This window comes from Mytilus californianus, unplaced genomic scaffold (assembly GCF_021869535.1).
Source record: "Mytilus californianus isolate M0D057914Y unplaced genomic scaffold, xbMytCali1.0.p SCAF_1, whole genome shotgun sequence".
Lineage (NCBI taxonomy): Eukaryota > Metazoa > Mollusca > Bivalvia > Mytilida > Mytilidae > Mytilus > Mytilus californianus.
Window position 1 is genome coordinate 64206854 of NW_026262581.1, and position 58801 is coordinate 64265654.

Here is a 58801-nt window from a genome sequence, read left to right on the forward strand (position 1 = left end):
ATATTACATATTACTACGAAGTCTCTGTTGCTATTCTTTTACCTTTGTTAATTCTGAAATTCTATAATTATACCAGTTTAAATCGCAGTGTGTTGTTCATTTGAGATGTATAAGTACGCAGCCACGTTCAATTACTTAACCTTTGTCAAATTTTTTTGTTTTAATCATTATCAAACTTCTATTTATTTGGGATGTGTAAATACGCAGCCTCTGTTGTAATTACTTTACCGTCGTCAAATATGAAATTTGAGTATTATACCAGCTCAAATCGGTCAGTGCTGTCCATTTGGGAATATATTTCTACGCAGTCTTTGTAATATCTTAACTTTCGTCAACTGTGAAATTTTAGAAATGTACCAGTTCATATTGCACATATTTTTGTTAGAAGCATATCTATGCAGTCTCTATTGTAAATACCTAACCTACGTCATTTTTGAAATTTTAAAATTGTACAAGCGTGGTTGTGTTTGGTTTTAATTGTATAAATTTAAAGATTGTTATCGTTAAATCAGAATAGATTGATATGATTCATTTTACATGAAGGATATCTGTTATCCGAAATATTTATAGATAATTACATTTAATATCTCCTTATTTTGATATTTTTGTTGTTTTGTACACTTTTTAGGCGTTTATATAATGTTTGAACGTTAATTGTTTTCAATTTAGACTTGTTTATATTTTTTCGTTTGAGCTTGTATTATATTTTCCTTATGGTTTATATGATCCGTTCATCCTATTTCGACTCTTTAAAATTCAAGAGTCTATACTAAATTGAGGTAAATTATATTATAATGCCTTCCAAATACCGTTTCGATCCCTAAAATCACTGAAGAGACATTAATTGTCGAAATCCGGATATGTTGTACAAATTTTTGCACCTCAAGTTTGTGGAATACCATCTTTCCGCAAGTTAATCGTCTTCTGTTTGGTATTAATTAATATTAAGATCCATTTTGTTAAATCTGGTGATCAATTTATTTGGCAATCGCCAATGGCAGTCAGCAGGGTTTAAGAACATCCGTTGTTCGACCTGTTAGTCAAATTCGCTTTGTTAAAATATACTTTTTCACTCTTTTTGGTCTTTTGGAAAATGTTGTTTGTGCTGTATTTAGACCCCTCTACCAAGAAATTTGTTTTACATGCACACGTATAAAAATTGCGGTTTCTATCCAACGCAATCATAGGTTTGAACGTTATTTTCAATTTAGACTTTTTTATATTTTTTCGTTTGGGCTTGTATTATATTTTCCTTATGGTTTATATGATCCGTTCATCCTATTTCGACTCTTTAAAATTCAAGAGTCTATCCTAAATTGAGATAAATTATATGGCCTTCCAAATACCGTTTCGATCCCTAACATCACTGAAGAGACATTAATTGTCGAAATCAGGATATGGTGTACAAATTTTTGCACCTCAAGTTTGTAGAATACCATCTTTCCGCAAATTAATTGTTTTCTGTTTGGTATTAATTAATATTAAGATCCATTTTGTTAAATCTGGTGATCAATTTATTTGGCAATCGCCAATGGCAGTCAGCAGGGTTTAAGAACATCCGTTGTTCGACCTGTTAGTCAAATGCGTTTTGTTAAAATATACTTTTTCACTCTTTTGGTCTTTTGGAAAATGTTGTTTGTGCTGTATTTAGACCCCTCTACCAAGAAATTTGTTTTACATGCACACGTATAAAAATTGCGGTTTTCATCCAACGCAATCATAGGTTTGAACGTTGTTTTCAATTAAGACTTGTTTATATATATACAAGTCTAAAGATTGGCACAACGGTACTAATATAAGATGGTTATATACGAAGATGATGTTATAAATTGTGTTGACAAATATTTCGGCTTAACAAATAGCCTATTTCAGTGTCAATAATTTTAACAATACTAATTGTACGTGTAAAATAGCTCAGTAATACAGGTAAGTTTTGGTCTATTGATTTAATCCAAAATGTTGAACATCATAATATAAAACAAAACTCGATACTCAAATATACGTGACGGTGTATATTTACATCCCAAAATGGGTGTAAAATAAAACTGCTAGTATTTTTTATAGATGCCGTTTGGATGATGTACATTTAGTTCCTTTATCCAAAAGCTTTCCCGAACCTGTCGCTGGGCATCACTCCAGTGTCTTAAATGATGAGAAACTGGGAGAAGTGGCTTCTCAGAGATATCACTCCTATGGCCATTGAGGCGTTTGTGGAAAGGCTGCTTTGACTCACCAACATATTGGAGGCCACAAACCGAACATTCTAAAATGTTAATAACATTCATACTTTTGCAGGTTACATTGCAAAATATCCTATAGTTATTTTCGGTTGCATTACTGTGAAAAGTTGATGAGTGATGCATCTGTAGGCAGCATTTGCAGCGTTTTTCATCACACGAACGACATTCTCCAGAAGTACTTCTATTATCAGACACTTCAGACTATTGGGTTGCCTAAAAGCTATCATGGGAGGCTCGGGAAAAATCTGGGATAGTTTGGAATTCTTTTTAACTGTTTTCCAATGCTCACGAATGACACCGAAGCTGTTTTTGAGAGATGGGTGGTAAGTAAGAACACATGGAGTCTTTTTATTTTTATTTTTATCTTTGTATTCTAACAGTTTACTCCTTGTGATAATTTCCGCTTTCTGAAAAATTTTTTGGATAGTTCTGTGTTTGTAGCCCCTTCTCTTCAAGCGGGTTTCGAGTTGACTTGGTCGTTTTTTAGTTGTTTCTGTGTTGGAACTTATTCGCTTGACTCTGAGTGCCTGACTGTACGGGATGCCCTTAGTACAATGAGCAGGATGGCAACTTTTAGGGGACAGGTATTGGTGAGTATCAGTAGGCTTAGAATATAGGTCTGTGGATATAATGCCATCTGTGAGGGAGCTGGAAGTATCGAGGAAGGTGATTTTGGATTTAGATTTCTCATGAGTAAATTTGATACTTGGATGTATGTTGTTGGCATGAGTGATGAATGTATCTAAATCCTCGTCACTTTTATTCCATTTCATATCCACATCATCTATAAATCTAAACCAGGAAAGCGGTTTTTCGATTGAAGATTCAATGAGTTGTTTTTCTAATTTGCCCATAAATATGTTGGCATATGATGGAGCTATTTTGGTACCCATAGCAGTTCCATTAACTTGCAGTTAATGGTTTCCATCAAAGGTGAAGTTGTTGTTCTTTAGTACCAGCGTGATCATTTTGACCAGGCATTCGGTAGGTGGATATTTTACTGGTCGGGAATTCGAAACTTCTTTACATGCATCAATGCCATCTGCATGTGGAATATGCACATAACGAAATTTGTGGTTGAAGTTTGCAACGTCCATTGGCCAATATTACAGAGATATAAAAGACGATGCTGTATAATTAATTTTTTTTTTTTTTAAATCTTCTAGTAAATCATTTTGCAAGGCCCTCATGGGTAGTCAAGGTCGTTAAAAACCCCTTCGTCGTCGTAATAAATCATTTTCGAATGCAGAAAATTAAGGTTAATGCATTTTACAAAATTGTTTTGTAAGTATTATGATATCCTGTTTTATATGTTTCAAATAAATATTAGATAGGACACATTAGAAACATGTTTGATGTTAATGGTATCAATTCCCTGTTTGAAAATAATAGACCATAGATTTATTGATTTGTAATTAGTATCGATGTCTCTTTCAGAACAACGTACAAGCTGACACAAGGTTCTGTCATATTATGCATTTTAAATACTAAACAATCCTTTCATGTAGACTTTTGAAATAATCATAATTAATTTTTAATGTGTGCCTACATGTTAAAAAGTACATACGACTGACTCTTTCAGCAAAGGAGTTATGTTAGATTTTTTTATAAATAAATTTGGTGTATTTACTGTCTTCTGATTGGTTAAAAGTATTACCTTTATTTTCAATGTTGTCAATTTTTATGGCGACACGCCCACTCTGACGTTGTGTATTCATACGCCAACATGTGTGTACGTTGTTATTGTCAATATAAATAATATAAAAATCTCTTTGAGCCTTATTTTTGACAGAAATTTATTTATAATGAATGGCTATTATTTATTTTGAATTTATTGAACCATAAAATTAATTTTTGACTCTTCACATTTTACATAATCCGCTTCGCGGATTATTCAATGTGAAGAGTCAAAAATTAATTTTATGGTTCAATAACGCGGATTATTCAATGTGAAGAGTCAAAAATTAATTTTATGGTTCAATAAATTCAAAATAAATAATAGCCATTCATTAAATAAATAGGAAATGTATAGAAAAATTTATTTTCATACCGTTTATACTTTATAAAAATTCGGTATATCCAATGACGACCTATCGAAAAGATCTAAAATACCTACAAAAAAATGCGTTTGGAATTATTTGATATATTTTACATTAGTTTAGATTAAGTAAAAATAACTCTCAGATTCGTAAAAATATCTTACCTTCTCTGTTATTCTGAGAATTTAAATAAGAACGTGTTCGCGTCACTTAAAACTGCATCGTCCATGATTTTGCACGTTTATGTTCACACAATGGGAGGTTAGCTAGCTATAACACCAGGTTTGACCCACCATTTTCTTCGGGAAATGCCTGTACCAAGTCAAAAATGTGGCAGTTGTTTTTCACTTGTTCCGTTGATTGGTAGTGTTTGATTTTGTCAGTTTTAATGGACTTCGCCTTTTTGAATTTGCCTTGGAGTTCGGTATTTTTGTTATAATATTTTGTGTACTGTTGTTTGTCTTTTCGTCGTTTTTCGTTTTTCGTTTTTTGCCATGACATTGTCAGTTTGTTTTTGACTAATGAGTTTGAATATCCTTTTGGCATATTTCGTCTTTTTTATATACATATATTTTATAAATTATCTATATATTTATTTAAAAAAAACAAAGTAGGTTTGTATTGTTGCTGAATACGTCACAGTTCATATGCAAAGACGTAAGGTCTTTCTGTATAAAAATAATAATTTTTTGATATGATTGCCAATGAGACAACTTTCCAACAGAGGCCAAATAACGTTTATGTTTGTTAGCAATAGGTCACCGTACGGCATTCAACAATGAGCAAAACCAATATGACACAGCAAGCCATAAAATACCCCAACATGACAAATGTAAAACAATTCAAAGGAGAAAAACAACGACCTGATTTATGTAAGTAAACAATAAACGAAAACAAATACATGATATATAGCAACAAACAACAACCGCTGAATTACAGGCTCCTATCCATTTTTTATAAAATTGGAGAAAGAAAGAAAAACAGTTTAATTGTAGTACTATAGTCAAGATCGCGATATGTTTTGCTAAGTATAATGTAGGTCGCAGACTTGTTACAGTCAATAAGTTGTTACAATCAACTTAAATATAAGATGCGTTATGCTTGCCAATGACTAGAGACAACTGTCTACCAGAGACCAAATGACGTAGTAGTTAGCAACTGTCCATTTGTGCAAATAAAACGAGCATTTAGCATACATTATAGAAATAAGAAGCTGTTGTAATTTTGTTAATTAAAACATATATTATTAAAATTATCATTTGTAATAACTCTGTTTCGTTGTACATAAAAGCAAAATGTGACATTTATTAAACGTTAAATTTGTATTACCAATTGGATTGAATCGTAATTAACAGATAGAATTTTATAGGGTACAATACACATTAAAGTGACTCACTTTTCATTACTTATGAGAGGACTTACAGTTGTAGGTAAATTCTTACTTTTGGTAACTGTTTTAAGTGTCACACAAATATTTTCATGCAAATATTTTTGTTAAATAACATCTAATATAAGTTCTGAATTTCTGACGGTAAACGAAATGTTATGAAATAACAAGTTGATGCAAATAGATTAAGACACACTGTTCCCTTAGATTGATAGACCTGAAAAGAAACCCACTTGCTCCCGTTTACATTCTTCTATTTTCCCATTTATTTTCCGAATATGTTCCCTTCAAACCAATAAAACTATGGAATAAACTACATTTTAACCTCAGAAAATGTTTAAAAAAGTAAAATACCAAAAATACCAAACTCCAGGTTGCACTTTGTAAATACAGCTGTTTCTCAAACCACGCCTCTTTTGGGGAGATTTAGAATATTCATAGAAAATTAATTTTGTTTACATACTGGTTCCCAGTTATGCTCTCTGTGTTCCATCTCATAGAGACATAACTTGGGAATGTTACCAGTAAATATACATGTGCATATTGTTTACATTGAAATCTGTGGTAACCCTTCATTCGAGGTAGAGGTAGTTAAGAAAATTAGTGTTAGTTTAAACTCTGAAAAGTTCAGGGCATATAAACGTTGAAAATATGCCGCACAGCCCTATATTTTGACCTTTGAAAAAAATTGTAGTGCATATGAACTTTCAATTCTAGGATAAGATTTTGTTCAAAACTTCATAGTAAAAGTGGTACAGTTTTAGCCGTAAAAGGAGTTCCTATGGGAAATTGCATTGCCAATATTTACAGAAATGCAACCTATATAGGGTGAAAAAAGAGAACATTCAGAATTTAACCAAATTTTCTTTATCTCACAGATTTTAAAGAAATTAACTCAAATATGAAGTTTTATAAATATTTCATCAAGATTGATAGAATCCTGGGCCTTAGATATGATGACTCAGCATAAATTCACAGTTTACAGTATGCATAGTTTACTTAAAGTCCTGAATAAAAAATTAATTCATAATATTTGCATGTTTGTAAGTTAAATTGTTAAGAAGTGCTTATATTTACTCTTGGCAGTCATTGAAACTCATCGATCCTTCCTGAATATTATTTATGGGGTGTTCGTGTCCTGTCATTAACCCAAAAGTAAGCCGTAACACCTAAATCTGCTTTTTTGTCACCACAGCATAAAAAATACAAGCTAGAAATACAAAAATATCTCAACAAAACTTACAATAGTGTGTTCTATCCTGAATATGTACTAAATATTCCAAATTGCTAGAAACAGCAGAATAATTTAGGAAATTTGAGGCCCCAGGGGCAAAAAACATAGAAAATTGCCTACCCCCTGGGTCATAAAACAGATAATTTAACCTGTAAATGCTATGATTTTATGATTTTTAAGTTCTTGATATAGAAAACAATAACTATGCTTGGAAGTTATGCAAAAATCAGATGTTAGCAGTCATCTCTATAACATTTTAAGTGAATTTTATATCTCAGACTGGTATCTGCATACATACAACTATTGCAAATATGGCTTTGTTTGAACACTTCTAGTATATTTATTAGGTAAATTGTGTCAGATATATGGTTACAGATGATACTGTTGTGACAAGAATTCTAAATTGACCATTTGAGGTAGAAAATGTGAACTTTAATTGACAAATAGGCATACAGTAAGATGTGGACTGGAGACAGAGGCAGGATTGGATATTTTATATAATCTTGAATGTTGTAATGATTGACTGCTAAACATAACATTTATAGTATTCTGATATGCTTTCAATATGTTATCAAAACAGTTTTAAACAGGTTCTAGGCATTTTATATCAGAAAATATGCAAATAGGGTAAGCTGGCAATAATTAAAGTCTTGTTTTCAAATTCTCTTAAAAATTGAAACAGGGGAGGGGTATAAAATGTTCGGTAAAAAAAAAAACTTAGAGTATACACAGTGATTTCTTTCAGGCTATAATTCTGATAAATGAGTATTAATGTGAGAAAAACTGATTTTAGAGAGTTTCCTATTTGAATAAATGTTTGTATAGGTTGCACTTTGTAAATACAGCTGTTTCTCAAACCACGCCTCTTTTGGGGAGATTTAGAATATTCATAGAAAATTAATTTTGTTTACATACTGGTTCCCAGTTATGCTCTCTGTGTTCCATCTCATAGAGACATAACTTGGGAATGTTACCAGTAAATATACATGTGCATATTGTTTACATTGAAATCTGTGGTAACCCTTCATTCGAGGTAGAGGTAGTTAAGAAAATTAGTGTTAGTTTAAACTCTGAAAAGTTCAGGGCATATAAACGTTGAAAATATGCCGCACAGCCCTATATTTTGACCTTTGAAAAAAATTGTAGTGCATATGAACTTTCAATTCTAGGATAAGATTTTGTTCAAAACTTCATAGTAAAAGTGGTACAGTTTTAGCCGTAAAAGGAGTTCCTATGGGAAATTGCATTGCCAATATTTACAGAAATGCAACCTCCAAGGAAAATTCAAAACGGAAAGTCCTTTATCAAATGACAAAATCAAAAGCTCTAACACATCACGCATTTAAAATTTCTCAAACACTTCATCCCGGTAGACCCCCTATTGCAGGACATTCCTATTGTACTAATTGTAAATTGGTTCTATTCCCGAGTTCTCTTTCTGAACGTGCATGAAATTTTTTTGCCGCTGGACGTAAAGTAAACAAAAATCAATCAAGCAATCGACACTAAGCACGGACGAACAAAAAAAAACCATTCCATACTGTACATTACACTGTATGTGTACATCGTGTTTTTAAAATACTCCTTATATTACATATTTTTCATTTATATATAGAAACATTAGAGCATGCTACACTTCACGAAATGTTCATTATGTTATAAAATGTTTAGTATTCGAGTAGGCAGATCTATAAATGCTAGTTTCTGATTCCAGGGAGGCCAGCCATTTTTAAAAGAGGGGGTTCCAACCCAGGATAAAAGGAGGGGGTTCCAACCATACGTCCCCATTCAAAAAGCATTGATCGTCAAAACAAGGGGTGTTCCAACCCCCCCCCCCCCCCCCCCCCCCTCTCTTTTGGATCCGCCACTGTATCATATCCGAGCGTAAAAACCGAACGGGTTGTAACATATCTCACCGAATCTGAGGTAAGGTACAATAGAAAGTAAAAGGTCTGCTTCTTATCTTGATGTTTTCCTGAATATTGACACAAATGGGAACTTCAAATAAGAATCTATGACAAATTTGATGATTTCAACTTTCGTATTGTCAACCTACCATTTCTCAGCATAAACTACCTTCTGCTCCGTCATTCGTACTTCATTAACAGGGTGTGTTCCTTACACTAAAAAGTTCCAACAGAGTTAAGAGGAAGAACGACTGAAATCGACACTACATAAGTTTTACGGTCAACATCACGAATTTGGTTGCTCGTTCTGATGTGTCGGTTTCTCAACTCACTAGCGACATGTTTTCGCGGTCTTAGATCTTTAGATACAAGAATAGTCGTCTGATCTGTAATTTTACCCATTGTGTCCTATTACCAATTGCGACACTTTGCCTGCGTGTTGATATCCATGGCGTGTGATGCATGATAAGAAGGAGATGCTTTCTCGGTCGACGCAGCCGGTCTTGCTACTTTTGGAGTTCCTGCGATTCTCTCAGTTTTCGGTTGTTACCATAATTTGTCTCTTCCTAATTGATGTATGAGATTTGTACATCGGTTAACTACTGTCGCCTAGATTTATAACAACTGGTCAATGGGTTTTACTCGTTTGGTGATATACTATCTATCCATAAGGTAAAAAAATGAATATTTGTGTATTTATCACATAGTGATAAAAATAGGAAGCTTTTTATATGTCCGTTTTTTCTAATTTCTCATTCAGTCCGGCATCGTTCGTAGTGATATTTTTCGTAACATTCTGTCATTAGTAAATTATATCGACTTGGAAAAACATGATTAATTTGTACAGAAATACATAAGTACTATCTTAAAATTCCCAAGAAATTCTGTTTTACATATATCAGATTGTGACAAAATAGTGAGCTTTTTATGTGTCCATTTTTTCTAGTTTCTCCAGCCAATGCAGTCCGGATATTTCAAGAGAAACTTTTTTTCGTAATATTTATATCTTGTATTTCTTAAATCAAATAATAATTAATGTGGAGAAATGATTAATTTGTTCAAAAAACATTAGTACTACCATAAAAGCCTGTTTTTATTATTTAAAAAAAATATCAGTTAAAAGTAATGAGATACTTCAGATGTGACAAAAAAGTTGAATATATAATATAGATACAATGAATAAGCGTTGATTCTTAAAAAAGAAACCATGAGCCCGGAGGTATCTATGTATCTATAACTTAAACTATTGTGTCAATGTCTTTTCAAACTTAAAGCCTTTTCTTTATTAGAAGGTATTGTAAGTGAGTTTAAATAACCATGGTATCATGTTCAACGATGCATTACTAAATATAAGATCACAACTTATTGGTTAGAAAAATACAAATATAACACAACACGTCTGCCTTTAAATTATCAGGCATCTGAACATTATCTGTGTTTACAAAATAAGACTTATTCGAACTTATTTCTAATAAAATTGAGAATGGAAATGGGGAATGTGTCAAAGAGACAACAACCTGACCAAAGAGCATATATAAAGTATATATAATAAGTATGTTACCGAAATTTCTAGCAAGAAGCCTAATTCTAGGCACATCACGATTTACATGCATAGGAATTTGCGAATAAACATTTGTAAAATTATGTAGTAAAACAGATGAAATCTTACTATATTTATAAAACAAAAATGGACAAATTGAATGTAATCATTTTCGTTTCAAATATGTAAAATAGCTAATAATAATAAAAAAAAATCAACGGTAAAACTCGCTATTATTACAAAAATATCCACAATTACATTCAAAATAAGAAAAAAAACAGAAAAACTAAAGAATAGGGACAACAAAGAGAATACAGTGATTTGAACCTAAACCGACAAGTCCCTACCTTTAACTTGACTCTTTAACTCATTGATCTTAACCATGCTAACCTCGCGGCCAACGTTAGGCTAACGATTGCCTATTATGTACATATAAAGGTACAAGCCCTGTGTGTCCGTTGTACCGATGTATATCATATGTTCATTTATATATATAAAATAGACAAATAAATTGTATCCAATTAGTAGCCGAGAGGTTTCATCGCTATGTTGATGTCAGTCACACATAACAGATTTCAAGGACGGGTTCGATTCTCAGTGAAGGCATATAAAAATTACAAAAATTGAAGGTAAGTTTTTAAATTAATTCATTAGTGAACAGAAATCAGTAAATTAGCTAATTCAAACTTAACGAAATTAGACACACCAAGGAAACAATTGAATATAATTTCAGCGACAGATTTAGAAAGCGTTGATTCTAGAAAAAGAATCCACGGTAAATGAATAGGCTGACGTCACGACAATGGTTTAAGTTATATAGATACAATGGATAAGCGTGGATTCTTGAAAAAGAAACCATGAGCCCGGAGGGCGAATGGTTTGTTTTTCATGAATCTACGCTTATCCATTGTATCTATAACTTAAACTATTGTGTTAATTTCTTTTCAAAATTAAAGCCTTTTCTTAATTAGAAGGTATTGTAAGTGAGTTTAAATAACCATGGTATCGTGTCCAACGATGCATTGATAAATCTCAGATCACAATTAATTGGTTAACAAAATACAAATATAACACTTCTACCTTTAAAGATCTTTATATTATCAGGCACCTGAATGTTATCTGTTTTTACAAAATAAGACATATTCAAACTTATTTCTAATAAAATTGAGAATGGAAATGGGGAATGTGTCAAAGAGACAACAACCCGACCAAAGAGCATATATAAAGAATATATAATAAGTGTGTAACCGAAATTTCTAGCACTCTAGGCACATCACGATTTTCTCGCATAGGAATTTGCAAACAAACATTTGTAAAATTATGTAGTAAAACAGATGAAATCATACTATATTTATACAACAAAAATTGACAAATAGAATGTAATCAATTTTGTTTCAAACATGTGAAATAGCCAATAATAATCCAAAAAATAAACGGTAAAACTAGCTATTATTACAAAAATATCCACTATAACATGCAAAATTAGAAAAAAAAACAGAATTGGGACAACAGAGATAATACAGGGATTCGAACCTAAACCGACAAATCCCTATCTTTTAACTCGTTAATTTTAAGCATGCTAACCTCGCGGCTACCAACTTATACTATACGACTGCCCATTGTGTATATATAAAGGTACAACCCCTGTGTGTCCGATGTTCATTTATATATATAAAATAGACATCTAAGTTGTAACCCATTGGTAGCCGAGAGGTTTTGTCGATGTGTTGATGTCAGTCATTCATAACATATTTCAAGGAAGGGTTCGATTCCCAGTGAAGGCATATACAAATTACAAAATTAAAGGTAAGTTTTTAAATTAATTCCATTAGTGAATAGAAATCAGTAAATTAGCCAATTCAAACTTAATGAAATTAGACACACAAAGGAAACAATTGAATATAATTTGGTGAGTCCATTTCAGTGGCAGATTTAGGAAGCGTTGATTCTAGAAAAAGAATCCACGGTAAATGAATAGGCTGACGTCACCACAATGGTTTAAGTTTTAAATACTTGAATACTTGAATGATTAAGTATTACTATTAAACACGTGTACATAGACTTTCTTTTGATAGAAAATCCTGTATACTTATTCAAATCTTCAAAAAAGTACTCCTATTGAATTTTTGTCTTCCCGTACTATAATTCGCCGACAGCTTTTCCGTATGCAGTGATCTTAACAATGACATCTCTGGGTAGAAATTCGGCAACCACACTGTGCAAGTGCGAAGGGAAAACCGTAATGAAAGAAAAAGAAAACAAATGTGGAAAAAACTTTAATACAAGAGAGGCGAAAGATACCAAAGGGATATTCAAACTCATAAGTCGAAATAAACTGACAACGACATGCTGGCTTTAAAAGAAAGAGATAAACAGACAAAAAACAGTATATATATACAAAACACAACATAGAAAACTAAAGACTGAGTAACACGAACCCCACCACAATAGTTATTTTGTATTGATATTGCAAAATATTTCTTCCACTTTGAACGTATCGAATGAGGGAACTTTTATTTTATGACACCTGGGGTGCATATTTTGTAAGATTTAGATTTTTCATTTCTTCTTTTTATATTTATGAAAGGAAAACTCCGGCTGTGCGTATATTGATTCTTATTTCTTATGAGGCTAACTATTTTGAGCTTTTGGATTCAAGGCCAAAGCATGATTCATAGAATGTGATGCAGCTTGTGAGTAGCAAAGGGTGGTTCAAGGGCAAAACCAGAGTCGCAAAAAAAAGAAGGCATCTACAGGTTCAAAAAGTTGAATTTTGTATGCGAATCTGATTGGTTGATTGTTGTTTGATTTATATCGAGTGAAAAATGTTTCATCAATATTCAGGACGAGAACAAATTAACAAGACTCCAATAAATTGGGTCGATCAGTAGGTGTATGCATGGTTAAGGGCAGAAATTTCAAATGTAACTCGAAAAGGAAATTTTGCCATGTAACAGTCTACCTCAGTACAGACCAAACCTCTGAACAGTGTTTGCAAAAGTTCGTCAACGTGCAAAGGGTGGTGGTGTCATTCTTTCTACACGGACACGCATTTTACATTCCAATTCAAACTGGACGTGTTTGTGTATTTATATATATTGCACAACCAAGCGGACGTATGCTAGCTGGATGATTAGTAAATTAAAAATTAACTAGGTATTCATAATTATGTATGATTAATTTTTTCAGTTAAATAAAATTATCACTATACTCGACAAAGAGGAGTTCATTTATATAATATTTAACTTATCATGGAATAATCATTTCTATCTATGAGATAGTAAGCGAGGTGCTGTTTCCCCATTCTCTCTCTCTCTCTCTCTCTCTCTCTCTCTCTCTCTTCATAAAATAATTGTAGTTTTCAATATGCTTTAAATCAATTATTTGAAGGTAACAGGTTGGTTAAAATAAAGGAACATTGTCGATGAGAAGAGGACTACAATTGGTTCAAATTGGATATCCTACTATATGTCGAAAACCGTTCACCAAACGTAACAAAAATGTTATTTACAAAAAACAAACATCATGTCAGTTTTACAGTTCTAACATCTTTGATAAATCAAGAGTTTTTTTTTACAAAGAATATAATTTATCCGTTCTTTTTGCATTAAAAAAAGAAAAAGAAGAAGGAATACGTGTGTAAAGGGAAGAGGGGTCATTTTTAAAAACCATCTTTACTTTTTACTGTAGCTTTGTGATATACGTTGTACATTTTATCTCGCTTAACTTGTGAACTTCTTGTTTTTGTCTTGGACAAAATTCAGTGGAGAGCAGCCGGCAGTTGCCTCACTTCTTGAATGAAAGCTACGTCTCTGTAACCTATTATACGTACCAATTAACCACAATAAAATAATCAGTAAAAATGCATTTGAACCTGATGCGAATCCATAATTTTTAAAAAGGGGGAAGCGACAACTGGTGCTGAACGTTTCAACTTGGGATTGACTTGTAAAAAGTATATGCATTAACCATATATGTAGCTCCATAAGTGAGACAGGACCATCTGCCCTTTAAAACCGACTCTGTGAACAAAATGCTACACTATAAGTAAAAAACAAAGCCCGCTATAGTCGGGTCAAAGCATGTCGCCCCGGGCTGTCATCGAATCATATGCGGGTGTCACGGCTTGCTGTAGGCTGGCATGATGGGTCTGTGGACTGTTACCTTTTGAAATAGCACATTAAAATTCAACTCAGCATAGCAGAGTTCCCACTCATATCTCATTAACATGTTCTCGTCCGTATATACATGTAATATTGGCCATAGGACGTTACCGTGACAACAATTCATTATCATTTAAGCAGCTTGACTCTCAAAAACTCTTTTTTTAATTTTTAATATCTGACATTAAATAACTTCGATTGCCAAGAAAAAACCTTCTCAAATATATGATCAATCTGTCTTCTTGCTACGATTAACAGTTTAATTCTTCCGGAAATTCCAGTTGGACCGACACTGTATCTAGATATTAAACAGCTAACGAACATTTCCGGTTAAGGATGTCAAATTTTCCACCACTTCCACAGGTTTAAAACTCTATTATTAATGAATAGGCGATACTTTTCTCCATTAAGCCCACTTTGCCATTAACAATTTAGCAACGAATTAGAAAATCTATTGCAATGGTCGAGTCGTTCCTCATATTTTGCAGTAGACAATTGACCTACAAGTAGTCGCAAATTATAACTCCTTCTGGGCGTTAGATATTTGTTCTTTCATTTTTGTGTTTTCAATTCTTCCTAAATGTTAGATGAAAGAAAATCAAATGAATAAAGTTTAATTGTTAAATAATCTTACAAAAACAACTTAGCTGCCACAAAGTATACCCAACACACTATTTTTCTGAAACTACTATCATGTCCCCTTCTCCCACTTGATAACATGTTTCCCAGCTGGGTCCTTTCACCCTCATTATAAGTTCATATACAACTTTACAATTAAACTATTATATATATATAGTGCCTAGATAGTCAACCTTACATTGTAAGATTAGATCTCATTCTTTACTTCCTCCCCACCATATAGGCTGGAACCTGTTCTTTTACTTCTCTATTCTACTGCAACACTGCCTAGCATTGCCCAAACATCTTATCCCCTCCTCTCACTATAGCTTATAAAAATCAGTTTTTCATTTCAGGAGGTGTCACCTTCTCGTTGGTATTAAACAATGACGACTAATCACAATACACGAAGTATTTTAAAGTACATATATATTCATGTTTTTATTTCTTACATGTAAATAAAAAGGTAAAATGCATATAAACATGATAACAAACATATGGAGGATTTTTGAGATGAAGACGACCATTCTTTGATAGACAAAGATCAAGATGCCTTATTGAGCAATGCAGGCTCTTTTGAACCATACATCTAGTTCTCTAAATATGTACAACTAACATGACTAAGAAAAAAAATTCTTTGATCACACAATTTATAGTTTGAAACTCATTTATTGATACTGTGTTTTTTTTTTTTATTTCAGATTGCTGGTAATCATGCATTAGTTTATGAAGCATATTATAATCAGGTATTGTCTAATAGTTAGATCACTACATCCAAAACCATTACTAAGCATAGAACTCACACACTCACACATAACATATGCTAAGATAAATACAATGTATGTTTTTAATGTCTTTTCATGTAAAGGTAGATGTAATTTATGTTTATTCTTTCTGTAATAAAAAAAAACTTTACAATTTATATGCTTCTTAAGGTAACATAAACATGTTAAATAGTAAAACTATCAATTTGGGTCATACAACTAAAAAGAACCTGAAGACTGTCAATAACATGGTGGTCAATAAAACCCTTTCCTGTTATTGTTCCTTTTGGGGATTTGTTGTACAACACCATTAAGAAGCATATGGTTTCCCACAAATTTGGATCTGAGGAGCATACAATTTCCAGCAACCTTGAATATCTGATTACTGAAAAATAGCCTTCACAGCTTATCAGGTAGCACCTGCCTCTGATTATATATCAATTCTAACAATCTTAAGATTTTCTTTGATTTTGTAGTCTTACATTTGTATAAAGTGATAAAAGAATTAAATTTTAGTTGAAAATGTTTTTTTTTGTAATTAAAGTGCTGTATAGCTCAGCAACGGACTGAAATACAAAATATCAAATTTACATACATGTATGTACAACATGTAACTAAACAGTATTATCTTAAGTATATTTCTAATTAATTTTTATATTTATATATTTATAGGCTGACCCAAAAGGAACAGGAAGCATAGGAGCTTTAGATGCTGCAAACTTCTTAAAGAAATCAGGACTCAAAGATTCAGTATTGGGACAGGTATTGTAATGTTTATCTACACAAAATTAATGAATATTATTTATATCTATCAAGCTCAATACCATTTTACTGTCTTTTTGGTATGCAAATTAACTGGTTCACCTTATATAATGTAGTATGTCCTGCATGGATGACCACACTATTAAGGTATTCTTACTTAATAGAGATATAAAGGAACTGTTATGAATTGGGATTTCAACAAAATATACCATTATTGATTTATTTAATCAGTTAATCTGTAAATGGCCCATTATCTTCTAAAGCATTGTAGATGCAATCAAACTTATCTGTCAAAGTTCTATATTTTTTATCAAAATTTAAATAAGAACAGAAAGAAAACTGGAATAAGACCCCACTCTATTTCACCCTCAACTGACTGAATAGTTAAAATGGTCATACTAAATGAAAATACATTTATAAACAATCAGGTCAGTGATTATTCAACATCCCATACATTGTAGAATTATGGCTCAAACAATCGCATTCTTCTCCCTTTAAATTGTAGACATTTAAAAATTATGAATGTACTAAGGCACTTTTGTGATAATTCCATTGAATTATCAACAGTATTTGTACTCTGTCACTTAAAAAATGTGACAGTTCAATTGTAAAATTCGATAAAATGGTGAAAGGGAAATAACTTGACTGATCTTACCAAAAGATGAATTGCAGTATCAACCATGATGTACCACAGGGCACTGCATTGTTCAATTTCCTCCTGTAGGAAACACAAGTATAAGAGTTGATGGCTTGCTAAAATTCTGAATAAACTGAACAAGAGAGAATGAAACTGCTATTACTGCACATCAACTAAGCACACATCATTTAAAGAAAAAAGGAAATTTTACAGAAGTTTTACAGGTTCAACCCCATCAAACTAGCAATTAAGACAGTTTACCAAGTACATTTTTTTCAGGGTTCTCACTAAGGTGAGTCCATGAGTCCTACTCATGAAAATCTGTCTGGTGAGTCCAAAAATGCATTAAGATTGTAAAATGTTGAATCAAACTGAGCACATATATCATCAGTTTATAACAAATGTTTAAAAAAAAGGTAAATTTAATGTCATTTCCTTGCTGTATTTTTGTCATGGGGATTAAAATAACACATAACATGTACATGTATATAGCAATACAATTTCATCTTCTCACTGTTGGACTCGCCATTGCCAATAATGGCAAGTTCCTGGACTCACTTTCAAAAATCCTTAGTGAGAACCCTGTTTTTATGAGGTGGGGATTGGAGTGGTTAGCATTTGATGAAGTTTGTATTATAAGAATGAATTTTATATTTGAGCAGATATGGGACTTATCAGATCCAACAGGGAAAGGATACTTAGAGAAACCAGGATTTTATGTAGCTTTAAAGATGGTGGCATTATCACAGAGCAACCAGGACTTAAATTTACAAAATCTGATAATTGAAGCTCCACAACCTAATGTTGTATGTATGAAATTACTCATTAAAGTTTGAATTTTAATCAATAATACATATAGTTGACATTAAAAGGAATCCCCAAAATTATTTGACGGTACAGTAGACCACACCAACTGCCTGACTCTACATTTTGTATGAGTTAAAGTGGCACACAAACAAAGAAAAACAACAATGAATCACACTTGGTCCAGATAGCCTGACTCCGTTCAGGCACAAAATGTGGTGGGTTTAAACCAGAATATAAAAAAATGCTCTCAGTTACTGAAAGAAAGCTCAACTCAAAGCTGCTGGTAAAGAAATCAGACTGTTTTAAAGTATCAACTTGATAGATACTACAAGGTCCTTGATTGTTGTAATGCACATGGAGTGGAAACAACTGTTATACATAATTTTTAAGTGAAAGTCCAAATCATTAGCACAGGATGAAATTTAGTAGTCCTGTAAAAATGTAAATGGTCCTTTAGTTACAATGAAGAGTATAAAGATTGTCAACATTCATATTAAGGTAAAAAAAAAGAAATTCTTTAACCAAATAAGGTAAGGAAAGGGGTAGCATTCTTTCGTTAATGTCACCACTTTATCTTGAAACTCTGGTTTTATGGCATTGCCCTGTAAGTCATTGCTGTTATCTCGTTTGCTGGAGATAAAGCGATACAAAACTTAGTAATAATAGTTTACTGTGGATTCATTTTTATTTTTTAGGGTACTAATTTTCGTGGATTGAGGAAATATCGTCTTTTCATGGATATTTAAACTCATGGTTTTGCCAGTCTCATACATGCCTATAGAAATGTGTACTTCCTTGGACATTTAAATTTGTGATTCATCTTTACCCAAGAAATCATTGAAAATTGATATCCCATGAATAATAATAAATCCACAGTATTGTTACTAATAGAATTTAATACAATAGCAAAATAACATATTCACACATAAAATAACATGGACACACATACAATAACATAAACACACATACAATAACATAAAACACACATACAGTAATGCCAGTGCCTTATATTTAGTGATTTGCATTTTCAGGGACCAGTTGATTTGACTCCAAAGCATGAGCCAGCTGTACAGAATGCCACCAGTGTACCATGGAAAGTTTCGGTTAGTATCTCTTTGTATCATTTAATATCAAAACCAAATGGAACACATTTAAGGTAGCACAATACAAAGATTTTATACCTCCAACTCCCCAGTTTAAAAATGCTGTAACTTTCTTTATAATGCTTGAAAATTTATAAAAGTGGTATTTATGGATAGCTAACAGATTACTCTTTCAAATTAATGCAATGTTAGTATTATACAACAATTATGTAATTAATTATAATTTTAACTGTGTCTACAAAATTTTACAAGAAATTTCCACTTTCAATTGAAATTAGCTTCTTCATGCATACCCCGAGAGGGTTGATTTTATAAAATGTTGTTCCTAGAGCCATTATCTACAAAAGGGTGTCTCAGATTTTGGATAGAATGTATTGATCAAATTTTACACCTAATCAAATAATCTCTACTTTTTTGTGGTAAGGATGTTTACACTAATTACAGATTTATGAGAGAATGGAATACAATAGCGATAATTTGAGACACCCTTTTGTAGCTCCTGCTGTGTTGATTAAGATAACGTTAAAATTTCTTGTGTAGTTATAGAGATGTCAGAGCTAAATTCATTCAAGTGAACTGACCAAGATTTTGCCATTAATTGCATAATAATTGATTACATAATGATTGCATAACAAAAATAGTGCATTCATTTAAAAGATTAATCTTTTATCTATCTATATATACCTCTTTTATTAATTTGTATGCAGTCATAAGAAAGTAACATCATTTTAAAGGTTGGAGATTGGAAGTAAAAAAATCTTTGTATTGTGCTACCTTAATACATATGTCAATTAAAATGTTATCATTTAGATTAGCAAGATAAAGAAATGAATTTAGATATTAAAAATAATAAATATGTAGTAAAAACTTTGAGAAATATTGTATGAATAAACAACAATATGATGTCTTAAAGATAAGGTTTGTTAGAAAAGAAGGTCAGTTACATTGGTAAAATAATATTGACAAAAAATATAAATAAATACATGAATTAAGTTTATGTACATAACTGTGGTGTAAATAACAAGTTTGATTGGTTAAGGAGAACTGTCTTGTCCAACCACCTATAAATAATGGTAATGAAATAAGGGACAGAAATTATTTTCATTTTTTCGTTTTGAAATATAGATTAAACTTCAGTGAACCTGGTAATTGATTAGTGAACAGTCTAAGTATTTTTCCATTAGCTGCTTTGTCCTCTTGACTGCCAATGCCCTAATATTATGCAGTAATTTTATAAAATAATTAATATAAATATACCAAGCAGTTCAAAAATATTATTATGAGAATATTTTTTGTTTGGTTATTTTGTAGGCTGTAGAGAAAACCAAGTATGACCAGTTGTTTGATAGTTTGGTTCCTGTTAATGGACTGTTGTCAGGAGACAAAGTTAGACCCGTAAGTATTCATTTAGACTTAGCTCACTGTTAATAGTCTGTTGTCAGGAGACAACAGTCTAACCTGTAAGTATTCATAGAGACTTAGCTCACTGTTAATGGACTGATGTCAGGAGACAAAGTTAGACCTGTAGGTATTCCCAGAGACTTAAATGACTGTTAATGGATTGTTGACAGGAGACAAAGTTAGATCTGTAGGTATTCACAGAGACTTAAAAGACTGTTAATGGATTGTTGCCAGGAGACAAAATTAGACCTCTGGATAAGATAGAATATTAAAATTGTTATCATGTGATAAGTTTGAAGCAGTAAATTTTCTTCAACTTCATAAGTTTTCTTGTGTTAGCATTATTCAAAGTACTGCCTTTTAAAACCAAAAAAGAAATATCCTGGTAAGCATAAATTTAAACAAAATATAATTAATAATTATCAACAAAATGTGCTGATACAATGATACTTGTGTAATAAAAAAGTATGTAAGCTAGTAATGTATATAAAGAAACTTTTTGCTTAGAATTTTGTAGACTTGTATATTATCATTCTATTTTAGATGTTAATGAATTCCAAGTTACCTGTAGACGTTTTAAAAAATATCTGGGAATTAAGTGATGTAGACAAAGATGGCTACCTTGACAGAGATGAATTTTGTGTGGTAAGTAGTATATTACCTATAAGACAGAACAAATATCTTATACTCTTATATTACTACAAAAAGAAGCTAACATCCTTGTCTTTCAAATTTTTGGTTTTGTGCCTTCTTTCTGATGGTTAATCCAGAAAAGCAATTCTGACACACAAAATTTATAAACTGTTATTTTCATTTTCAATTCACTGCTTCTGTGGTCTTGAAGTAGTGTGCTCACCTTGAGTGCCTGAGGATGTGGGTTCAAACCCAGACCTGATCAAACCAAAGACTTTAAAATTGGTGTTTGCTGCTTCTTCAAGCATGCAGCATTATGGAGTAAGAGCAGAGACTGGTTGGCTGGGAGTCAGATTAATGTGTCTGGGTAAGATGACATGACTTCCTGTGGACTGGCACCTTGTGAACTAGCACCTTAGAAATCAAGCTCAATTTGTCAGACTAATAAAAAGCAAAATTAATATTCATATTGCATTAACATGATCTTGTCCTGAAAATGCATTAATTTGCTGCTGTACGTTAAACAGCCATCCATCATCATAGTTTTCAATTCTTAAACATGTAGTTATATTTGATTGCTAAAACCAGGGAATTACAAGTTTAATCAATCTTTATGTTTTATTTTGTTTTTTGATATTACAAGTATTTTGTTATTTAATATTAAAAGGCACTGTTATAATGATGTGTAGAGCATGTGCTGTTATGGTTGTGTTGTACTCAGCATAAAACATCACTTTAAACACCACATGACTGTTGTCTGCCAATCAGAAAGATTAACTTCTAATGAAACATCTGTATAATGTTATTGTAAGAGAACAATATTGACACATAATTTTAAAAATTTAATGTTTATGAGAATAAAATGCATCAATCAATGATGTTATTTTTTTTTTCACAGTCAATGCATCTAGTATACAGAGCTATAGAAAAAGAACCAGTTCCATCAACATTACCAATAGCCCTTATACCTCCTTCAAAAAGAAAGCATAATCCCATACCAGGTGGTGTACAAGTTCTACCAGGGGCAATACCTTCACTACCAGGATCTGTTCCTGTTCTTCCAGGGGTGATTGGTGGGAGGTCAACACCAACAATGAGGTCAGATTCTCCCTTGGTAAGTACCATTGATAAGTCCAATCTTCCATCAGATCTTTTATCAATGACTTACAGTCTACAAATTAAATGTCAATCTGTTTCAAAATTTGCAGATTTAAGCAAAGAACAAGATTGATTGTGTACTGCTATTTTACAATCCAAGATGGTGGTATACAGATAATCTACCTTAATTTGAATGTGATTAAGTCAAAATAGCAAAACAATAAGTAAACTAATATTTTACTATAAGTTATATAAAGTTTGCAAAAATTATATAAATTAAGAAAAACTGTTTCTAATCAAATTTCTTCTTCAGTATAAAGTAGTAGGTGTAAAATTAATACAGCTATGTATTAAAACGAAAAAAAAAAATGTAAAAAACTTGTAAAACTGTATGAAAAAAATGATTAGATGTTTTACAAGAAAACTAATAAATGTAAATGATTTTTGTTACAGATGAGTGGGCAGTGGGTTGTAAATGCTACTGAAAAAAGTAGATTTGATGCCATGTTTAAAACAGCTGATTTAGATATGGATGGTTATGTAACGGGACAAGAAACCAGAGATATATTTGTACAGAGTGGAGTTCCAAATAATGTTCTTGCTCATATATGGTAAGGCCAAATGAATTTAATTATCTACTTCTTAGTATCTCATTATTAAAATGACATGGAGAAGATGGTAATACAATAGATATTTTTACATGATAACAATTTTATGATTGAAATTATCTTATAAAGTATTGGCTTAATTCTACGAATGAAGACAGTTATTTTCAATTGATCTTATTTCTTTGACTAAACATTCCATAATTTCTTGTAATCATGGTCACCCCTAAATATCCATATATTTCAAAAGTATGTCCAACTCACATGGAAGTAATTCTTAATTTATAAGTATTTTAATGCTAGAGTTATCTCCCATTACAAACATTATGAATATTTATATAATTTGTCTGTATAAGGTTTTAACATACTGTTAAGTGTTGTTTTCCATTGATTATGATTGCTTTATGTGTTTATTGTCATTAAATACATCTTGATTTGGGAAACAGGAAATTTGGGAAACAGCAAATAAGTGTTAGCTGTTGCATATGATATTGAAGCTATTCAAAATTTATCCATAAAAGTCTTTATATAATATATTAATGGGCACAGTAACCAAGTTCTTAAACAGAGACTATTTTTTTTTATATAAAAATGAGATAAGCAACTTTTTTTTAAATTTTCCTCCATCTTTATATATCTTAGAGCTACCCTTTGTCCTAAGCAACACACATGACTGAGTTATAGCCTTTGACTAGCTGAATGATAACATATACTAAATCACAAAACAGTTACTACTCTTATATTAGAGTAAGATATACACAGTTTACTGTATTCTCAAAGTGTTTTTAATTTCCTTCACAGGAAACACTCACAGCAAAAATGTTAGAAATAGACATGGGAAGCAATGTAATCAAAATGGAAATAAAGAAGTTTTGCCATAAGGCGTTTTACCTAGAGTTATTTTGAATATTTTTTTATTCCATAATAAGAATAACGTGGTTTTAATGCCATAATTAGGATAATATCTTTTTTTCAGGTCTTTATGTGATATGAAAGGTTTAGGAAAGTTAAATTCTGAACAGTTTGCTTTAGCAATGTATCTAATCAATCTGAAAATGAAAGGTATAGAGCCTCCAACACAGTTAACACCTGAGATGATCCCCCCTTCCATGAGAAGTGGGACAGATACTGCAGCCTTTGGCATAACAGTAAGTACATGAAAATTATACAATTTGATATGTAACACCACTTTTGATTGGTTGACATTTGCTGTCTTCAACTGTTGACAATGGGAGTCATTTGCCACAATGTTGTGCATTTTCAGTTGCCTTTTCCTTGGTAATTCTAATGTTTTCATTTTGAAAATTTTAGGAGTATCACATTAGAAAAAGAAATACAGTACACATGAAATCTGTTCAAATACAGTAGTGTTATTCCTAAACACTTACTCTTTTCTATTCAGTTCGATTATTATTTTAGTTATGAATTGATACATCTGATCACATTGAATCCCATTCATTTTGCATTTTGTTAATACCATATCTATTTAAGATCTATGACAAGATTTGCTAATATGTACAAAACCACCAAGATTTAGCTATTAGGGCATATATTTAGAAGCAGTATTATGTAGGTCAAATAAACAGATTTTTAGAAATTCATTAGTGGAACATTTTTACAATTTACATCAAACCTTTAACCCTTGTTTATGGTATTGACTCATGTCAGTTTTTCAGGAATAGGGAATTGACTTAATTGTTATGTTTTATTTGTAGGATGCTACCAATGCAGGACCATTTAGTCATGTGGCTGATTTCTCTGCTATCAAAGAGTTGGATATTATTCAAAAAGATATTGAAGACATGAAAAGGTAAATAATTTATAAAAAAGTTATAGTCACTCAATTTTTTTGTCCACTATTTAAATCTTTGACTCGGTAGAATGAAAAAAACATGTTTTGGGGAATATCGTCAAAATAGAAATTTTACAAAATCTTTTTGATCCTGTCATATGGTGATGCATGTGATCCATTACAATACTGGAGGGATCTCATTGAGATATACCCAATACTTACAAAACTTGGATCTCATTGAGATATACCCAATACTTACAAAACTTGAAAGGATTTATCTTACCATTCCTACTACTTCTGCGCCAGTTGAATAGATTTTTAGTGTCGCTGGGAAATTCTTTTGGGCAGATAGATGCAGACTAAATGACTCAACTTTTCAATTACTGATGATAAAGTACAATGGTAAATATGTAAAGGACACTTAGCTATGCTATCAAACAGTACAAATATTACAGTCTTAAATTTTAATTACATGTATGTATTAACCCTTTGGCCGATGAATCCCGGTTTAATGGGATTCATGCTTCAGACAGCTGACGATGAGTCCCAGTTTACCGGGATGGGAATACCTCCATTATTTTTCCTGCTGAAAAACATTTTGGACACAAGTTATCTTTCTTTGTTTAATGCCCGGATGAAAGTGTAAACATGGCGTTTCTGTTTGTTGAAAACCGGGTCAAAATCAAATGAAATTTACGAATTTTACTGAAATTTGAAATATGGGAACAATTTTTTTTAAAGAATTTGGAAGAATTGAAGTCAGATTAGTATACTTTTTTGACATAAAATACCATTTTATGTACAAAACGCTTGGAATGGACATCGTTCAGTGTAAGGAATGTTTACAACTTTGTTAAAATTTTCAAAATTATGCCATTTTGGGTTAAAAATTTACGATTTGGGTCAAAAAGTTGAATTTCGTTAATTTCATCTATTTTAAGACCGAAAAATAGCAAATTTGATTTTTTCTGACAATTTTTTTTATCAAATCATAAACAAAACTGTGTCCATGGTGTAAGTGAATAAATTAAAGACATAAATAACTACAGACAAGTTTTTATTGATATTTTTAAATATGAAGATAATCCACTTGTGTCACAATAGCCAGGGAAGCCATCGTCTCAGAGTAGCCTCTGCCAGGGCGGCTATCGGTAAAAGGGTTAAAGGTATTGAAGACAGTATTTCATTCAAATTAGCTTTTTTATGTGAGGATAAAAATTTTTAAAACCTTTTTACAATATCACAGTCTATAATGTAATTATAAGTTATCCAGGGAATCATGATTACATGTACCTTTATGAAAAGTAATCTTATGTAATCGATTACATTTGAATGGAGCTGTCATTGTTAAGTAATCAATTAAATTAGCAAAGTAACTGTAAATGTTATCTAATTGTAATTTTATTGATTTCTTTATAAAGTAATTGACCCTATCCCTGCTTTGAACTGAAATTGTTCACGTCTATGTGCAATTTAAAATTAAGAGATGTGTTAAGAAAAAATCCCCAGCCCTTGACTTTACACAAAGATGGAAACGAAACACTTCAAATAATTATTTTGGACCTTTTTAGGGCTTTGTAACCTATTCCATTTCACATTTTGATAACTTTTGTTTTGGATTTTCTTAAACAAAGTGAAATAAACCATATATTGGTCAGATAGTGTTAGTTATCTAAAAGAATTAAAATCTTCAAAGCCATGTATTTTTTTGTGATTTCATATTTTCCTGTGATTATATGTCTTTTGAAATTTTTTTTTTCAAATAACACATTGAAATATGCTCAATACACAGTGAATACACCTTATTGCTTCTTGTCTCTCATTACTGGACATCACAGTTGTTCCCATAATATTTGACATCATAAGAGAAAATATCTAATGCTCAAAGCAAAAAGTTGTTGTATATATAGCATCATTTATTCAAGTGTCAAGATTCTAAAATAAGGATAAGGTCTATTACAAATACATTGAAATAATTATTGATTCAAAAAATAAATCAATAGTAAGTAAATTTTATTTCAAACTAAAATAGTAGGACCAAATTCAACTGTTTATGATCCTTGTACTTTGTACTAATTTATAGTAAATAATAGAATGGAACAGTAATAATATTATAAATTAATAAATACAAATCTTCCTTGTTTTCTGGGAGACAATATATATGGCTGTATGCTGTCACCAGCAGATTTCTCCAAAGAATGAAGAAGATTTCCTTAATGCTGCAAACTGAGATCAGCATGTATTTTTTCTCTTGTCAGTGAAACACATTGAATGACAAGCTATACTTATAGATTATTGATAGTTTTTTGAACGAGAGGGTGTTTCTCAGCTACAATCTCATAAACATCCTCAAGTTTGAAAGACCATTGATAATCTGTTTATCGCTATTTTGCCTATGACATCGTTAATTTTTACATTGACAACGGCACGTGCGCTCTTAGTTTCTGACGATAATTTTCTATCTCAAGCTAGTAGCATGGTATGAAAAATTATCACTAAAAAAGATCCAATGAAAAATACACAAAATAGCGATAATTACAAAATATTAACTTCTTTTCAAAATTTAATTTTAGAATTGAAAGTTTTTCAAATTAGGGATGTATTTTTTTGTATTAAATTGTTGAGTATGACTGGAAAATACTTTGATGTGATTCATGAAATTGTATTTAGGAATGACATCTGCAGGTTAATGCAGAATCATGAAAGTTAGATAAAAATGAGAAGGTTAAACACTTGAGGTTGATTGATTAATTATTTGTTCGCTTAACCTACAGTCACAAATATTACATGCATATTGATAATGAGATGGGAAGATACCATGCTTTGTACTAGACCTATATGCTGAGTCTGATTATTTAAAAATGATAGCTAACAATTAACAGTTGGTAGGAAACATGCCACCATACCAAGGATCTCTTGAAATTTTTTCACACAATTTCAGTCATTTTGAGATGACTTAAAAGTTGGGCCCCTTATTCAAACTCGAAATTATTCACACTAGATTCATAGGATCAACAAACCTGTGTTGACTGCTTCATTGCATTGACTTCAAGAATTTCTTAACAATTTTCTAAAAACGTTGAAGAACAGTTATTGAATGCAAATGTTTAAAATTGAAATGATTTTAATGACTCAAAATGGTAAATTTATCAGACATGGCTAACGGTTCTTTCTGATTTTGAAGACGAAATTAAACGGGATTCATTCTGTTTATCAAATTGACAGGAAATCAAAGGATTTTTAATTCTATTAACATTAAATGTGTTTGAATATGACAAATGATAGTTGCATTCGGTTAATTTTGCATAAAATCATTTTGCATTTTACGATTAAATGTCTAATCTGGTGAATATAATTTCATAGCACAAGTTTGGCTTGTAAAAAATCAAGTTTTAATTTTAAATCAGAATTGTCGATTGTCTTTTGCTGAAAAATTATTACACCAGGGTTTTCGATATCACAAACTAGTCAAAACATTTACTAAATTTTATCATCGGTACAAGGACATCATTGGTAAATATAAATCAACATGCAGACATCTTATACGTTCAAGCATTTCACATCCAATCTTTTATGGTAATATTCTTTACAAAGCACAAAAAAGTCGGCATTCACCTCTAAAGTTAACAAAACCTTTAAACAGACTTATTAAGAAGGGATATAGTTACGATACTGTAGTCAGTTCATTAAAATTCGCATATTTTGGCTTTAATATTGATTCACTTATAGGGTCTTTGCATTTGAAATAAACACATTTATTCTAAAACCAGTTGTTGGCATGATACTGGTTATGTTCTTCTCATGTCTTTTATGATGGTATGATAATAAACCCCTAACAGGAGTGATTGTGCCTGATATTCATATGATGAAGACATAATCTTTCAATCAGTTTAATTGAGGTCTGGAGCTGGCACCTCTGACTATGTTTCAATGTGGCTAAAAAGGGATTTTTTGTTTTTTTGGATGCAAACATTTAATTGAGCTATTCACTTGTGCATGAGGTTTTGGACACAAAATTTATGTAGAAAAAATCCAGTGTCTGTGCTGGGATTCGAACTCAAGACCTTTAGCATATAGACCCACAATTCAAACCCCTACACCAGGAAGACTGGATACAAACTCACTGTTAATTTAACATATTTAAACATTGTGTCCAGGGCTCACAAAAGGTATATACTATATAATGATATATAAAGTATATTTCAAGGATTGTGTGGCGATCTAAACTAGATTTTATGAAGCATAAATTGTTTTTTATCGAATCTAGAAAAGCTGTGATGTAAAATAGTTATCCCATTCAGACTTGGTGTGTCAGTGTAAGATCACCCTCTGGCCTCCGGCCATCAGGATGATCTTACACTGATACACCGCATCCTCATGGGATAATTATTACTGAAACTTTATGTTATTAATTTAGGACATTTTCTATTGTACATGTAGTAGTTACAGTAAAAAAACCTTCTTTGGCTGTGTGATTTTAGCATGTAGTTTCAATCTAAAATATTTGTTTATTCTACCCAAATAATGCTTCTCTTTTTCTTTTAATGAAGTTTTTTTATTTAAACATTTTATTCACTATATTGGAAATTAAAAACAATGATAGCCTGGTCAAATGGTGAGCTGTAGATATAGTGTTGATTAATTAATATTGGATAACCCAACTCTTCCGGACCTGACATACACGGTTAATGTTTTAAGTGCTTTATATATCTCATCTTTACTTTAGTTTTAAAATTATTGGTATAGGATATTTGCATATAAATTCTTTTTGTAAAGGGACATAATTCTTCCAAATCTATTTTTAGATAAGGGGAATTTTAAGTTTTAAACAACTAGTATACTTAGGTAAAGGATTTCCCATTTATCATTATATAAATAATGTCACACAGGCACTTGAAATAGGAAAAAGTTGTTAATTGAAATTTCATAGTTTCAATATAAAAGGCCTTATTGATAATGATCTATTTGACAAAAAAAAAAAAAATTGTTAATCAATGTTGATAAAATGATTGCAGTTTTTTGTGGGCAGGTTACATAATTGTTTAAGTCCCTAATTGTTCCCATCAGAGTATTTCTTGTGAAAGCCCCTAACATTAAAATAGATGAGTGTTGTAAATCAGCAAAAATTATTTCCCTTTGAAAAAATACAATATGCAAATATATCAAACCAACAGAGTGAAGTTGAAATGAAATGATATATATATAAAGTATTCAGATCAATGTACTAGTATGTTAGGTCCGGAAGAGTTGGGTTACCTAAGATATCTCTATACAAACTCCCAACTCACAATTTGACCTATCTTTTTGCTTTGAATAATTTCATTTACTGGTCTTCCCCCCCCCCCCCCTAACTCCAGTCAGTTGGGGTATATAGTGTTGGTTTGCATTTTTCCACTCTTTTTTTCTTGCTGTTACCCTCCAAAATCAGAAAGTGGAGTTCAACAAAACTTTCATACAGTTGCTATTACCTAATGTCATTTAAGTACTGTAAATTCTGATTAGTGCTTGCCTTCATTATTGCATTTTTTTAATAATGGACAAAATGTTGGGTTTGATTATTGAGATTTCAGAAAAATCTGCATACAGATGAGATATATGAATAGGATATCAGAATGGAAGTTCTTATTATTGTGATACTCACCCAGTTGCATTATTCACATAAATAAAAACCCTGCAATAATTTCTGAATTTACAGTATTTAAAACGATTCATTTATACTTCTCTTTCAACATAGGATTTTTTATTGATTTTTTAACAAGTGATTTGAGTAAATGAGCAAACAGGCTTTTGAGAGTCACTAAGGCAGTTGTATCTTTATTCTATTTTAAACAGACTGCATAATTTTCAATAAGAATTTGAGTATAGTTATCTGATCATAGACCATCAGAAGTGATAACTGTATTTTAATGACTACAGCAGTATTATTTTATTGCAGTTATTACAATTAAAAAAAAAGAAGACAATACTTATCTCTCAACATTTGATTTACACTTTTTATTTTATTTATTCTACCCAAAACTATGCTTCATTTGGACTTATAAGGAAACCTTTTTATGCTTTAATTAGCTTTATCAAATTTGAAAATTAAAAAAAAAGATTTAAAAAAAAGAGAGCTTAGTCTAATGGTGAGTAAGGGTATGTATAGTGTTGTTTAATTAATATTGGATAACCCAACTCTTCCGGACCTGACATACACAGTTAATGTTTTTAGTGCTTTATATATCTCATCTTTACTTTAGTTTTAAAATCACTGGTATAGGATATTTGCATATAAATTCTGCTTGATAAGGGACATAATTCTTCCAAATTTATTTTTAATTAGGGGAATTTTTAAGTTTAAAACAGCTAATATACTAAGGTAAAGGATTTCCAATTTATCAATGTCACACAGGCACTTGAACTAGGAAAAAGTTGTTAATTAAATTTCACAGTTTTAATATAAAAGGCCTTATTGATAATGATCAATTTGACAAAAAAAAATCTATTAATCAATGTTGATAAAATGATTGCAGTTTTTTGTTGGCGGGTTACATAATTGTTTATGTCCCTAATTGTTCCCATCAGAGTATGTCTTGTGAAAGCCCATAACCTTAAAATAGATGAGTGTTGTAGATCAGCAAAAATTATTTCCCTTTGAAAAAATACAATATGCAAATATATCAAACCAACAGAGTGAAGTTGAAATGAAATGATATATATATAAAGTATTCAGATCAATGTACTAGTATGTTAGGTCCGGAAGAGTTGGGTTACCTAAGATATCTCTATACAAACTCCCAACTCACAATTTGACCTATCCTTTTGCTTTGAATAATTTCATTTACTGGTCTTTTCCACTCTTTTTTTCTTGCTGTTACCCTCCAAAATCAGAAAGTGGAGTTCAACAAAACTTTCATACAGTTGCTATTACCTAATGTCATTTAAGTACTGTAAATTCTGAAATTAGTGCTTGCCTTCATTATTGCATTTTTTTAATAATGGACAAAAATGTTGGTTTGATTATTGAGATTTCAGAAAAATCTGCATACAGATGAGATATATGAATAGGATATCAGAATGGAAGTTCTTATTATTGTGATACTCACCCAGTTGCATTATTCACATAAATAAAAACCCTGTAATAATTTCTGAATTTACAGTATTTAAAACGATTCATTTATACTTCTCTTTCAACATAGGATTTTTTAATGATTTTTTAACAAGTGATTTGAGTAAATGAGCAAACAGGCTTTTGAGAGTCACTAAGGCAGTTGTATCTTTATTCTATTTTAAACAGACTGCATAATTTTGAATAAGAATTTGAGTATAGTTATCTGATCATGGACCATCAGAAGTGATAACTGTATTTTAATGACTACAGCAGTATTATTTTATTGCAGTTATTACAATCAAAAAGAAGAAGACAATACTTATATCTCAACATTTGATTTACGCTTTTTATTTTATTTATTCTATCCAAAGCTATGATTAGACTTTTGAGAAAACCTTTTTATGCTTTAATTGACTATATCAAAATTGAAAATTAAAAAAAAATGAGAGCCTAGTCTAATGGTGAGTTGGGGTATGTATAGTGTTGTTTATTTAATATTGGATAACCCAACTCTTCCGGACATGACATACGCAGTTAATGTTTTTAGTGCTTTATATACCTCATCTTTACTTTAGTTTTAAAATCACTGGTATAGGATATTTGCATATAAATTTTGTTTGATAAGGGACATAATTCTTCCAAATTTATTTTTAGATTAGGGGAATTTTTAAGTTTAAAACAGCTAGTATACTAAGGTAAAGGATTTCTCAATTTATCCATGTCACACAGGCACTTGAACTAGGAAAAAGTTGTTAATTAAAATTTCACAGTTTCAATATAAAAGGCCTTCTTGATAATGATCAATTTGACCCAAAAAAGAGAAATCTATTAATCAATGTTGATAAACTAATTGCAATTTTTTTGTTGGCATTTTACATAATAGTTTAAGTCCCCAATTGTTCCCATCAAAGTATGTTTTGTGAAAGCCCATAACCTTAAAATAGATGAGTGTAAAATCAGCAAACTTATTTCCCTTTGAAAAAAATACAATATGCAAATATATCAAACCAACAAAGTAAAGTTGAAATGAAATGATAGATATATAAAATATTCAAATTATTTTACTTGTATGTTAGGTCCGGAAGAGTTGGGTTACCTAAGATATCTCTATACAAACTCCCAACTCACAATTTGACCTATCCTTTTGCTTTGAATAATTTCATTTTCTTGACTTTTTTAACATTTATCTCAAGTTAGGGAATGTAGTCTTAGTTTGCAATTTTTCAACACATTTTACTTGCTGTTACCCTCCAAAATCAGAAAGTGGATATAAACAAAACTTTTATAAAGTTGCCATTACCAAGTGTCATTTAAGTGCTGTAAATTCAGAAATTATTGCGAGCATTTATTATTGCGATTTTTGAAGAATGGAGAAAAATGCTAGTTTGGTTATTGTGATTTCAGAAAATCTGCATACAGATGAAATATATATGTATAAGTTATCAGAATGAGTTCTCTCATTATTGGGATACTCACTCAATCCATTAATCGCATTATCAAAAATCATGCAATAATTTCTGAATTTACAGTACATTGAGTATTTAAAACGATTCATTTAAACTTCTCTTTCAACATAGAATGTTTTTTACAAGTGATTTCAGTAGAAGAGCAAAACAGTTTTTTGAGACCCACTGTGGTAGTTGTATCTTATCTTATTTTATAATTTTGAATAAGAATAGAATAAGAATTTGAGTATAGTTATCTGATCATAGACCATCAGAACTTCAGAAGAGATAACAGTATTTTAATAACTACAGGAGGATTATTTTATTGCAGTTATTACAGTAAAAAAAAAGGAGACAATATTTATCTCTCAACATTTGATGTATGCATTTTAATTTAATTTATTCTCCCGAAAACTATGCTTTGATTAGACTTTAAAGGAAGATTTTTAATGCTTTAATTGACTATATCAAAATCAAAAATTGAAAGTCTGGTCTAATGGTGAGTTGTAGGGATGTATAGCATTTTTCATGTAATATTTGATAACCCAACTCTTCCGGACCTGACATACATGTGCAATAGTGTTGAGTGCTTCATATATCTCATCTTTTCTTTAGCTTTAAAGTCATTGGTATAGGATATTAGCATATTTCTTTTTGTAAAGGGAGATAATTCTCCCACTTCTATTTATAGATTAGGGGAATTTTAACTTTTAAACAGCTGGTATAGTTAGGTAAGGGTTTCCCATTTATCATTACTTATTTAAATGTCTCACAGGAACTTGAAAAATAGTAAATGCGATTTCACAGTTTTCATATTAAAGGCATTATTGATAAGGCTCCTTTTACAGCAAAAAAAAACATTTTTAAAAGTTATTGTTGATTAACTGATTGTAGTAAATTGTTGGCATGTTACATTATTGTTAAGTCCCCGATTGTTCCCTACTTTTGGATTAAGATTAGTAGTAGGTTTTCTGAAAGCCTCTAACCTAAAATTAGATGAATAGTAAATTAGCAAAATTATTTCCCTTTGAAAAAATTTAATATGCAAATATATCAAACCAACAAAGTGAAGTTGAGATGAACAGATAGATATATATGTATTCAGATCGATTTACTAATATGTTAGGTCCGGATGAGTTGGGTTACCTAAGATATTTCTATACAAAACTTCCAGCTCAGAAATTTGACCTATCTTTTTGCATTGAATAATTTCATTTTTTAGTCTTTTTTTTTTTGTCTCCTTTTTACCTTTCTCCTGTTGGGGAATAAAGTCTTGGTTTGCATTTTTCTACATTTCCTACTTGCTGTTACCCTCCAAAATCAGTAAGTGCATTTCAACAGATTTTTATACGAATGCAAAATTTTTGCGGTCTTTTATTGGTATCACGTCGTCGTTGTCTGAAGACATTTGGTTTCCGGACAATAACTTTAGTATATGTAAATAGAAATCTATGAAATTTAAAGTTTAAACACAAGGTTTATAACCACAAAAGGAAGGTTGGGATTGATTTTGGGGGTTATGGTCCTAACAGTTTTGTGATTAGGGGACAAAAAGGGGCCCAAATAAGCATTCTTCTAGTTTCTAGACAATAACTTGTGGAAAGGTGTATGGATCTCTGTGAAATTAGACCACAAGTTTCCATACCACAAAGGGATGGTTAGGATTGGCTTTGGGGGGTTATGGCTCAAACCGTTTAGGAATAAGGGGCAAAAAAGGGGGAAAAACAAGGGTTTCCTGGTTAATGGACAATTACTTAAAAGTACAATGTTATGTTTGGATTACCTCCCTTACACTGCTTTTAAATTACGTATAAAGAAATGTTGTATTATCTTGAGGTGATTAGCTGTCAATTTATTTTTAGAAGTTACTATTAAAAAATGCTGATTAAGGAATATTAATTTTATGATAATGTATGTCATTTTCTATTTTAAGACTTTTATGATGTATTTAAATGGGTAATTATGGTTGCAAACTCAATTGGAAATTTGAATTGAGATTATGACCATATCTTGAGGGAAAGATTTTTTTTTTGAAAAAGGGGGGGGGGGGGGGGGGGTAGGTGAAAAAAAATGGTGGGGGGTAAAAAAGAAATTGTGGGGGGGGGGACAATTTTTTCCTCATTTCAGATTTCAGAAATTAAAAAGAATTAATATATTATATAATTGATATATTAATATATCAAATATTTTTTTTTCTTTTGCAAAAAAAGGAGAGGGGGTCAATTCGCAACAACATAGTGTATTGCACAAAAGCAAATAATTGAATATAAATTCAAATCATATAACTAATTCTAAGTTCTTTGACTACAGTTATTCTGTGTCAGAAACCTATTATGTGTCAAATATTTAATTACAATCCAAATTCAGACCTGTATCAAGCGCGAATATTGTGTCCATTTTTGCCCCAACTGTTCAGGGTTGGACCTCTGCGCTCAGCGAAGCAATTTATTCATACAGTTGTCATTACCTAATGTCATTTGAGTATATAAAATGATTCATTAGTACTTCTCTTTCAACATACAATTTTAAAAAAAAAAGTGTATACAAATAATTTCAAGATGAGTAAAACAGTGTTTGAGAGACCCTGTAGCAGTTTTATCTTCTTTTTTTTTTAAACAGACTGCATAAATTTGAATGAGAATATAAAATGATTCATTAGTACTTCTCTTTCAACATACAATTTAAAAAAAAAAAATTTTATACAAATAATTTCAGTAGATGAGTAAAACAGTGTTTGAGAGCCACTGTAGCAGTTTTATCTTCTTTTTTTTTTAAACAGACTGCATAAATTTGAATGAGAATATAAAATGATTCATTAGTACTTCTCTTTCAACATACAATTTAAAAAAAAAAATTTTATACAAATAATTTCAGTAGATGAGTAAAACAGTGTTTGAGAGCCACTGTAGCAGTTTTATCTTCTTTTTTTTTTAAACAGACTGCATAAATTTGAATGAGAATATAAAATGATTCATTAGTACTTCTCTTTCAACATACAATTTAAAAAAAAAAATTTATACAAATAATTTCAGTAGATGAGTAAAACAGTGTTTGAGAGCCACTGTATCAGTTTTATCTTCTTTTTTTTTAAACTGACTGCATAAATTTGAATGAGAATATAATAAGATTTGAGTATAGTTATTTAATCAAAGACCATCAGAAATGTAACTGTATTTTATTGAATACAGGAAGATTAATTTATTGCTGTTATTACAGTCAAGAAAAAAAGACTAATATTTATGCATTTAATTTTATTTAAATCCAAAGATTTTTTTTTATCCTACTCAAGGGTATATGCTTCAGCCATACTTAAACGGAAGCTTTTAATGATCAATGCTTTAATTCACTAAATCATACTTAAAAATAAAAACATGAGAGCCTGGTCTAATGGTGAGTTGGAGATATAGTGTTTATTTAATATTGGGTAATCCAACTCTTCCGGACCTGACATACTAGTAAATTGTTTTAAGTGCTTCATATATCTCATCTTAACTTTAGTTTTAAAATAATCGGTAAAGGATATTTGCATATAAATTCTGATTGTAAAGGGACATAATTCTCCCACTTCTATTTTTAGATTAGGGAAATTTTATCTTTTAAACAGCTGATATAAGTTAAGTAAAGGATTTTCCATTTATCAATATTTATTTAAATGTCACAAAGGATCTTGAACTAGGAAAAAGTTGATAAATAAAATTCACAATTTCCATATTAAAGGCATTATTGATAAGGCTGCTTTTGCCAAACAAATTAAATCTTTTAACTCATTGTTGATTTACCAATTATGATGCATTGTTGGCAGGTTACATTATTGTTTAAGTCCCCAATTGTTCCCTACTTTTATGTCAAAAGTTATTATTGATCAGTAGTAAGTCCTGAGAAAGCCCCTTATCTTAAAATAGATGAGTGTTGTGTCAGCAAAATTATTTCCCTTTGAAAAATGAAATATGCAAATATATCAAACCAACAAAGTAAAATTGAATTGAAATGATATATATATAAAGTATTCAGATCCATATTATAGTATGTAATTAGGTCCGGAAGAGTTGGGTTACCTAAGATATCTCTATACAAACTTCCAACTCACAATTTGACCTATCCTTTTGCTTTAAATAATTTCATTTTTTTCTTATTTTTTAACCTTTAGGCCAGTAAATTTTGGTATATAGTCTAGGAATGTCTTTTTCTGAACTTTTCACCTGCTAAACTTCCTAAATTAGTCAGTGGATTTCATCAAAACTTTCATAGAGTTGCAAGTACCTAAAGGCATTTTTTTCAGTATATGAGTAAAAGAGATGTGGGTTATATATGTCAATGAGACAGAAACCCTACAACCCAAACTTTCGGGTGCATTACATTTGCACGCATTTGGGGATTAAATTTTTTTATGTTTGTTCGCATTCATTTTACAGGTAACACAGGTAAAATAAAGATAATTCATAATAAATATGACTATAGTTAATATGAATTTTGAACATGTTCTATTTGTAAATTAAAATTATATATACCAAAATTTACTGGCCTAAAGGTTAAAAAATAAGAAAAAAATGAAATTATTTAAAGCAAAAGGATAGGTCAAATTGTGAGTTGGAAGTTTGTATAGAGATATCTTAGGTAACCCAACTCTTCCGGACCTAATTACATACTATAATATGGATCTGAATACTTTATATATATATCATTTCAATTCAATTTTACTTTGTTGGTTTGATATATTTGCATATTTCATTTTTCAAAGGGAAATAATTTTGCTGACACAACACTCATCTATTTTAAGATAAGGGGCTTTCTCAGGACTTACTACTGATCAGTAATAACTTTTGACATAAAAGTAGGGAACAATTGGGGACTTAAACAATAATGTAACCTGCCAACAATGCATCATAATTGGTAAATCAACAATGAGTTAAAAGATTTAATTTGTTTGGCAAAAGCAGCCTTATCAATAATGCCTTTAATATGGAAATTGTGAATTTTATTTATCAACTTTTTCCTAGTTCAAGATCCTTTGTGACATTTAAATAAATATTGATAAATGGAAAATCCTTTACTTAACTTATATCAGCTGTTTAAAAGATAAAATTTCCCTAATCTAAAAATAGAAGTGGGAGAATTATGTCCCTTTACAATCAGAATTTATATGCAAATATCCTTTACCGATTATTTTAAAACTAAAGTTAAGATGAGATATATGAAGCACTTAAAACAATTTACTAGTATGTCAGGTCTATAAGATTCTTTAATCCATACTTCCTGATAAGCCTCTGAAAATATCTTAGCTCAACTTAAATCACCTTTTCTTTATGTACCATAGTTGTATTTGATTTCTGCATTGATAGTTGTTACGTTGAAATATATTGAAAGATTTCCCCATATAATGAAATATCATAAATCCACTTCTGCAACTGCTGATTCGATTTGAGCCAAATGTATATCACTTTTTAACCAGGAATCCTGTATTTTGTGTATGCATTTAGATATGTTGTAATGATATGACTTCTACCTAGTAATCAAATTTGGAGTTTGTCTTCACATTTATATCAAAATTATTTAAGAATTCCAGCTTTTGATGTTGAATCATTTGGTATTGAGAGGTTACCGGAATCTGGTTTTAGGGAGATGACTCTATAGATAAGTAATGTATTTTTAATAGCCAGTTTCATCAATGCTTTTTAAGCACTCATGTGAAACAGAAGTCAAACAATGTGTTACCTAGAAGCTTAGAATATGCAGACTTGCAATGTTTTTATGAATGCCAAAATTGTGCGGGGATGGGATTCACAAAAATAAAACCTTGCATTTTAAATTTGATAGTAATATTTTTATGCAGCATTTTCTAAAATTGCAATAATAAATCTGGCATATTTGTCCATTGCCCACAATCACAATAATAAATTCATGCAAAAATTTCTGAATTTACAAATTCTCTAAATTTTGTAGCTATATAAAGTATTCAATCTTATCAAAAGAATATTAGCATTTAACATATCTATGATACAGGGAGAAGTTAAACTTAGAAAGAGATGACTTACAGACTGAGGCTGATATAAAGATAAGTAACGGAGAAGTTCAGATGTTACAGAAAGAATTAGACAGTATTATGGCAACATTACAACAGCTAGAAAATCAAAAGAAAGAAGCTCAGAAATGTCTTGATGAACTAGATGAAAAGGTCTGTCTTTTATGTTTCTTCAGGCAAACTTGGCTTTTATAAGATTGTAAATTAACATTACCGGTAATTCCCATCTTCTTTAGTGTTACATATGAGGTTTCTAATCATGCAGACTTGTTTTATGCTACGTTTTCAAAATATTTAGAACTTTTTTCTGTTACTTACCATTCTTATATAAGTTCACAGAGTAATGCCATGGATATAGAGTTTCTTCTTAAACAAATCAACAAGAGTAGATCTAAAGTAATATAAAAAAAAATACAGCTGAGAATTGTGAACTGTAGAAATGAACTCTTTTTTTTCTAAACTTTTTATTTTATACTTTCATAACAAAATCCAAAAAATCACATTCTTTCTCAAGTCCAGTCCGGATTTACACTTCACATCCTGTAATTTGTGCATTCAAAACATTTTGCTGTTTCAAATGATATGACACATTTTAATCGATTTTATAAAAATTTGAAAATAAAACAAGTCAGCAGAAATAAGATGTATTAGCGACTCTAACATTACAAACTTTATTTCATAATGTTAGTATCCACATGGCAATAAAAATGTTTTGGGTCTTGGATCAAATCTTAAGTCGTTTGTGAGGCAGGAAACAGACATAATTTTTTATTGCCTTGCAGAAACAGTTTGAACAACAAAATCTTTTAGTTGGCTTGCCTTTTGCTTTGCAAAGATTGTTTTATGAATATATATCTAAAGTAATCTAACCTAATGAATGTATAATATCAGTACCCTGCACAATATATGATTGCATGATATTTTTTTATTATTTGGATACAATTTTCTTTTAATTATAACTTGCTTTATAACTAGATAGATGGACTTTTGGATATATCTTTAAGATGATGTGTTTTAATTTCAGAAATCAGATTTAATGGCAAATGTATCAGATATGAAAGAGAAATGTGATAAAGAAGAAAAAGAAATATACAATTTAAAATCACAGATTGACAATCAAGATCTTTTCATGAAGGTATTTAAATTTAGATTTGAGTTACTTCCCTTTTAATTTACCATAAAATACTAGAATTGAAATAACCACATTTAGAGACAATTTATTAAACTACCTTCCTTATATAAATATAAAAAGTATAAGATCAATAGAAATGGGTAGAAACATATATGTTGGACAGCTTTTCTCACCTGTTTCATATATATATTGTGTTTGTTGTGCTTCAACTTTATCAATGTTCAATTTTCTTCAATTCACACCACAAAAAAAAATATTACAATGGCAATTTAATTTCCCCTCATTCATGACGAGGGGACAATTGAAGAACCCTTCTTGTCTAATCTGCTTACATAGCCAGATTTCAGAAACTGATTGACATACACTCATATAAATTTGTTGGCAGGGGCACCTTTGAGAGACTGATAGTGTTACATAAGACAAAGGTCAAGTGTCCAATATGTCATGGTTCACATGTTACAATAAAAAATAAATTTTAAGCATGGTCAGGCTTCAACAGGTAATTTTTCTAAGCATCCCTTTGCCTTTATATGAGATACAAGTTTATATGGTCATCTTTATTCAGTGAGATGAAGTACTGATTATAGAAAAATAATATTGATTCTGCAAGGAGATTAACAGTAAGTGATTAGAATAGCATAAACGTGGTATTTTGTATTTCAAAACATGTAAATTTATTAGATATGAATGCTTTCTTTTAGAATCAAGAAGAAGAACTTAATAAATTAAAAATAGAATTAAACACCTTGAGAGAAGAAGAAAAGAAATTAGAGCAAAACATTGATGGTGGTAAACAACAGATACAACTGTTTGCTAAATCAAAACAAGATATACAACAGCAAGTAAATCAGGTAAGGGAGACAATCTAAAATACAACAGCAAGTCAATCAGGTAAGGGAGACTATCTAAAATACAACAGCAAGTCAATCAGGTAAGGGAGACAATCTAAAATACAACAGCAAGTAAATCAGGTAAGGGAGACAATCTAAAATACAAGAGCAAGTCAATCAGGTAAGAAAGAAATCAAGACAGGATAATGATTGCAAAATATCATTATTTTGCCAATAGGCAACAGTAGTAGCCTTTTTCCAGATACAGACTTTAGAAAGTTGATTTCTAGAAGGAAACCATGCTAGAAAAAAAGATATAGGTTACGGTTGCTTTTCTTAACACAATTTGTACTATCTCCCTTGCCTATCAATTCTTCATTTAAAAATATATGTCTCGTCACAGGGTAGAAAAGACTTAAAAGTTCCTTTAGGGCTAAAGAACATATACTATTTTGCCTCAGAGTGCACTGAGTATCTAGTAATAAAAAAACCAGCTGTTCACAAGAGATCAAAACAAGATATACAACAGCAAGTAAATCTGGTAAAGGAGATCATCTGAAATTAAAACAGGATATGGAATGGGGACCCAATAATTTCCCCTAACAGTTTCTTGAAATAGTTTGCATCCTTTTTTTGTACACTAAGTGCAATACATGGTTTTTATAAATACCAATAGAGTAATCTCCCTTCAGCAATGACAATTGACAAAATATTTTCTATTGATATGTCATGTGCATGAGAACACAACAGTTAATACCAAGTCAGTGATGTTGAATTTAAGCAGCTAAAGTTAGATGTTGAGAGGAAAAGGAATCAAAAGACAGCAAGTTGCTGTTACTATTATGATTTATTGTGATATGTTTTGTTTTTTTAAATCAGGAAAAAATTAAAGTACAGCATTTGGAAGATAAACTTAGAGGAGCCCAATCAGGATCAGCTAGTATTAATGGTGAAGTGTCAGGCATATTTGCTTCACAGATTGATGATAACATGAGTACACAAGCTACAGTAAGTTTCCATACCTTCCAATATATAAGTCTAAGGAATTAGGATTCTAAATCAAAACTAGGTTTGGTGTAACTTATCCTTGGCATTACAACTGTACCATATTACAACAAGGATGGAAAAGTTACCTGTGTATGACAATTTGACAAAGGAGACCAACTGTTCTTCTTTACCCATTCAATCATTATTCACCAAGTCATATAAAAAAAATTTTCTGCTTCATACATGTGAAAATAATTATCTTACCAGTGAAACCAAATATATCCTAGCATAATGTAACATCGTTAATTTACTTGCTTTTCGTAGACTCTTAAACAAATTTGAAATAAAAGATTAATTTTCTTAAAAGATGAAGCATAATTCCAGCTGCTAAGTTCTAATTGAAATTCTTTTTGAGATTTAAGAGAAATTGTAAACAAAAAATAGTACATATATTTATATGTTGTGTTAATGGTGAAGTGTCTGGAATATTTGCTTCACAGGTTGATGATTAGTTGAGTATACTCAGAGCACTCACAAACATGTTTAACCCCGCCACATCCTTTATTTGCCCGTCCCAAGTCATGCAGGAGCCTGTAGTTCAGTGCTTGTCGTTGGTTCATGTCTGTCATATTTGTTTTTCGTAAATTGTTTTGTTATAAATTAGGCCGTTAGTTTTCTCAATTAACTATTTTTCATATTTTTCATGTCAGGACCTTTTATAGCTGACTATACAGTATGGGTTTTTCTCATTGTTGAAGGCCATACAGTTGCCTATAATTGCTTACATCCACTTCATTTGAACTTTAGTGGATAGTTGTCTCATTGGTAATCATACCACATCTCCTTAATTTTATACTCCTCTGCTTTACAAATTGACTACCAATATTTATCTTTAAATCAGTCATCAGCAGCAGCATTTCTGAACTGTCTCTGTATATATTTTAGCTTGGAAGTCCACATAGTACTATAAGTGGTTTTAGTGCAGGTTCCGGATTAGAGGATTTTAAAGATGATCCATTTAAGCACAAAGATCCTTTTGGTGGAGGAAGTACTGTTCAGGCTGATCCATTCCAGAGTGAAGATCCATTTAAAGAAAGTGAGTCATCTATTTATTTTCAGTCACACTTATTTGAAATGCAGGAAAAATTTTAATCACATTAAAATAATTGCAACCAAACAAGAGATCACAAATTTTGTGGAAATATTTTGTTTAAAATTAGAAAGTTCATGAGAAGTCTTGTGTGGAATAAGGGAAATTTAATGAAGTTGAAGGGTGTATAGAGGACAAAACTCAAAAATTGTAACCATGAATTTAAAAGTTACCAAATGGAAAATGAAATGACCAGCATACTTTTTATCCAGATAAAAAAATTCACTTCAGAAAAAAAAAATATAATAAATGAATTTAAAATTGTATATTAAAGAATATGGCATAGGTGATATCAACACACCAGGTAAGACAAATAATAAGGTGATGGGAATTAAAAATGTAAAGATTTGAGTCTGTTATAAGTTTTGGTGCCTGGTTTAATAATTTTTTCCCATGTTTACCCATTTTTAAGCTCACCTGGATGAAATAGTCAATTACTCCTTATGCTTGTTATTTCCCTTGAATGCCAATTTTTATTTTTACCCATTTTTGTTTTGATTTTTTGCAGAAAGTATAGTTGATAGAAACTGTAAAAAAGCAAAAATTATAAGATGGACATGATCTACAAAAAAGTCAAGTGGCCAAATTCTGGTTGACTCTGGAAGGAGTAATTAATTATCATTGAAAAAATAAATTTTAAACCTATAATTTTGCATTTTTCGTCTGAGACAATCAGAAATATTCTTATTGCATTGAATCATTTTTATGCAAAAATGACAGGTTAGCCATACAGGCTCCAACCTCTAGTTTAAAAATTACTTGTAAATGTATCGTATTACACTGTTTCAATTATGTATTATACTATTAGGAAGCACAACTTACACAGCTCTATTCTATTTTCAGGTGATCCATTTAAAGGTAATGGATTTTCTTCAGATCCATTTGGAGCTGAAGATCCTTTTAAAAGTTCATTTGGTGATACATCAACTTCCAGTAAGGTAATTATCAGGTTTTTGATAAATGAAAAACATTTTTATCCTATTAAAATTTAGTCAGTCAACAAAAACAATATATTAGATTAAAGTTGATTTATCTGTCAAAAGAGAAAAGTTTTGTATTTTGATTTCTTCAGCCAGGACTGAGATAGTATATAAAAAATGGTTAATGATGAAAGGTTTGTAGCAATACCGGATTACTGTGAATGCCTGAAGGTGGACTTTCATTATCTTTCTTTTTAATTGTAGCAATTTTTTTACCATGATTACAAATGCAGTTCAACATGTGTTACGTTTTTTAAAAAAAAAATGAAATAAGAAATAATAGTAAAATTTTATCACTGACAGCATTGTACAACTATTATTTGAGAAAACTATAAACCCAAATTTTTTTCATTGATACTTTTTTTTTGTGTGTTTAGACTTTTCTACTTGAGTTTTGGGAAATTTATTTTTTATGATTGTAGCTTTGTTGGTGTATTCATATAAGGGAAGACCCACGGTTGACTTTCTCACATTATATTTCTACTTATGAAAGTGGCATAACTAAATCACTCACAAAAATTAGTTGGTTTACAGTGTGAGATGAATCTTTTGTATAAACTTGTTATAACCAAGGAGCCTTAGAGTCTGTTTGGGGTTGAAGATGGCTATTTTCAAGGTTGTTACAGAGGTCAGGCTCTGTTGAGTTCTATTTTTTTTTTAATTTTCTTATCTCCAATTTTATAAATTTTTTGTTATCATTTTGCCTTGATTGTTACCTAATTTTATACAGATTTAGATTCCAAAACAGTATCATATTTATGGTAATGTTTAATCTTTTTCAGAGTGATCCATTTGGTAATGTGGACCCATTTAGTGGTTCTTTTTCATCAACATCATCGTCAAGTAGTAAAAAAGCCAATGATTCTTTTGATCCTTTTGGAGGAAGTGGTAAACCATCTGTAAGTTTTAGTTAATGAATTATTAATTGCCAGATAAGTTCTTCTACTATATGACCAAAACTATCTGTGTACTAGATGGCAGTGCCTTATATAAAAAAATCTGTCTGCCAGCACTTCTACGTCGTACGACAAGTCAAAATTCCCTCCTCTGATTTCCAAAATTTGTATGCACAGTGTTAATACCTATTAAAGGAAAGAAGGTCAAATTCGATTTTGTTAAATTTGAATAACAAGTTTTGGTTAAAAAACATTAGTTTTTGATAAAAAAAAAATCAAAAATTTTGAGAAACATTTTTTTTGTGCTCTAGTTATATTCAAATTTGATCTACAGATATAATAAACTATTCCAAATTGATTCCAGGCGTCAAAAATTCTCAAAACTTACAATTTGTTACAAATACAATACAAGCTTACTGTTCGTAGAGGGTTTTAACCTTTGTAGTATGGAAAAGATAGCTTATAAACAAATCTGTTTCCTCTATAAAGTCTTTTAGCAGTTTAAGATAATGCTTTGTTGAGATAAATAATATCTGTTGTGATAGAAGAATATAAGTTGAGTAGAAATTTTATTATGAATAGACGACCTCATAAATTCAATTTTTTGTTTTCTTTTTATTTCTAGAAACCAGGCTCATTGTTTGCAGATGCTGATCCATTTGCACCTAAGTCATCATCCCCATCTAAAAAAAGTTCCCCATCACCTGCTTCATTTTCCAAAGAGAAAAAGAAACCACCCCCACGACCTGCACCTCCTAGAGGAACTAGTCCTAATCCAATTAAAGCAGCATCAGCTGCATGGAATGATCCATTTGCTGGGTCTGATCCATTTTCTGGATCAGGGGCACCAAAGTCAACAGGAAATGATCAGTTTGCTAATTTTGCTGATTTTAGTCCTGGAAAAGTAAGTACAAAAAAATCATAGTTTTTTTTTTTTTTTTAATAATCGCCCATGCAGCATCTCTGCTATTTGACTTCTTGCTTAGAGATAATGAGAAGAAATAATGTTTAACATATACTATCAATTAGTTATAAAGTAAGTACCAGAATTTGTATGAGTATTGTTACCACAACTGATTTAAATTACCAAATGAAATATTTATACTATTACTGTATGAAGTGAGAAACAAATATTTCTACAATACAGACAAATTAATTTTCATCCAAATTCAAAGTGCAAAGTTTTTTTTAATATTTTGAATTTATATGTCAAAAGAAAAAACTTGTATTGTACAAAATGCAGTAATAGATTGAAGGTGACAGTAGTTTACAGAAATTCAAATCTCATGAATTATGATAATTCAAATCAAAATTTATAAATAAGCACCATAAAACACTAGAGGCTGAGGGAATCTCATGAAATCCAAATGCATCGAGACCAGTGAATGGACAGAGTAAGTGCCTCCTGCTTTGCATGCATCACCCGCCATACCAAACCACATTCAATCAAAATGTTATATGTTCTTCTCTTATGTTTTTGACAATATGATTGTATAAGCTTACTTTAAGGATCTTTTCGGACAATCTGCAAAAGATTGTTCATTCTCTGTGACATCATCCGACATGATCACCTTTTTCCATGGTGTCACAATAATAAATTTAGAGAAAGCAAATAAAATTTGATGTCATATTCCAATGCCTACCAATGACGATCTGAGAAAATAAGCATAACACAAATGGATTATTAAAAAGAATTAGCTGGCATTGAAAAAATTTAACGGATGAGAATAAGAAGAAACAGATAAACCTCATGTCTTATATATAAGGTCACAAGTTGACATAAACTTTTACCTGGTATCTACAATGCTGAAATAGGAATTTCACTGCTTCAAAAAATTATTACAAAGTAACTTGAGTATTTACATTGTAAACATTGACACAGCATTGAACTTATTACTCATAATGATGGGAAACTGAAAGATATTTATTTAATACAATGAGTATAACGTGACGGTACCCAAATTGCACCTATTTTGACAGTTTTTTCACCTACATTTATTTATGATGCAGACAAAAGTTTCCATTCTGTGTTTATTTTGTAGATGTGTCATTATTTTCTATATGGTTCCACCAATTTGATTTTGAATCCATATTGAATCATAGAAAAATGGGTTTGAACCGACCTCCAAACGATCCATGATTTTGTAATGAGGAGTACCCAAATTGCCTCCATGCTTAAATTCACATCCTTAAAAATCTAATAACAGATGTTTTGTTTTATTTCTTCAAATGTTAAGAACAATTTGACATTAGTCCATGCTTACTATTCATTTTTTAAGAAATGAATGCTTGTAACATATTTGATTTGCTCATTTTTAAAAGATGACTTTTTGTGAACGTCGCATGGCGATGTTTTCGTAGATTTACTTTTTCCAGAGAATGCTTCGTCTGTTGATATATACTGTGAACGTTTTGTGTATATTTAAATATATTTACCTATGTTGAAAGATTTGTATAATGTCATATCATAAAAATACAAATTATTTAGTCTCAAAGAAAACTTGTAAGATTTCAGCTGTGATTTTTGTTGAATAGGTGCAATTTGGGTACTGCGACGTAATATTTAATACTGTATTTTAACCATTGATTTCTTAAATTGGTATTTCAGTTTGATGATACAAATGCTTGGGGAAGCTGAAATCTGTATCCTATCATAAGTGGACCAATAAATTCCCACCCGTGCTGCCACACGTGCAATATTGATTATTAATTGTTGTATACGAGGTTAGGATGTGTGTTGTTTTTGTTATCAGTGAGCTTGTTTACATTACAACCAGTACATTTCAACCACTATTGTTTGTATTGGCCAAAAACAGTAACAATCATTAACTGATTATATCATTTATCCAAAAATATTCATAAAGGAATTACAGTGACACTGCTAGATGTCGTTCAAATTTTCAGTGAGCATCAAAGCAAAGCTTCTTTGGAACAAAAATTGTCTTTTTCTTGCACAGCTTTTTGAAACCAAACATGTTGTTTACCATTTTTGTGTAGATATGTTGTGTATTAATGTGCCAAACTGTTGATTATGCAAATGTTAAAACCTATGAATTATAACTACCAGTCAAAGAAAGCTACGGGTTTTCACCCCATAAGTAATATATATGTGTTCAATTAAATTATAAATCTTTCCTTATACTGTGTAAATATGCTTATTGATGAATGCCAGTATCTGTGGATACCTGATAATTAATTTCAAGGTTATATTCTTAAATTCAAGGCTTTATACTCAGCACAGGTCAAGTCAATGCAAACTTGGCTTTTAATTGGATAGTAACTGTTGTGGTTTTAATCAACTTTAATATCCATTAAAATTGGTACTCTAAAATGATAATACTTTCAAATCTTTTGTAAAATTATCATATTAATATGTGGTGTTTTTGCATTTGTCACATAAAACAATGTTAATCTATTACAAGTGGTTGTCAAAGATAAAAAAAATATATAACACTATCATCTTGTTTAATATTAAAATGACTGATAAAACTGTTACTGTTATTATAAAGTAGTGACTAAGTATCAATATATTAAATGTTTTATTGTCTTTAGATGTAGTAAGGACATTGTAATGTTGTTTAAATCCTGGTTATTTGAAATACATATGTTGTCAGGACAATGACAATTAGGAAAACAATGGTAGGAACATTTTACAATTAGTCTTGTGACTTAGTAACTTATTGTTAGACAATAGAAATGGGGGATTGGAGCACAATTCATTAACTATTTTTCATCCAAATTTGTGTATAATCCCATGAAGATGACACTCACCTCTTTGTTATGTATAAGCTCATAGCAATCTTTTTAGTATAAATTTCTTTTTATATCACCATTCATCTTCAGGTATTTGGTATGTTGTTCCAGTTTGTCGCATAAACTATTTATTTACATTGAAGTTTTTTCATTTATGACTTAAAATTGCTGTTTTTGACAGTTCAACCATTAAAGAGACCTGATTTGATTAGAATTTTCGTTTGGGATATCCCAAAAATCGTTCTTATAGAAAAATGAAGTAAGAGATACACAATTATATAGTGTAATGCACATTCTGTAAACAAATTCTCTGAAATCTATTCTCAGGTTTTGCAGATAAGGGATACATAGATAGAAAATACTGAAAGTCTATGTAAAACAGAAAATCCCCAAATACTGTCAAAACAAAATGTATATCAAGTTCAGGAACTGTAGATTTGGTAATGAACTACACTTAAATATCAGAGATACTGGATAAAATGGCTAACCATGTTTAAAATAATGGCTAAGTGACAAAATTTTTGTGATATTTATCCAGTTTAATAAATGGCATAGAAAACAAATTATAATGGAATTTCTGAAATAGAGATTTCTGATCACAAAGATTTCAATGTGCATTTCCTTTAAAAATTGATACTTAACCAGAGTTTCATGAATGTTTGAAAAGAAAGACCGCCTCAAGATATCCTTGTTGTTTTGTGTCATTTTGGTGTATGCTCAGTTTGCTCATATTAACTGAATTTCGTGAATATGGAGGAAAAGTTTCAAACAGGGCAAGATCTTTGTCCTTAAAATTGAGGGTTTTCAGTCTGATGATCAGCAAGTGGAATACAACACTCTCATAATCATTTGAAGGAACCAACAGTTTTTTAGAATTATGGCATGTTAATTTTGCAATTTTAAGAATTTCAATACTTTATTTTTTTCAAATATTGACAGTTGTGAAGTTCAGTGCATCACGTTTTCTTATCCTCAATTGTTTTTATTTCTGTCCAGTAAACACTAATTTTTGAATTTAAGCATTGTCTTGCTTATCAAGTTTTCTTTATATTTTTACTTTATTGAACAATCAATACCATTCAGTCTTATTTTATTTCAAGGTTTTCATAATATCAGTGTTAAACAATAAAATAGTGTTGTGTTTCTTTTGATCTTAAGCATATAAATATAGATATATAAACATACTTTATTTCTGTTTTATTGAAAGATGTTATTCTATAATGGCTGTGTCATGTTTAATTGCGTTGAAACACAAAAGTGTTCATTATCCATTATCATAACTTCTGTTTTATAAGTTGAGATTTTTTATTTACATGAGAGCTGTGCTTTCAGTCATGAAATATTTTATTGTGATATCTGTATTCCAGTTTTATCTTAGTTTCTCATTTTAATTAATGTACATCTGAGTATGAATTCATCATTTGTAAATATTAGCAATAAATTATATCAATCATTAATGTATTCTTTTATCATCTCTTTACTCTCTCCATCCAAGTCACAATTTGTAAAAGTAAACCATTATATGTATGATTATAAACCACTTCTTGAAATTGTTCCATAGACAAGGAAGAAAAGTGTACATTGAAGGTCATGTTCAAAAGTTTACCATAGCCCTCAGGTGTTCCCATAATGATACATGCATTCAAAAATTTATATCACTACCAATCAGTAGAGGGTTATGTTGGTTGATATAGCTGGCTAGTATATCATTGACATTATATCACTACCAATCAGTAGAGAATAATGTTGGTTGTGGTTGGTTGTGGTAGTTGGCTAGTTTACCATAGCAATTATATCACTACCAATCAGTAGAGAATTATGTTGGTTGTGATTGCTGGCTTGTATATCATTGACATTATATCACTACAAATCAGCAGAGGGTAATGTTGGTTGTAATAGCTGGCTAGTATATCATTGACATTATATCACTACCAATCAGTAGAGAATTATGTTGGTTGTGATAGCTGGCTAGTATATCATTGACATTATATCACTACCAATCAGTAGAGAATTATGTTTGTGGTGATTGGTTGTGATAGTTGGCCAGTGTATCATACCCTTTATATCACTACCAATCAGTAGAGCATTATGTTGGTGGGTATTGATTGTGATACAAATTTGTTGTTGGTAAGTGTATCTTACCCTTTATATCACTACCAATCAGTAGAGAAGTATGTTGGTGGTGATTGGTAGTGATATGTGGCTTGTGTATCATACCCTTTATATAACTACCAATCAGTAGAGGATTATGTTGGTTGTGATAGTTGGCTAGTGTATCATACCTTTATATTTCAACCAATCAGTAGAGGATTATGTTGGTTAGTGTATCATTGCCATTATATCACTACCAATCAGTAGAGGATTATGTTGGTTGTGATCAAATAGTAGTAGATTATATTGGTTGTGATAGTTAGCCGATGTATCACATCCATAATATAATTAGCAATAAATAGAGGATTATTTTGGTTGTGATTGCTTTTTATAGTTTGCTAGTGTATCATTTCCATTATATTTACACATATCAGTATAGGATTATGTTGGCTAGTGTACCATAGTCCTTATATCAATAACAATCAGTAGAGGGTTCTATTGATTGTGATTGGTTGTGATAGCTGGATAGTGTATCATATCCCTTATATCACTACCAATCGGTAGAGGAATATGTTGGTTGTGATTGCTTGTGATAGTTGGCTAGTATATCGTAACCTTAACATCATTATCAATCAGTAGAAGATTATGTTGGCTGTGATTGCTTGTGATAGTTGGCTAGTGTATCATACCCTTTACGTCACTATCAATAAGTAGAAGATTATGTTGGCTGTGATTGCTTGTGATAGTTGGCTAGTGTATCATAACCTTAACATCATTATCAATCAGTAGAAGATTATGTTGGCTGTGATTGCTTGTGATAGTTGGCTAGTGTATCATACCCTTTACGTCACTATCAATAAGTAGAAGATTATGTTGGTTGTGATAGCTGGATAGTGTATCATATCCCTTATATCACTACGAATCAGTAGAGGATTATGTTGGTTGTGATTGCTTGTGATAGTTGGCTAGTGTATCATACCCTTTACGTCACTATCAATAAGTAGAAGATTATGTTGGCTGTGATTGCTTGTGATAGTTGGCTAGTGTATCATACCCTTTACGTCACTATCAAACAGTAGTAGATTATATTGGTTGTGATTGTTAGCCGTTGTATTACATCCATGATATAACTAACAATAAATAGAGGATTATGTTGGTTGTGATTGCTTTTTATAGTTTGCTTGTGTATCATATCCATTATATTTCTACCAATCAGTATAGGATTATATTTGATAGTGTACCATAGTCCTTATATCACTACCAATCAGTAGAGGATTATATTGGTTGTGATTGCTTGTGATAATTGGCTAGTGTATCATACCCTTTACGTCACTATCAATCAGTAGAAGATTATGTTGGTTGTGATTGCTTGTGATAGTTGGTTATTGTATCATACCCTTTACGTCACTATCATTCAGTAGTAGATTAAGTTGGTTGTGAATGGTTTTGATAGTTGGCCGGTGTATCACAGCCCTTATATTACTACCAATCGGTAGAGGATTATGTTGGTTGTGATTGCTTGTGATAGTTGGCTAATGTATCATACCCTTTACGTCACTATCAATCAGTAGAAGAATATGTTGGTTGTGATAGCTGGGTAGTTTATCATAGCCCTTATATCACTACCAATCGGTAGAGGATTATGTTGGTTGTGATTGCTTGTGATAATTTGCTAGTGTATCATACCCTTTACGTCACTATCAATCAGTAGAAGATTATGTTGGTTGTGATTGCTTGTGATTGTTGGTTAGTGTATCATACCCTTTACGCCACTATCAATCAGTAGAAGATTATGTTGGTTGTGAATGGTTTCGATAATTGGCCAGTGTATCACATCCATTATATAACTAGCAATAAAAAGAGGATTATGTTGGTTGTAATTGCTTGTGATAGTTGGCTAGTGTATCATACCCTTTACGTCACTATCAATCAGTAGAAGATTATGTTGGTTGTGATTGGTTGTGATAGTTGGCCGGTGTATCACATCCATAATATAACAAGCAATAAATAGAGGATTATGTTGGTTGTGATTTCTTGTTATAGTTTGCTAGTGTATCATTTCCATAATATTTCTACCAATCAGTATAGGATTATGTTGGCTAGTGTACAATAGTCCTTATATCACTAGTAATCAGTAAAGGGTTCTGTTGGTTGTGATTGCTTGTGATAGTTGGCTAGTGTATCATAATCTTTACGTCACTAGCAATCAGTAGAAGATTATGTTGGTTGTGAATGGTTTCGATAGTTGGCCAGTGTATCACATCCATTATATAACTAGCAATAAAAAGAGGATTATGTTGGTTGTAATTGCTTGTGATAGTTGGCTAGTGTATCATACCCTTTACGTCACTATCAGTCAGTAGAAGATTATGTTGGTTGTGATTGGTTGTGATAGTTGGCCGGTGTATCACATCCATAACATAACAAGCAATAAATAGAGGATTATGTTGGTTGTGATTTCTTGTTATAGTTTGCTACTGTATCATTTCCATAATATTTCTACCAATCAGTATAGGATTATGTTGGCTAGTGTACAATAGTCCTTATATCACTAGTAATCAGTAAAGGGTTCTGTTGGTTGTGATTGCTTGTGATAGTTGGCTAGTGTATCATAATCTTTACGTCACTAGCAATCAATAAGAGGATTATGTTGGTTGTGATTGCTTGTGATAATTGGCTAGTGTATCATACCCTTTACGTCACTGTCAATCAGTAGTAGATTATGTTGGTTGTGATAGTTGGCTGGTGTATCACATCCATTATATAACTAGCAATAAATAGAGGATTATGTTGGTTGTGATTGCTTGTGATAGTTGGCTAGTGTATCATACCCTTTACGTCACTATCAATCAGTAGTAGATTATGTTGGTTGTGATTGGTTGTGATAGTTGGCCGGTGTATCACATCCATAATATAACTAGCAATAAATAGAGGATTATGTTGGTTGTGATTGCTTGTTATAGTTTGCCAGTGTATCATTTCCATTATATTTCTACCAATCAGTATAGGATTATGTTGGCTAGTGTACCATAGTCCTAATATCACTACTAATCAATAAAGAGTTCTGTTGGTTGTGATTGATTGTGATAGTTGGCTAGTGTATCATAACCTTTACGTCACTATCAATCAGTAGAGAATTATGTTGGTTGTGATAGCTGGGTAGTGTATCATAGCCCTTATATCACTACCAATCGGTAAAGAATTGTGTTGGTTGTGATAGCTGGCTAGTGTTTCATTGACATTATATCACTACCAATCAGTAGAGAATTATGTTGGTTGTGATTGCTTGTGATATTGGGCTAGTGTATCATATCCCTTATATTACTAGCAATCAATAGAGCATATGTTGGTTGTAATAACTTGTGATAGTTGGCTAGTGTATCATTGATATTATATCGCTACCAATCATTAGAGGATTATGTTGGTTGTGATTGCTTGTGATAGTTGGCTAGTGTATCATACCCTTAATGTCACTATCAATCAGTAGAAGATTATGTTGGTTGTGATTGGTTGTGATAGTTGGCCGGTGTAACACATCCATAATGTAACTAGCAATAAATAGAGGATTATGTTGGTTGTGATTGCTTGTTATAGTTTGCTAGTGTATCATATCTATTATATTTCTACCAATCAGTAAAGGATTATGTTGGCTAGTGTACCATAGTCCTTATATCACTAATAATCAGTAGAGGATTATGTTGGTTGTGATTGCTTGTGATAGTTGGCTAGTGTTTCATACCCTTTACGTCACTATCAATCAGTAGAAGATTATGTTGGTTGTGATAGCTTGTGATAGTTGGTTAGTGTATCATACCCTTAACGCCACTATCAATCAGTAGTAGATTATGTTGGTTGTGATTGGTTGTAATAGTTGGCCGGTGTATCACATCGATAATATAACTAGCAATAAATAGAGGAATATGTTGGTTGTGATTGCTTGTTATAGTTTGCTAGTGTATCATTTCCATTATATTTTTACCAATCAGTATAGGATTATGTTGGCTAGTGTACCATAGTACTTATATCACTACCAATCAGTAGAGGATTATGTTGGTTGTGATTGCTTGTGATAGTTGGCTATTGTATCATACCCTTTACGTCACTATCAATCAGTAGAAGATTATGTTGGTTGTGATTGGTTGTGATAGTTGGCCGGTGTATCACATCCATAATATAACTAGCAATAAATAGAGGATTATGTTGGTTGTGATTGCTTGTTATAGTTTGCTAGTGTATCATACCCTCTACATCACTATCAATCAGTAGAGAATTATGTTGGTTGTGATTGGTTGTGATAGCTGGGTAGTGTATCATAGCCCTTATATTACTACCAATCGGCAAAGAATTATGTTGGTTGTGATAGCTGGCTAGTGTATCATTGACATTATATCACTACCAATCAGTAGAGAATTATGTTGGTTGTGATTGCTTGTGATATTGGGATAGTGTATCATATTCCTTATATTACTAGCAATCAGTAGAGACATATGTTGGTTGTAATAACTTGTGATAGTTAGCTAGTGTATCATTGACATTATATCGCTACCAATCATTAGAGGATTATGTTGGTTGTGATTGCTTGTGATAGTTGGCTAGTGTATCATACCCTTTAAGTTACTATAAATCAGTAGTTGATTATGTTGGTTGTGATTGGTTGTGATAGTTGGCTGGTGTATCACATCCATTATATAACTAGCAATAAATAGAGGATTATGTTTGTTGTGATTGTTTGTTATAGTTTGCTAGTGTATCATATCATTTAAATCACTACTAATCAGTAGGTGGATTATGTTGGTTGTGATTGCTTGTGATAGTTGGCTAGTGTATCATACCCTTTAAGTCACTATAAATCAGTAGTTGATTATGTTGGTTGTGATTGGTTGTGATAGTTGGCTGGTGTATCACATCCTTTATATAACTAGCAATAAATAGAGGATTATGTTTGTTGTGATTGTTTGTTATAGTTTGCTAGTGTATCATATCATTTAAATCACTACTAATCAGTAGGTGGATTATGTTGGTTGTGATTGCTTGTGATAGTTGGCTAGTGTATCATACCCTTAACGTCACTATCAATCAGTAGAAGATTATGTTGGTTGTGATTGCTTGTGATAGTTGGCCGGTGTATCACATCCATAATATAACTAGCAATAAATAGAGGATTATGTTGGTTGTGATTGCTTGTTATAGTTTGCTAGTGTATCATACCCTATATTTTTCTTCCAATCAGTATAGGATTATGTTGGCTAGTGTACCATAGTACTTATATCACTACCAATCAGTAGAGGATTATGTTGGTTGTGATTGCTTGTTATAGTTTGCTAGTGTATCATATCCATTATATTTCTACCAATCAGTATAGGATTATGTTGGCTAGTGTACCATAGTACTTATATCACTACCAATCATTAGAGGATTATGTTGGTTGTGATTGCTTGTGATAGTTGGCTAGTGTATCATTCCCTTTAAGTCACTATAAATCAGTAGTTGATTATGTTGGTTGTGATTGGTTGTGATAGTTGGCTGGTGTATCACATCCATTATATAACTAGCAATAAATAGAGGATTATGTTTGTTGTGATTGTTTGTTATAGTTTGCTAGTGTATCATATCATTTAAATCACTACTAATCAGTAGGTGGATTATATTGGTTGTGATTGCTTGTGATAGTTGGCTAGTGTATCATACCCTTTAAGTCACTATAAATCAGTAGTTGATTATGTTGGTTGTGATTGGTTGTGATAGTTGGCTGGTGTATCACATCCATTATATAACTAGCAATAAATAGAGGATTATGTTTGTTGTGATTGTTTGTTATAGTTTGCTAGTGTATCATATCATTTAAATCACTACTAATCAGTAGGTGGATTATGTTGGTTGTGATTGCTTGTGATAGTTGGCTAGTGTATCATACCCTTAACGTCACTATCAATCAGTAGAAGATTATGTTGGTTGTGATTGCTTGTGATAGTTGGCCGGTGTATCACATCCATAATATAACTAGCAATAAATAGAGGATTATGTTGGTTGTGATTGCTTGTTATAGTTTGCTAGTGTATCATATCCATTATATTTCTACCAATCAGTATAGGATTATGTTGGCTAGTGTACCATAGTACTTATATCACTACCAATCAGTAGAGGATTATGTTGGTTGTGATTGCTTGTGATAGTTGGCTATTGTATCATACCCTTTACGTCACTATCAATCAGTAGAAGATTATGTTGGTTGTGATTGGTTGTGATAGTTGGCCGGTGTATCACATCCATAATATAACTAGCAATAAATAGAGGATTATGTTGGTTGTGATTGCTTGTTATAGTTTGCTAGTGTATCATACCCTCTACATCACTATCAATCAGTAGAGAATTATGTTGGTTGTGATTGGTTGTGATAGCTGGCTAGTGTATCATAGCCCTTATATCACTACCAATCAGTAGAGAATTATATTGGTTGTGATTGTTATTATAGTTGTCTTGTGTATCATAGCCATTAGATCACTACTTATTAGTAGCCGATTATGTTGGCTGTGGTCAGTTTTGATATTTAGCTACTAGGTTTTAGCTTTCAACAGTTTCCTATTTCTTTCGTTATGTGATATTTTGCAAGAATGCATTTCAGCAACTGTAATTTAGGAGCCTTTAATCTTTAATAGATTGCCCAGTTCCATTTTAACACAACTTATTACCAGTTTTAAAGTTCTAATCCTAGTAAGCTGCCGGAAATTTGTTTCATTTATTTTTTTGTGTGTTTTCCGGCTGTGATTAAGAAATAATTTGGAGAGGGTATACTGGCTTACCACTGCATGTCGTCTTTCCGTTTGTCTCTCTGTCTATTTTTCCATTCCATTAAATTTTCGTCGCAATTTACTTAATAGGAGCTACAAAACAGAGCTTCCTAAAGTTTATATCAAGCTTCATTTTAGCTTGCTGTAATACTGTGGATTCATTTATTTTCGTGGGTATCAATTTTCGTGGATAGAGAAAAAAAGACGTTTCGTGGTATACGTAAATTCGTGGATCGCTGATCACAAAAAAAAATTAATTCAGATTCGTAATTCGTGGATTTCTTTTTGATTTAGGAGATCATATAACCTCCTTAGTTTGATCAATAATAAAACAAACAAAAAAGAAGGAATTCATTGAAAAAAGTTTTGAATTGTTAAAATCCTCGCTTGGTCATTCTATGTTAAAGTGTTCATTGAAAACTTCTATTACAATAATGGACAGAGACAACTAATTATTTGTTTGTTTTACAATTTATAAATTCTTGTTGGAATTTTATAAGGTATTCAAAACTCTATGATTGAAAGCTCATTTCCCTAATCACGATATAATAAACAGTCATATAAGTAAAAGTTGTGAAAATAAATGTTCCTGTCATAAACAATATTACCTACGGGCAATATCCCCGTACTTAATCCTATTGATTTTTAATCACCAGTAAACCAAACTATGACACGGTAATTAACAACTTGCAGTTATTTTCCATGAACAGTTTTAATCAATTTTAAAAAGTAAATTATCACTGATATTCGATATATTTATTATTGATTTAATCAAAATACTTGTATCTTCTTTCAAAACACGTGTTATATTACAATGTTTATCGCTAGTCAACACTATACTAGAACTGCATAACATAACCGGAAATAAACATCCGACTCCATACACATTTCTCGGGATTATTCTTCGTTG

The 58801-nt window shown here is 31.2% G+C and overlaps 1 protein-coding gene across 2 annotated transcripts; it reads left to right on the top strand.

The window, feature by feature from the left end:
* Positions 1 to 14809: 14809 nt before the first annotated feature.
* LOC127706061 (epidermal growth factor receptor substrate 15-like 1) lies at positions 14810 to 50469 on the top strand. 2 transcript variants are annotated; one of them, XM_052210517.1, is made up of 21 exons: positions 14810 to 14873; positions 15830 to 15874; positions 16565 to 16654; positions 17954 to 18097; positions 19130 to 19201; positions 20513 to 20596; positions 21146 to 21247; positions 22134 to 22349; positions 22787 to 22944; positions 23915 to 24086; positions 24654 to 24748; positions 39266 to 39437; positions 40309 to 40419; positions 41118 to 41267; positions 42126 to 42254; positions 43179 to 43329; positions 43658 to 43687; positions 44227 to 44321; positions 45146 to 45262; positions 45885 to 46163; positions 47868 to 50469. In XM_052210517.1, exons 1-21 carry the CDS (start codon positions 14847 to 14849, stop codon positions 47895 to 47897), a joined length of 2469 nt encoding a protein of 822 aa, XP_052066477.1. In that variant the 5' UTR covers positions 14810 to 14846; the 3' UTR covers positions 47898 to 50469. The 2 variants fall into 2 exon arrangements, with proteins under 2 accessions (XP_052066477.1, XP_052066485.1); XM_052210525.1 differs by lacking the exon at positions 43658 to 43687 and having other exon boundaries at positions 14827 to 14873.
* The last annotated feature ends 8332 nt before the right edge of the window (positions 50470 to 58801 follow it).

Coding starts and splice junctions, on each gene's coding strand:
- LOC127706061 (XM_052210517.1), top strand. CDS start 14,847: ATGTCAAATTTTCCACCACTTCCACAG. Junction 14,874..15,829: donor ATTTTCCACCACTTCCACAG/GTTTAAAACTCT, acceptor TTTTTATTTCAG/ATTGCTGGTAATCATGCATT. Junction 22,350..22,786: donor TGAGGTCAGATTCTCCCTTG/GTAAGTACCATT, acceptor TTTTTGTTACAG/ATGAGTGGGCAGTGGGTTGT.